This window comes from Chroicocephalus ridibundus, chromosome 4 (assembly GCF_963924245.1).
Source record: "Chroicocephalus ridibundus chromosome 4, bChrRid1.1, whole genome shotgun sequence".
NCBI lineage: Eukaryota > Metazoa > Chordata > Aves > Charadriiformes > Laridae > Chroicocephalus > Chroicocephalus ridibundus.
The window spans coordinates 31,916,978-31,987,830 of NC_086287.1; the positions used below are offsets into that span (position 1 = coordinate 31,916,978).

The 70,853-nt window shown below is 41.3% G+C and overlaps 3 protein-coding genes across 3 annotated transcripts; all 3 read left to right on the forward strand.

Moving 5' to 3' along the window:
• Nucleotides 1-5,130: 5,130 nt before the first annotated feature.
• SNX6 (sorting nexin 6) lies at nucleotides 5,131-33,406 on the forward strand. The gene is made up of 14 exons (XM_063332554.1): nucleotides 5,131-5,196; nucleotides 5,390-5,440; nucleotides 11,155-11,259; nucleotides 12,116-12,226; nucleotides 13,807-13,928; nucleotides 15,819-15,942; nucleotides 17,204-17,299; nucleotides 18,590-18,695; nucleotides 21,149-21,224; nucleotides 22,513-22,552; nucleotides 23,714-23,800; nucleotides 24,737-24,896; nucleotides 25,950-26,035; nucleotides 32,493-33,406. Exons 1-14 carry the CDS (start codon nucleotides 5,191-5,193, stop codon nucleotides 32,544-32,546), a joined length of 1,224 nt encoding a protein of 407 aa, XP_063188624.1. The 5' UTR covers nucleotides 5,131-5,190; the 3' UTR covers nucleotides 32,547-33,406.
• A 1,239-nt stretch (nucleotides 33,407-34,645) lies between these two features.
• Nucleotides 34,646-40,496, forward strand: EAPP (E2F associated phosphoprotein). Its single transcript, XM_063333597.1, has 6 exons — nucleotides 34,646-34,775; nucleotides 35,274-35,455; nucleotides 36,815-36,913; nucleotides 37,274-37,397; nucleotides 38,242-38,364; nucleotides 39,875-40,496. Exons 1-6 carry the CDS (start codon nucleotides 34,702-34,704, stop codon nucleotides 40,137-40,139), a joined length of 867 nt encoding a protein of 288 aa, XP_063189667.1. The 5' UTR covers nucleotides 34,646-34,701; the 3' UTR covers nucleotides 40,140-40,496.
• Nucleotides 40,497-44,325: 3,829 nt separating this feature from the next.
• SPTSSA (serine palmitoyltransferase small subunit A) lies at nucleotides 44,326-48,958 on the forward strand. Its single transcript, XM_063333341.1, has 2 exons — nucleotides 44,326-44,492; nucleotides 47,710-48,958. The coding sequence occupies exons 1-2, from the start codon at nucleotides 44,390-44,392 to the stop codon at nucleotides 47,811-47,813; spliced, it is 207 nt and encodes a 68-aa protein (XP_063189411.1). The 5' UTR covers nucleotides 44,326-44,389; the 3' UTR covers nucleotides 47,814-48,958.
• Nucleotides 48,959-70,853: the final 21,895 nt, after the last annotated feature.

Below are 70,853 nucleotides of genomic sequence, written 5' to 3' on the forward strand. Positions count from 1 at the left end.
GGGCTTAAACCAGGCAGCTCTAAAATTAAAAACCTGAGAAGCAATGTGGGAAAAGTATCTCCCTGGTTTCAGCTGTGATGTCAACAAAAAAGGTTTTTCTGTTTCTGTTATAATAATAAATTCTCTTACAATAATTTAAAGAATTTTGTGCTAGTACTTGGTGCGAGTAAAACCTTTAGATTGGAGCAAAGTTGATGCCAGAAATTCTGGCTTTCTCTTAAAGAAAGACATATTAAGGATTGGGAAGAGTGATAAAAAAGGATTCTCTCGGAATATTCTCTGAAGTGCTCCATATTTCACACGGTTTATAAAGGACAAGGGACTGGAGTTTAGGAAAAGAGATGAGTTCAATGGCTTTAAATACAGAGTAGGCAGATGAAAGGCTGATCAGTCTGTGATTTTATTTATAAACATTTCTATGCATCCCTGTGTTCCAGGGAAGGAGACAGCTTCTTTATAGGCTCTTTCCTAGACAATCCTATAGGAGCTACAGAAGATGCAGTCTCCTTGTGCACCCATGTGCAATAAAGTATTTGTGTTGAGCAATGATTGTCTACAATCTGTTACAGAAATATGATGATTAGGTTAATAACTATGCAATCCAAAGAAGACAAAAACCTTCAAAAGGTTCAGAGCTCAGAATAAGTGATTTTTACCTCTGTTTACTGGGTAATATAGTCTTCACCTTACAGCTTCTTGGCCTTAATTCATGGTATTGCTGAAAAATAAGCCTTTAGATAGTTCAGCTTTCTGCATCGGTGTAGCTGTATACATGCATTAAGTCATTCATGGCAGACAAAGACAGAATGTGTCTATAATGCCACATAAATGAATTTTAAAAAGGCAAAAAGAAAAAAAAAGAATCTGATTCTTTCCTAGGGAAGAAGCGTGCTGAATTGCATTACAATGTATATACATACGTATAGTCAGCATCTGGCACAAGGAGGCCAGGATTTTTAAAACTGCAGAGCGAGCCTTTTCAGGGTCCCTGCAGTCTGAATAGAAACCCACACATCCTTATTATTTGCATATGGCCCCATTATGCTTTGGAATTCACAGAAGTCTATTCCACACTGAGAAACCGATTTATTTTTTTTCTGATGGAAATTATTGTTCTTCAGAGTGGCTAGAAGTCGCTAGGCACATACTGTACTAAGCTAGATTTTGCTTTCTTCTCTAGAACTTTATACTTTTTTCCCCCTCTCTGTTCTTTTAAACCTACAGCTCATATTCTCTTTATGTTTCTAAAGGAATATGATCAGTTTCATAGCCATTTTTTGCTGTAAAGTGATCTATCTCCCTAACAGGTAAAAAGCCTCTATTGCTAAACTGAGCTTTTTAGACTGGTTTTATAATAAGATTTTGAAGTCTTTTTCTCCTTCAGCCTTAATCTTCTGAAAGCACTACACTTAAAAGCTCTAGTTTTCCACAGAAATAAAAGGTAAATATTGATTCATCTTTTTAAAATGTAATTTTCTGCTCTACCACAAAAAAGTCTTGCAATACAGCTTTAATGATATGGTTCCTTAATACAGTTTCAGTTAGCAGCAGCAGAGAAAATTTAAATGAAGTACGTAAGGGAACAAAATACTTTCATTTCAAAGATGAAACGACAGCAGGAATCAATCTGGCACTGAGACCCAGGAAAGCTGGTCCTGATGACCACCGTTTGTCTGCAAGATGTTGCATTTCAACTCCACGTGAAGGACACATGACGTTGTTTCAAGGAAACTGAGAGTAATTAGGTTTGGAGAGGGAAGTCCAGGGACTTCTCAAAAGAGAAAAGCGCATGAAGAATAGTTCCTCATACTTTTTTTAAATACATAACAGCTAATGAAATAGCAGAACTACAGCACCTGCACGCATGAAACCCTTGCATTCATCGAATTGCTCCACGATTAGTACTCTACGACATGATGTCAAGGAGTGGAAAGCCTTTAGATCTCTGCAGTGATTCCCTGCTAAAAGCCAAATATTTCTTAAATTGTGTGGCTTCTAGGTTTCCGGGGGTATCACACTCAAACACAAAGGAAACGTTATTGGTTGGGTAAACCTCGGCCAAAAAGCATTCCTAAAGATGTGTATATAGCACCATCTACTGACGAGTCTTTGCAGGGGAATGTTTTTAAAAAAAAATGTGAAGGGCTGTGTGTTGCAAGAGTGCAGCAGTTTTCCCCTAATTGGTGCAGAATCGGTCTCTCTTTCTACTTCTTGCTCTGTAATCTCACAATAGTGATGAAGCTTGCCTCAAGAGTTTAGCAGCTAAATATGAGACAAAATTGCGCACAGAGAGACAAGAAAAAATGAGGAAAATAGGGAGGAAAAATGAGACAAAAAATGAGACAAAAAATAAGTAGCTGAGTGAGTCAGAGTGTGTCCTGGAGCAAAAGTGAGATATTGTTGGTAAAGGGAATAATTTCTCAAGATGTAATTTGAGAGCCCCAAGACTTTCCTTTCTTCTGGCTTCAAACTCCTGCATCCTCCCCTGGGCCATCTATGCAGCTTATCTGTCAACGCAACTCACCCGTCAAAACAGTTTTCCCTTCCTTTATCCCGTGTAATTTCTCTGCTGGTGAGACAGGTTGACTGGAGTCAGGGCCCACTGGAGACCAGAGCTGGTGTAAAGTAGACAGCCAGCTGTGTGGAGAAGGAGGGGAGGAATGCAATGTTACCAAAGGGCTGTCAGATTGCCTCTGTTACAACCTGCAATTTCATTCTTGCTGGGTTATATTTAGTTCATTGACCTGGTTTATTATCGTTGTGTAGACGCAGAGGAGAGTGTGCAAACAGCCAAGATGGAAACTCCTTAGGTGGGGTGAGCTCAAAGGAGAGTGAATGTGATCCTGCAGCTTCCGAGCAGGCTTATCAAACTGAGTCTTGACAGAAGAGTGCTGAGAAGAGACAGTGCTTTTCTCCCACCTACTAGCTAGGATGTCCCCACAGCAAATATGATCTGTCTCTCAGCCGCTGAAGCAGAAGCATCGTGCAGCCGGCCTTGCTTTGCCAGTGGGGAGGAGCATGGGGACAAAAGTAGGGCAAGACATGGAGCTGGGATGAGTCGATCAGGGCAGGACGAAAGATTAGTATCACGGATAGTATCGCTGCTTAGCAGTTTTTGTATCATTTGGTACAGAGCACCTTTAGAGCCACAGTACTGCTGTTGTTTTGGAGTATGTCCCTCGTGAGCCTCTGTGCCATCCAAAACATGACTGAACTGCCCCCAGAGCCACACCAGAAAGCCATATAACCTTAATTTTGTAGGTGCACCTGAGATGGTCATTCTGCTGGATTCATGCCAGTCAGCTGGACTAATTAGCTGTCCCCTGGAAAAGGGAATTGTCTCTTTATTACTTGTGAAGCCTCATCCCTTTGACTTGGGTTCTTTGGTCCTACAAAAACGTATTAACAATAAACACTAAACATTAAAAAAAAAAAAAAGGTAATTCTGTCACTGACTTTACTTTTTGCAGAAACACAGATGTTTGCTAGGAGGAGAGGCAGGGTACTGAGCCCAGACTGTGCACAGAATAGGATGCAAACACATGCAGGTGAACCCCCCAAAACCAGTTTTCTGTGTAACTTTGTCTTTAGCCTTCCAGCACGGTAAGTCTGGTGTTTAAACGGAGGTCACATACTCTTTCTCGGTATCTTGTACAATATTTTTACTTCTCTTGACCTGAGTAGTTAAGTCAGTACTTTGGACGATGTTGCACATGTCTGTATCAAGACAGAAACAGACTGCATACATGAAAATTGTTTAAAGAACAGCTTTTTAAATTATTTACAAAATGTATATTCAAAGGCCTCTTTCTGCAGAAGAGGCCGTACTAAGAACAATTTTCAAGAGACAATTTCCATTTCTGAATTCCCAAGCACACTTTTAAGCAGTACAGGGCTCGGAAAGCTTTCTCTTCGCTTATCTTGAGGCTGCACAAGTACCATTTCTCAAGGTGTAGTTTCCTGGTCAGCTCAGTTCTGTCTAAATCCACGGTGCTACTGTGGCAAGCAGTGGTCCTGTCCCACTACTGCTTGTAACCATGAGCTGGGCTGGATTATGGAACTGACTCTGATGGAAAATAATCATTTTTTGCAGGATTAATTTGCAGATGGATCAATGCCCTCATCTGTCTGACTGTCGCCCATGGGAGTGCTAGTGTCCACACCTGCCACCATCTCCCAGCAGTGGCACACGCTTACATCAGCTTGTGCTGATCATAAAACCCCACCCTGAGGTTCTTTCTTGGCTGTTCCAGCTCTGATTCACAGAAAAATGCAGTCTCAGGCATGGACTCCCCACCCTTCACGCTTATATTCAGTTTAGTCTGCGGATGCTCATGTCTCCCACCGTCATTACACAAAGAGGCATTTAACGGCTCCATTTCTTAGTCTGAATCAAAGGCAGTCACCAATCTTAGTCACGTAACTGCCCATAAATCAAAGGCGCGTTATGAACCACTTGATTTCTTGCACTGTATAATTGCATGGCCTGTTTCGCACACACGCTTCTAAAAACGCATGTGGCGTAGAGCTGGTGCTGTGAAGCCCACCTCTCACAGACATGATGGGAAGAAGGGCAGGCCAGCACCGAGGCGGCTGGTCATGAATTAAGGTCAGGGATGGCAGTACCGTTTCCGCCCTGTCATGCAGAGGGGTTTGCACAGAGGTTTTGCACACTTGCTCTGAGCACGCCATGAATTTCCCGTTTCATGCGCCAGGAACAAAGCCGCTCTCGCTTCTGCAAACCGCGCACGGCAGACATTGACCACCGACGCGGGGCTGCCACTTTGACCACCGGGGTCCCCCCCGCTCGCCGGACCCATCGCTAGGCCCTGCGGCAGCACGGCCCAGCCCACGCCCACCGACCAAAGGCGAAAAACGAGGCGGCTGCCACGGCCGCAGGCTCCCCGGCCGGCGGGGGGCGGCTCCCCTCCTCTCCCCATCCCGCACCCGCGGCGAGGCCCCGCCGCCGCTCCCACCCGCCCTCACGGGCCTCGCGCCCTCCCCTCAGCGGCAGCCCAATGCGCGGGGGCGGCCGAGGCGCGCGCGGCCGGCGCCCGCCGCTCCCTCGCGAGAGAGGCGCCGCCGCCCCCGCCCCGCGCGCCCCTCCCCGCCCCGCCCCCCGCGCGCGCAGCCCCGCCTGTCCGGCTGGGCTGCGGGCGGGCCGGCGGGCGCGCAGCGCTGGGAGCAGCCATGATGGTGGGTCTCGGGGCGGCCGCGGGGCTGGGGCGGGGCCGGGCCGGGCGGGCGTTGTGCGGCCGGGTCGCTAACCTGTGCGCTTTGTCTCCCCTCACCACCACCCACCGCCGCCACCCGCCCCGGCTGCCGGCCGTGCCCCGCCGCGTCCCCCCACCCCCGGCCCGCTCCGCCTCCTCCTCCTCTTCTCCCCCAGCAGGAAGGCTCGGACGACGGCCCAGATTTCCTCTCGGAGGAGGACCGAGGTGTAAGTGCCGCGGGGAGGGGTTAGGGACCCCGGCGCCTGGGGGGGAGGGCAGGGCTGGCCCCCTCCCCCGGGGGCCTCCCCCACCGGGGGCCTCCCCGGGCTGGGCCCGCTGTGGGTGGCGGGGGGGACGCGGGGGACGGTGAGGGTCCGGTGTGCTGGGGTCTGCTGGTGTGGAAATAGCACTGCCTCCCTCTGAAACCAGTCTCTGTGTGCCCCCGTGGTTTGCCTTGAATTTTTCATTCTTCTGTCCCCCAAGTTTTGGAAGGGCAGTTCTTCAATGCTTTTGCTGGAACAGCTTGAGAGGGGGCTGTGGATGCTGCCAGAGATTCCTCTTTTCTCTCTCTCTCGGTGTCCTTCCCTGCTCTGGTACGTGCCCCCCGTCCCCCCGCAGTCACCCCGGCTGTTCTGTGCTCCTGGCCAGGTTGACCAGCCTTGTGGAGAGCAGCACCAGGTTCCATCTTCAATCCTGAGCCAGGCCCTGGGTGGAACAGTCCTGCCCTCTCTCCTCTTTTCAGGCCCCAGAGGTTCTCCCAGAGATGACAATGGGACGTTGACATTGCAGGCGCATGCTGCATAATAAACTCTGTATTGAACAGAAGTTCTGTTGTTGGGACAGGATGCCATGATTATGTTTCTTACTGAGAAAACCTTTTTCTCTTCCCTGCTGTTTCTGGCCTTCGCTTTTCTTCTGACTGCTGCATCCATCTTTCTTTAACTTGCCTGCCTCACTTGAGCAACAAATCAGCTAATCTAGTATAACTCATTCAGACTGATTATCCCTACCGGTTAGTATCTTGAGAACGACTGACTGAGGAAGGTAGGAAATCAGCTTCTGGGTTGCTTAGGTTGCCTTGGCTGTTGCTGGCTACTAAAGTGGCTACACCCAGTATATTAGTAAAAATACAAAATCTGAAAAACACTGTGTTAGTATACCCTTTTGTCATGCATGCCATTCTCAAATATAATGTTAAGTAATAAGTGATTTTTGACTGTATGCATGTGGTAGGAATTGATTGCATTTTGTGTTCCAGCTTATGCCCAGAAATTAAAAATGGAATTCTAGTATTGTATTGTGCCAATTCTGGCCTAATACATTTTAGAGCTTTTGCCTTTAATGATACAGCTACTTTAGTAATAATACTGGATAAAAAAGAGAGAAGGTGGAAATTGTTGTCCTTTGAGCGTCTTCAGAACAAGGACTGAAGCAGTTGTTGATTATGGAGTTATATTTCACATAGGTTGCCCCGGGTATTTAGGAACAGACATTGAAGTGCGCAGTTAAGTTGCCTTTATCTGAAAGTGCAGGTAGAATATAACAATGCAGATCTGATCCTGCGTGAAACTTATTTGTTTGGTTATTAGTTTTCTCTCTAAGGCTACAGGTAGTCAGAGTTCATAAGGTAATTTGAAAGCCTTAAGAAATCCCTTAGCAGTCTTGTTTGTGCTGTTGGACAACTTACATCATCTCAGTTGGCCAAGTGCAGTCTTTTTTTTTTTTCCTTCTTCCCTTCCTATCCCTCCCCCATCTTCATCCAGAACTGAGGAATTAAACCAGAACAGTGTCCTTCTCCTTTCCCTAATTTTTTTAGGTTTCTTATTTTCAGTCACTCTGGGATTTTAATTTTTTCACTGCTATGTAAATCCCTGAGGTTAAAACACAGGTTGTTATCTGCATGATTTTGATTGTGATACAGAAAATCTAATCAAAAGCAATACTGGCAGTCTATTCATGAATGGATTTGCTGTGCTTTAATCTTCAAAACCATAACTTTTTTGTCTTTGTAGCAGTAGTAAAAATAAACATCTTTTCATAAAATGTTTCCCTGGTTCTGATTTGTCGCCTTCCTCTGTTTGCAATGAAAAAACGAGTAGGTCAAGCCTTTACTGGAAAGCACGAATGACAACTTCTGGTTAGAGTAATTGAGCTTTTAGTTTCGAAAATCTTTCCTCTCTAGAATTCAGATATTGCTATGACATCTGTACTTTTAACTCTTGTTGGCCAGCTATAGTTGTGTTAAGTTTAACGTGGGGGTGATGGCATTAAAAGAAGGCTGGAAATTATGCTGACGCCACATAAAACAGTAATTCTCAAGCAATTGTGTTATACCATATGGAGCCTTTTCCGGAGAATTGTAAAACAGAGCACTGAGAATCATCTTTGAGGAAGTAGCAGTGGGTGGTCTGTAGAAGGAACTTATTATAAGCGGTCTGCGTAAAATGAACTTGCGGGAATTGCTTTTCTAAATCTCACTTAGGAAGATACTATTGAGTTCGCTTGGAGTAACTCAGTTCCTGTTGGGCTTTCTTGTGATCTCTCTAACATAAACAATACGTGCTTTGAAAGGTGGTATACTAGTACTGTCTTGTGTGTTTTATATCTGTATAAACTTTAGCCGACTTGGCTAATGCTCTTGTCTACTCGTTTAGGGGAAATGAGCTATACCTTAGAACAGGTCTGCTTGAAACTTAATACCCTGATGATACTTAGTAGTCTTTTGTTGTAAAAGTATTGTTTGTTTCCCTTGCTTTTCGTATTTATCTGCCTGTAAAGAACCGCTGAAGAAAGGGTCCCTTTTCTTTAACATTTTTGAAAGAGCTTACAGTATAGAAATCATTGTTGATAAGGGATGGCACTACCTAGGAATGTAAGGTTTGGTTGTTTCCCTTGTCTCTACCAGGTTCCTCCCATTATCATTTGAAGTATAATTGATCCTTAAGCAAGGGCTTAGGTGCTAAATCCTCTTCTTGCATTGTGTTCTCATTTAGTACTGTAAGGTTGCTTAGCCCTGGTTTTGGCTTCTGGTATTTTCTAGACCCTTTGAATAAAACAGGGGCTTTCTTGGTAGAACATAGGAAACTGTAAAGCAGCTAAATTAAGTTAGCTTTTGTTTCACAAGTTGTTCAGCATTGGTGTAGAGCATGTATCTAAGCGTAAAATTATTGTGCTATGTTGTATGTATTAGATTGCAGGGAAGGGGGGTAAGATACGAAGGAACTGTATCCCACCTCCATTTTTTCCAGAATTTGAGGTACTTTCATTTCTGTTTTCATACAAATAAGATTTTTTTTTTATCCATATCAGGTTTTGTAGCATTTTATTTTTTAATTTTCTACTCCTTTCATGACTAGAAAACCATCCATTGGTGGTGATTTTGTTTTGGAAGTAGTGATGAAGAGATTGCTTAAGTTGTGTGATGATATTGTTTGTGAATTTAATTCCCAGGAATGCAACGTGAACCACTGTGTCACATGAATACATTTAAAGTCCTTCAACTTTCTGATTGTCTTTGACACCTTTCATAAATGCTTCATTACCATTGCAGATTAAAATGTTCCCTGTTGGCAGTCAGGTTACACAGCATAATTTAACATATGATTAAACTCTTCAAAACTGTTACAAACTTAATTCAGTATAAATCAAACAAATAGTCCTTTACAGTTAGTTGTACGTCATGAGTGAAGTTGTCATGTTTAGGTAGTTCTTAATTTTCTCAGTACAGATAAGCATTTTGTTTCTAAAGCTGTGAATAGCGCGTATGGCCAGGGCATGCTGCACTAGAGACTGCATATACACTAGTGACAAACTTGAACAGCTGTTATACCGAGTCCTAGAATTTTGTGCTGTACCACTTTTTTTTAAAAAAAAAAAAAAAGGGAGGGAGGAAAAAAAAGTATTTTAATAGAAATTTGTGTGACCTGCGGAAGACTACAAAACTACTATTTGGAAAATCCATGTTATTTGCTGCGAGTACTCTGTTAATGTGTTCTGGGGGACCAGAGAAAAACAAACAGTACCTGAGACATCGTAACCACTAAGAACTTTTTTACGAGCTGAAAAATGTGGTGTCATGACTTAAGGCAGACATTGGTATGTCAGATTATATTTTTGTTTCCTAAATTAGATGTTAAGCACATTAGAAACTCAGTAGGAGCTAGGAGATTCTGCCTCTGAGAAGTGCTCTGCAATGGATCCTTGCATGGTAACGTGCCTTTGTGAGGCAGTGACCCCCTAAACCTTGGGAAAACAAAACAAAAAGCTATGCCTGAGTCACGTGTGTGAATATGTTACTGTGCAGTGGTTTTAATGATTTCCAACTTTGCTGTAAGGAAAAGCTATTACCAGTTGTGTAATAGCTATTGAACTGTTATATTTTGCTAGCCTAGCAGAATATGCTAGATGGTGTGATTTTTGGTTTACTTTAATACACTAATTCTAAGTTACATTAGCCTGGTTGCTGCTGTGTAAGCAGCAGAGTTGTCTATGCATTGAGGTTAACAAGAAAACCAGAATGGGAGCTGACCGCTGTGATTCTTAAGATAAGGATTAAGATAACTGGTGGAAAACAAGATGTGGCAGTTGATGCTTCTCTCCTAGTGCTGTTCCAGTGCCTTGCAGTGTTCCCTTCAAAATCAGCTCATGTGTAACCTTTGTACTGTGTGTTGCTGGTACTTAAAGCATTTTTTCTGCTTGAGTAGGGACTTCAAAATGTAGTCATGAAAAATTCTGCAGGAAAAAAAAAAATCTGTATCTTTGTATGGCAAAGCATTTATATACTATAGAATGTGATATTTCTAGAAAAAATGCAGCTTCAAAGAAAACAGCATCTCAGTAATAAGTAAGCCTCATGAGCATGACATTGAAATATTTTTTGACAATGTGATTGCAGAAGTTTTCAGAGTTAGCCTTAGTACTCGTGAAAATATTCTGAATGTCTGTTGATCATGATGATGAGATTGTCGTGGGACAAATTGCTGTAGAACAAAAAGGGTGCAAGCGTGAGGGGACTTGAATTTCCAGTTTGTGGTCTCGGTGATGTTCTAGTTTCACTAAGTATACTGTTGAAGCCTTTGGTCCAGTTACTGCCAAACGTTGCAGTGCTCAGATAATCTTACAATTTTTTTTTTTATATTTGATCATTCTCTCATTTTATTTTTGATGTGACTTCAGAATTATTTTGTGAGAGAGTTCAAGTTTCATGCCTTGTGGAAAAAAAATATGCATATTCTTTTGCCATTTCTCGTGCTGATTTTTAAAAGATGAAATCTGTAGTTTGGGATGTTTTGTTTTCTGTTTGTTTTGGTTTTTTTCTTTTTCTGTCTTTTCAGAAAAATATTTCCAAGGAGACTTAGCTTTTTGAAGTTCAGGGTATTTTTTTAAGTTTTCTCAATATATCATGGGAAGTATTAAACAAAAGAATAGTGTAAGACAATGTGAGTAAACCAGATCTTTAATAGCTCTTGCTCCTTTGAAATAGAGGATTACTTTTCTCCTTAAAAGTAACTTTCCAACTGTTAGTACCTCTATAACTACCTTTACAAGTACGTTTACTTACAGCAGGTTGTCAATTCAGGTGAGCAGGGGGAATGAAGAGAAAAATGAAGAGAAAAACCTACTGAACTTGCTGTCTGTAAATGTACTTTGTCTTCTCGATTACTAGCAAGTTAACAATATACAGAAATGATAATAGTGCACTAACAAGGAGTATGGTAAAGGAAATTATTTGTATGGTCACGTGTGCCATGAGGAATACTACTGAAATTTCTTTTTCCACTGGAAAAAATCTTTTAGTGTTAAGGCTTTTTGTAGTCTATCTTCTGTCTTTTAAGGTTGTTCAGCATTGCAGGATCAGGGTTCTTCTCAAGGAAAGAATAAGGGAAATATAATTAACTTTTTTTATTATTATTTTAAGCTAAATAGATTTTTCTTTGTTTAGCTTAGAGCAATAAATGTAGATCTCCAGACTGATGCTGCTCTGCAAGTGGATATCTCAGATGCTCTCAGTGAGAGGGACAAAGTGAAATTCACTGTCCATACAAAGGTAAAAGCCTGGGTTTGTACACTGAATATGTTCGTAATTGTATAGAAAAGAAAGTTTGCTTAAACTGTTTATTGAAGCGCGTGTAACACAATCCAAAGGAAATGAGAAAGTAGCGTTATCTCAAGTTTAAGAGACTGTGTATCTGCAGTGCTTAAGAAAAAGACGGCTAAAAAGTTAAGAGGTTAAAAAACGGCTTAGAAAAAAATCCATGTTCCGTTTTTTGTACTGATGTGTTGTCATGCCATTCCCATGCTTATCATTTGGCCTATTTACAAGTACCTAAATATTCTTCAGTATAGTTTTTTATTACGTTAGCTATGGTTTCAGATTCTAAAAATGTATTTCATAATGGAATTACATTCAAGAATCATTTTTGGTTATTGCTTGTTTATGGCTTTTCTTCTTTTTTTAGATTTGAATGTTTATTGATTGCAGAATCACAGAATGGTTGAGGTTGAATAAAATTTCTGGAGATCATTTAGTCCCTTCTCCTCCCTCACTCCCACCATTAAATCAGGGTGAACCAGAGCACGTTTCTCAGGGCTTGTCTGTTTGGGTTTTGAATATCTCCAAGGGTAGAGACACTACAACCTCTTTGGGCAACCCATTGCAATTGATTGCTGCACTAATTAAGACAGGGGTAATTATTGCAGTACCAACTTTTTTGGTCAAATCCTTACTTGGATGATTGGATTATTTTTACAGGGATATTTTTATTGTTCCTTCAAGGTGTTTTTCATATAGTAAACGTTGTGGGTTTTAGGGGTTTTTTTTTTTGGTGTGTGGGTTTGTTTGGGGGTTTTTTGTTTAGTTGTTTGGTTTTTTTTAATAATCCTTCCTCTTTTTCCCCTTCTAGAGTTCCTTACCAAATTTCAAACAAAATGAGTTTTCTGTTGTCCGGCAACATGAAGAGTTTATTTGGCTTCATGATTCTTTTGTTGAGAATGAGGACTATGCTGGCTATATCGTAAGTATTGCAGTTGTCTTGGTTTACGTGCACTGTTTTCTGTGGACTGTACCAAAAAGCACTTGTGGCTGCTTTTAAGTGCAATGGAAACAGCAGATGTTCATTCCTTCTAAAATCAGATCAGATGCTCTAATACTTCACTTTATGCAATTACACGAAATTAGTGGTTGAAGTGACCTTGGAGGAAAGTTACTGTAGTTGTCATACTTTCTTACCTTTCACTCCTAAAGACTGAGTAGTTCAGTCTGTACCCAAGTGTATTTTTAGTCTACCGCGTTAAAAGTGTGGGAAATAGGTTAACTATATAACTCGCTGGTATTGTTTTTGCAAGCTAATGTTTAACTTAGTTACAATTTCCATGTTGCTTTTGTTTTAGCTGGAATGGCAGAGTGCAGTAACTGAGCTCTAGTAATTAGACTGTTCCAGTTTTCATCATGAAGATCAGAATAATTTTACCATAAATCAGTTGGAGGGGAAATAACCAGCACAAATACCATCTAGAACTACAGAGAACCTTAATATGCAACTTAACTTACGTTTTGAAGTTTGTTTCAGGCTTCCAGGGAACAGAGGTCCCAAAACAGTCACATTATGATATTGCCTATTAAAAATGGGTGTTGCTGTTCCTACTTTAATTAAAAATAGGAATATTTGTCATCTTGGTGTGAAAGTTAGGTATTCATTTTGTGTTTGGGGAGCTGTCTACTGATTCAGAAGGTAAAGGTCTATTTCTAATAGTGAGCACATAATCGTGAATATAATCTGTGATGTGTCATACCATTCTTAAGCTATTTTTTTTTCAGTCAGAAAAGCTATTTGAAGTGACTAGACCTTCAGTGTGGTAATAGCTAGTTTCAGACAGTTGACTGCGTAGATGCTGGATTTTTCTTTTTTGTAATGCATTAATGTAATGGGCAAATATCGGTGAACTAAAATTTAAGCATAGTTTAGCTTTGTTCTGTGTCCCTTTACTGATAGCAATTCAGAATTAGTTTGACTATGGTGTTTTCTCTTTCAAGTTTAAAATGCTATATTACAGGATTAACCTAGAGACTTGTTTACTGTGTGCTTTGTTATTTCAACAGATGTATCTTTAGTGTCAACAGTGCTGTGAGAAACAACTAATGGCTGCAAACAATATGGAATGGACTTTTTTTGTTTTAAAGTTTTGGGGAGTTATAAATGGATGGTGTGAAAACAACTGTGGAATTCTTTTTTTCTTTAAGCAAGAAACGATCCTGACCAAATAAGCTAAACCAAAACTAATTATAAAATAATGATTTCAAGGTTTAATTCATTGTAGTGTGAAAGCTAGGTATTATTTGGTTTCTGTTGCAATTAAAATACTGAAGCCATTAGTTAATTCTTTAGTAATCTTCCAGGACACTTGGCCAAAATTGGTATAGTAATGCAGCATGTCTAACTCATGAATGAGAGAATTTATCCATAAAAACTGTAATGAATGATGAAAGAGAGAGCCATATATTAAAAAGCTGCTGGCAATTTACAGTTCCTGTACTGAATGGATGTTGTTTGACTGAGAAGATGTGCAATTTAAAAAAAAATTGATTCAATTCCAGATTCCACCAGCACCACCCAGGCCTGACTTTGATGCCTCAAGGGAGAAATTGCAGAAACTTGGAGAAGGGGAAGGATCAATGACTAAAGAAGAATTCACCAAGATGAAACAAGAACTGGAGGCGTATGTAGACTTGATTACTACTTTTTTTTTCTTTTTTTTTTCTCTTTTTTTATCTTTTAATGCTGTTTGCTGTCCCATGTTCCTGTTTACTTTAATGGTTCTTTGTGAGATACAGGCTTGAAAATCCAATTGCTACATAACGAGGGTTATCTTAGTGATCATGATCAGAGCCATTAGGAAAATTGTAGAAATAATTTCATGGAAGATATTCTGAAACAGGGAAAAAAATCAGCTTGTTCTTGAGCATTCTTTTATAAGGAAAAAACACAGAACACCTGCAAAGGGATGAGTTTATACATGTAGTGATTGAACTAGGGATTTTTGCATGTGGTTGGTACGGTAAACATAGATGCCAACCTTCTGTTCCCCAAGAAATGTGGAGATTCCTAGAAAATACTTTCTTTTGACACTCCCTTATTTTGGACAAGGAGAATATACTTCCTGAAAATAGTATTTTCCCTTCCTGTGAATTTAATGTGTATTGAAATATCTGCTTTAAGGCTTTTGGTCCATATTGAGTTACGCAGTGAAGTTTCTCCTTGCTTCATCCACTTTCCTTATCATGCATTCACTTCTTTGATCTTTTTTCTGTCATTGGTTTCAGTTTTCAAGTGTATATTTACGCTGCTTCTAGACTGCTTCTATCAAGAGCTCTGAATTGGCAAGAAAAGTACATAGAACTCTTAGAACTGCTGTTTTCCCTCTGAACTCCAGCTGCTGTGAGCAAATGTCTTAAAAAGCTCTGTATTAGTGTTATGTACAATGTAATTTATAGCAGAGTAGATATACACTTCATATGCAGAAAACTGGAAATTTAGCAAAACACTATAGACTTTAAAGAATCTGTGGTTTTCCAGCGGCCCTGATCATGATTCTCTTGTGGTCTGGTTAGGGGTTGGATAACACAGAAAACTTTGGGTTTCTTCTACTGCCACCTCCATCCTCTGCATCCTCCTTTTTTGTCTTCACTGAATGACTACTACTCTCACTGAGATCAAACATCTCCCAACACTGGCCCTGCTGGTTTGCTGGTATGTAAATCTTAACCTCCTTGCACACAGTGGAAGCAAAAGTGTTGATTATCATTTCACTGTTTGACCTCAGAATGGGGAAAAGAGATCCTTCCTCATTTCTAGACAAGTTACCCCTTATTCATTGAATTTGCAAAGCAAAATGAATTCTAGCAAACTTGTATTGATAAGAATGCCTTCTTCTTAATTAAATCACAAATGAGTAATTGCTTTAAAGTTGAGTTGGATGAACCGGGCAGCTATGTGATTGTCATGGTTAAATGTGATTTTTTTTTTCTTTTTTTTTTGTTGTACCTACCAAACGCAGCACTTAATTTCACTTTTAGAACCTCTATGAAGCAAGACAGCCCAAAAAGGCTAGGTCCTTTAACATGGAATAAAAGACTGCTATCTAAAGAGCTAACAAAACTACATGAACATTTAAATAAGTAAGGAGGGTGCAAATAGGCAAGGGGATGGAGATGGGGAGGAAGGAATTTGCACATCAGCTACATAGTGCCTAGTGACTGTAGTCTGTATCTCAATTTCTTGATTTTGGGGGAGCTGGGGAAACGACAATTAAATGAGGTTACACTTTCAGCAAACCAGTCGGTATTAGCTAGCCTTAAAAATTAGAATGCGTTTGTTGAGTCTTCATTAAAAGTCTCTCCATAATACGGTAGGGCTTCAAATTTCCCCCTGGTATTAACATTGTACTATTTATTTATCAATACATCAAATATTGGAGTGATAACCTCTACTATATTGGCTTATAATTTTGTATCCTTACTGAGGATCTCTTAAAGCTTCTCACTAGGCTTATCTCAAACTTTATTGCTTCACATGAAATTCTTATGTATGTCTTGTTTCTTGTTTTCAGTGAATATTTGGCAATATTCAAGAAGACAGTTGCAATGCATGAAGTGTTTTTGTGTCGCGTGGCAGCGCATCCTATTTTGAGAAAGGATTTAAATTTCCATGTATTCTTGGAATATAATCAGGATGTGAGTATTGGAAACTGAATTGCTGGCGAGAGAAATCAAGATGTACTTTTATGGTAGGATGGAAAACTGATTAAGAGGGCTTTACCTCCTGGAGCAAATTGCATCAATTCCTTCATACCAGACATATTTGTATTGTAAAAGTTAGAAATTCATTTAGTCTGTATGAGTTCATTTTTTTGCCACCTGGGGAACCAAATGCACTATGTGCTCTAGCCTCAGCATTAAAAATATTCATGAGAATCCAATATGTTTTGGATTAAATAGATTAGCTTTTGGTGGTGACTTCACGTGATGTTATACCTGTCCACTCTTTGACTGAATTTTATGATTTATTTTATTTTGTGGGGAAGGATGATGCAACAAAGATGGAATGCTAATATTTAGGATTTGGAACTGTGGTTTAAATTCTGTTGCTAACAAAACTAGAGAGGACTTCTAATAAAATATTCTGATAAGTAAAACCCTTTGGTTAATAATGTAGGTGAAAACTTGGTTAATTTTTTTCCTAGATATTGGACTTGTGTGGCTATACACATATTACATACTGAGTTGCTATCAAATTTTGAGTTAATGGAGAGGACTTCATGGATTCATAATAACTCTTTGGTGTTGGAGTTGGTGGTTGCTTGTATTCTGCAACCAGTTTTTAGTTGCTTTTTAAAATTGCAGAAATCAGCATTGAATGTTGAACAAATCAAAATTACAAAGATTGGCTCAACTGAGTGCATGTTTAACTTCAAAATATCTTGTTGCTTGATGTAGAAATGCTTACTAGTTCAGGAACTCAGTTTACCTAAATTGGTCAAGTTTAGATGGACAGGAAGAGTGTGAGGAGGCTGAAACCAATGTTATCCTCAGTGCAGTGACTGGGAAATGGTTCTGTAGTTTCTGAAAGTCAAAGATCTGCCATTCTACACTGAAAAGAGCAAAACCTGGTTATATTAGGTTAACTCAATAGCTATACTGTGCAGGATAAATACTGTTATTATTGGCAACTGAAATGTACGCCTTGTACATTTGGTGTTATCTGTTTTTTTTCTTCCTGCAGTGGTATTTTAAGTCTAGTAAATGAGGTAGTCTCTCATTCTGGGTGCACGGTGCTCTGTCCCCATTAATGCAGAGTGTAAGACTAAGCAGAGAGCAGGAAAACTGGTTTAGGAGTAGCATGTTGTGGTATATAGCTCTATTTGTTTATTTTTTTCTTAAAACTTTTATTGCTTCCAGAAAATGAACTAACTTGATAAATGAACTTGTTTTTCAGTTGAGCGTTCGTGGGAAAAATAAGAAAGAGAAACTTGAAGACTTCTTTAAAAATATGGTTAAATCAGCAGATGGTGTCATTGTTTCAGGAGTAAAGGTGATTACTGCTTACATTTCAAGATTTAAAATGTGTTAACATTATTGTCCCCCTTTTTTAATGAAGCAGAAATTTGCAAAGCTACAAAAAAGGGATTTTTGTAGCAGTGCAACTTAAGAATGAGGCAGAGCGTGGGACGTAACGTGTGGCCCTGGATGCAAGATAATTGAGAGCTGTCTGATTTTTTTCTGTGAAAGATGGCTTTCGGTACTCTTTCCCCTGTTTTATGAAATTAAACATTTTTTTAATCTGTAGATAGTTGATCTGTCTGTTCTGTCCTGTTATTTTATATAGTGAGAAGGTATTAGCTTTGACAACTGCTGCAGCTCAGAAGGTACTAACGCAGTGTGAATTTTACCAGCCTTGTAAATACATTCTACTGTTTCAAAGCTAAGAGCAGCAGCAGAGGTGATACTGTTTTTCCCAGTAGATGCAAGAATGTAACTGAGACAAAAAAAAAAAGGAATGAAAAAAAAATGTAATGAAAATTTAATTTAATTTTGACTTTTCCTAAAGTTGAGATATTTTTTATAACAAGCATAAATTCTGCGAAAGATTATTTTGATCTCCTTTCTTTCTAGTGGTAACTTTCAATTTGCAAGCAAATTAGAGGGCTAAAGTTCCTAGTTGTAAAACTTTGAGCTTTGAAACTGGTGGAAAGTGGATTAATTGTGACTTGGAGAAAAATATGAAACCAGCAGTTTTCATAAGTACATTGTTCAAACCCATATTGTAGACTATTCCATGGTACTGAGCATCTGTGCTATTTTAGAAGGGTTTTGTGAATAAATATAAACCAAATATCTAAAATTGTAATATGGAAAATATTAAAACTTTACCTGCATTTACCAACTCGAAAGAAATCTGTCATTAAGATCAGTGTTCCTGAGCTAGGTGTTCATATCGTCTCTGCTGTGACCCGCAGCATCTGTGCAACTGGGTGTCTTTCTTCCCCCTTCCCTTTTTCTAGGTAGATGTCCTTTTATTAAGTCCTTGACATTTATTCTATTTTTCTGTCACCAAAGTGGTAGTTAGTAGTGAAATTATTTCCGTCACTTCAGGTTTAGTTACCTAGACCTTTAAGGTGCTTGTTGCAAATTCTTGATTCTTAATAAATTCTTAATAAACTTCAGATCATGATAAAATAAATTAAGAAGAAATCAGTTTATATAAATGATGTTTTAGACAACAAAAATAGATTGCATTTCATGTCACAGCAATATATCTGAAGTTACTCTGCAATTGCCCTGTACAGTGAGTGAAATCCTGTTTGTTTTTTTTTTTTTGTAGGATGTGGATGACTTCTTTGAACATGAAAGAACATTCCTTGTAGAATATCACAACCGAGTCAAAGATGCTTCTGCCAAATCTGATAAAATGACAAGATCACATAAAAGTGAGTTCTTTTTCTAGGGTGAAAATAGTACTAGTTAATGTATACAGAAGTGATTTGTGGGGAGCAGTAATTTCTAGTTTTCTTTTTGCATGTGAAAAATGAGTTAATTTCTCCAAGTGTAGTCTTCGAATAGTCTAAAGAAGCTTAATCTGACTTTCAAAGTTCAGCCTTTGCTGTAATAGACTAGAAGGAGTAAGAACAGCCTGAAGCGACACTGAAGATATCTTGATTCTTCATGCTGTCCCGTTGAAGAGAAACACACTTTATGTAATAATATTTCTTCGAAGTCTGAGTCTTAGACTTTAAAGTGTAAAGGTGGGTAATAACAGCAGTATATGTGATTTAACTCCCAGTGAAGTTGCTCTGGATTGGATCAGTTTGCATTCATGAGAGTGCAATTTCTTGGCACACTAGGCATTGCGTTACCTTGCTGAGCCGCAAACTCCTCTTCGGGCCATTGGTTGTAGTCTAGGAAATTAGGTTTCCATTTTTCAGCCTTTTAGAATGGAGACTGGAATGTGTATATTCACTAGCCTGATTTGCAGGACCCCTTTTCTTACTGAGGTGAGATTTTTTCCACTTAGCTATTGATTTCTCTTCTTGAGCTGAGGGCTAGCTAATGTGATTTCTGGAAGCTTTAGGTAGTCTTCTCAAGTGCAGCGCATTTATTTGAGAAAATGGAAAATCTTTGGTTTAGGACTACTGTGTTTGGTTTAGGATTACTGTATTTTGAGACGCTCAGAAAAAGGTTGACCTTTAGTGCCCTTGATTTTAAGTTTTTGTGCCTTAGATAAATCAAAATTGAACTACTAGATTCTCTCTACTTTCTCGAAGTTTGTGTCTGATTCACAGATTCTGTCTTTCCTTTCTACAGTAATACAGTTGACACAAAACCAGGCCACAAATCTTTTATGAATCTCGATTGGTAAGGACTCTAAAGTGGATGTTGAATGAGACATTAAACCAAGAATTTACTGAGCTCTTCAGATGCTTCTCTTGCTGTTGTATGAAGACTGAGTCCTTTGTAGCTTTAGTGCCTATGCTAGGAGGTGGGGAAAGTCAGTTATGGTTTAATGAAGTACTAAGTGACCTTGTGTCTTCATTGAGTTCCCATCTGAAGTGGTTTCTGGTGTTTTGTTTGCTCTCTTAAAATGAAAATTGAACCTCGTTCATGGTAGTTAGGTACCAAACTTCAGGTAGTGAGACGGCCTTTCACGTTGTTTGTAGAACCAGGAAAAATGGTAGAAATGAGATTGTAGAGGATCTGATGGGAAAGGATTGATCAAACTCGTGACAAAGCTTCACTGGTTTTCAGACTCAAATCACCTAGGATGTTTATTAACAACTTTTATCAAACTGCGAATTGGGACCAATGGCACCTTTTGAAATCCTGGCTAAAGCAGGAGAGCAGTGACCTGGGAAAGCCCGTTTTGGAAACTGGCAATCTGCAGTTTATGGATAACTTATGATTGACAGAGCAAAGATACTGACTTCCTATTTCCAGCAGAAAATCTATTTTTACATTTAAATGGGAGGAATAGAAGGGGAGGTTAATGGCTTCCTAATACTATTCTTCACTGTAACCAATCAACTGATGCTCTTGGGATGTATGGAGTAATGAATTGGGTGGAAGGTGACCCAATCAATCTGTTAAAACAAGGTTGTGTTATTTAAAAAAAAAAAAAAAAAAAGATAATTCCGCTTAAAGGCATATAAACTTAAAAAATAGCAAGCAAGTATATTTTCCTATTCATTGCTTGGATCTGTTAGCATTTTCATCATCCATTGAGTTTATACTAAAAGCTCTTTAAAAAAGCTATCTGTGCAAAGATTTGATTTTTATCATTACTATATAGCAATTCCTCACTAGTCAAGTTACGCAGCCTTCTTTACAAACCCTGCTTCTAATTTCATTGTTTAAAATGCTTTAACACTAATGTTACTTCAACCAGTGACCACTTGTTGATGAGGTGAGGGTTTCTTGAAAACTAGATGTGTGCTAGAAAAGGTGCTGTGCGTATAGCACTGTGTTTTGGTAGTTTGGAGTTTGTATTCAGTTTACTACTCTCAAGCATACTGCCTTATTCTTCATTACTGTTAGGCTGTGATTTTTTTTCCAAATAGCTTTATACTTTAGATTCAGACTTTAGACGTTGAGTTTGTACATCTCCAAAATAAAACCTAACACAGTTGCACAATAAATTTACTCAGCAGGTCCTAATTGTATTAAATATCCCCAGATAAATTGCAGACTTCCCGGTTTGGTGAGAGCACCGTGTTTGTTGTGTGAAGTTATCCTTCATAAAAAGTGACATGATTGAAATTTTATTTCTGCTTTTGTGTTAAAGCATGTTCCTTTTAGAAAAACATCCACTCTCGAAGAAAGAGAAGAACTTCAAAATTTTCAGGAAGTGGAATGAAATAGTAAAACAAGTGCTTGTTTGTTTTTCTAGATGTGGCGGATGACTATAATAGAATTGGTTCTTCATTATATGCATTAGGAACGCAGGACTCCACAGATATATGCAAGTAAGATATTGTTAATAGCTTACGGGGGAATTTGCTAAGTAGCAGTCGTAATGGTGGCCTGCTGAGGTAGCAGGTAGCTCTCCTGTTATGAGAAAACCATAATTTATTATAGTTGTATCACATTAAGAGATTTTCTTCTCTCGTATTTCATTTCAGTAACACACTGCTTTGATATTTTTGCTGTAATATTTGTCTGGAAAAAATGCTGTTTTCTGCATTTTGTAGAAAATTACACAGATGAGGTGGAAGAGTCCTCATAGAATAAGGAGAAAAGCCCACTCTTTCACTAGCATTTTTTTAAGCGATTGGACATACACAGCAAGAACAGGTCTCAGTCTGAGTATACGGATTTTTGTGGGTGTTCCCCGTACCAACATCTTGAAAAATAGTTTTGCTGTTCTGGCATTTTTACTGCCTGTAGGAAAAGAAAAGAATCTACAGAGATCCCTAAAACTTTGAAAATAGAAGAGGGTCTCTATGTACAGATGTTTGTCCTTTAATCTTTCAGTGATTTGCTTGAATATGAAGTTTGGTGTATCTGAAAGTAAAACTTAGTTAACTAGCTGAAAGATGTGGATGCTTGTGAACGTGTACATGTATTAAGAGTTAGTGTGATGACAGGTAGATGACTATGAATGTTAACTTATTTTTATTAATTTACCGGAATTACAGTGATACGCCTCCAAACATAGTGGTAGCTTACATATTGATTACTCTGATTATAGTATTGAGATTTGATGTAGTCTGTTAGGATGTGTCAGGAATCATGCCCGTCTTCTGTCAAAATAGTATGATTTGACTGTAATTCAGTGTGCTGTTATACTGAACCCTTGTATTATCTCTTGGGATGAAGATGTGCCGTATTGTTGCTCAGTCTCCCTGAATTCAAAGTAGGGCATGTGTCATGTTTACTGTGTGAAGAAAAGTACATTCAAATTTGAGTGAAGGACGCTTGATAATAGTGCAGGACCATCACCCAGGGTGGTGGTGTTTGGGGTTTAATTCACAGAAGCATAAAGAATCCCCGAGGAGCTGTGCATTTATTCTTTAGTAAAAAACATCCATCCGTTATGCTTTGTTTGTCCCTTACCTTTTCTTAAGTAGTACAATTCCCAGATGTTTGAAGTGCTACAATTTGGAACTATTATGTTTTCCAAGTTCTGTGAATTACAGTTCTAAGCAGTGTCTTTACAGGCTTTATTGCCTGACACAGATTAGATTTTAAGTTCAAGAAAGTAATTAGACTGTTCAAATTAATGTTGTAATATAAGCTGTTTCCTTTGTGCAGGTTTTTTCTGAAGGTATCAGAGCTATTTGACAAAACAAGGGTATGTACTATGAAACCTTTTTGGATATATTCTTTGTGTTCATCCTGGAAGTGGCAGGACATCTTGTGTCACGTAAACATTAATGCGTGGATGTTTTATGGATGCTTCTACGTGAAGCATTTAAGCAATGTGTGGTGGGGAATGGAAAAGCATAAGATTTCAGTCATCTGTTATGTAAAATGATTGATCCTTAGGGGTCTTCAGTCTACTAAACATTTCTAGGCAGTCTTTCTGTCTTCCGTGTAATGCACTAGTAAAGCTGCTGTTCCTCTAAAATGCTTAGAGGTCTTCTGTACTTGTTATGGAAAAAAGAAACGTAGTCCTTAATCCAAAAAACGGTGGTCATGCTGCTTTTTCCTGGAGCCAAGGTCTGTTTCTGCAATTATTCGACTCAGAAATACTATTGCTGATGCTCCTAACCAGATTTTCAACTGTCTTGTCTCTTTTGCCTTATTTGTTTGGCTTGGTGGAGCAGAAGGCGCACGCTACATATCAGGAAATCTTTTGAATGAAAAATGTGTGTGTTTCTGAAACACAGACAGTTGTATCTGCATAAATGCGTACTTTGAAGAAAATGAGGTTAACGGAATTACTTGCTTTGACCTAAAATATTGTCTCTTAGATATTTTTTTTAAAATTAAGATTTAAAAAATGTACTTGCAGACTCTGTTTCTAAATTCACAGAAATGTCCATTTTAAATGCAAGCAAGTAAGTTTATAGGTATTTTGGACCATTTAATACATGCAGTTACACAACTAGTCTGCAAAGATGCCTTAAAAATTTGTTTTTCTTTGATCTCAAAAACAACACAAAACTTCTTGTGCAACTCTTTATACTAGATAAGTTTTTGTTTCTCTGCTGTTTTCCTAGTGTATGATACATATAATTGAAATTGGGAAGAAAGCATTGTTTAAAATAGAAAGCTAGTTGTCAATTACTGCTCACACAGTAGGTTATTGCTTACATTTTAATATAAAATCCTAATACTGCTTCTCATGATGCATCTTTAAGTATTCTGTCACAAATGCACAATCTTAGTTTTTATAAAAGACGATCTGTCATGTACTGTTGTATATTTTGTGGTGTATTTACATGATAAAAGTGAATACCCAGAGTCTGGATGTTTTTTAAGTTGATGCTCGCTTTTCCTTTTTTTCCAGAAAATAGAGGCCCGGGTATCCGCTGATGAAGATCTTAAACTTTCCGATCTTCTGAAATATTATTTAAGGGAATCTCAAGCTGCTAAGGTGAATTTATGCTTTTTCTGTTCAGTGAAATAGTGTTTCTTTAATAAAAAAAAAAAAAAAAAGAGAGAGAAGGGATCATCTTGAGAAATATACGGTAGTTAGGTTAAAATATTGCCACCTCTAGCCTGCAATTTCTCCCTCAACTATAAGACCTGGATCTCAGTTGTATGTAAGGAGTGAAAACGCAGTTGCTGACTGTGCAACTGACTATTTGGAACTATGTGATCCACTTATCAAGGCTAGGTTGTGCAGTATAATTAAAAACAGCAGAAGAGCTGTTGGTGAATTGTTCATGTGTTTGCAGTGTGTTTGCTGCTTGTAGACTGCAAGGAAGCCTACTTTTTTGTTAATGTTAAAAACGGAAACTCCAGATTCTCTGCAAGTGCTGATACAAAAAACACGTGGGCCAAATTTGATATTCTATACCTACAGAAAATGCCATTCTTAGTGTTGCTTCATGTAAGATGATTAAGCAACATGATGGCAGGAGGAAGCATTTGACAGAAAGTATCTGTAGTTAGAAGATCACAGCAGTAACCGTTGCACAAAACATGCTACTGCTGTTTCTTGGGCCCTGTGTGTGTTTCCGAAACATAATCTAAATATAGTTTGTTTCTAATTGAAGAAGCTGTGAAATTTCCAATAATTTGCCCTTCTTAGGCTTTTTGGAGTATCATCTAAGCCATCTGGTGCTAGCTTCATTCAGACAAGATGCAGACCAAATGAGATTAAATTACGTCTCCAGTAAATTACATCCAGTACGGACATTCCTGTGTCGTACAGGATGAAGCAAAGTGAATGCAAATAACTTAGAACTGAAATACAGCAAGAAAGACTAAAATGAATCTGATTTTTTTTTTTTTAATTACTTGGTGTATACTAAAATTCTTGGGTAGATTCTTGTTAACTCTACACCTCCTTTATACTTTTTTGTAGGATCTCCTATATAGAAGATCTAGGTCACTAGTGGATTATGAAAATGCTAATAAGGCATTGGATAAAGCAAGAGCGAAAAATAAAGATGTGCTGCAAGCTGAAACTACTCAGCAAATATGCTGTCAGAAATTTGAGAAAATATCTGAATCGGCAAAACAAGGTATTTGGGTGGTCTTTTGATCCTATGTTACTACTTGAAAATTAACAGATTTTAGGATACTGTTAATGAGAATAGATTTTTGTTTTGTTTCGTAAGCAGAACTATTATCTTTTAATCAGTATTTACTTATTTTAGAAAGATCAAACGATATTTTCCTCTGGCTCCTCATAGCTCCATTAGGGAAAGCAAAGTCTAGATGCAAATTGTTTGTTAACCACTTTTTTTATATGAATAGGATAGAATACAAAACGATAATTGCCAGCAGTAAACGCAAACCTCATCTTTTAAAGTATTGTTGAATTTCCCCTTTTGGTCTCATGCGTTCTTCTGTGAAGGCAGCAGTCTGTTGCAGAGATGATACTACATTAGAAAAGGGAGGGATCATGAAATGAGATTTCACTGAAGTTGCAGAGTTACAGTAGTTCTAGAGAAAAAGAACCATATTTATGTGTTGCCTTTTTCCTGGAAACTTACTCTCTTTTTTTGGGCTAAGATTGTTGTGAGTTAGTAGTCATCTGACTCATCATTTGGGGCACGTTTGCTTGAGGTTTAAACACTCTGCTCTTCTGGTTTTATCATTTAAGATAGCCAGATTTACAGGGTCAAAAACCTAATGATTCCTGCAAGTGAGACAGTGGAGGATGAGTGATCCCTTTAGCCTCAAAGGTATATGCATAAAGCACACTTGCTTCCTCTGTTCTTCATGCTAGTTTCAGTTTAATATCTTCCCTAGAATTTTATATATCAGCCTTGAAGGAACAGTGGACATGGAATAAGAGAATTAAATGTTCAAAAGTGTCCACGTTGCAGTCTTTTGAAAAGAGCTTTGTGTCCACAAAAGGTTAACTAGAAATGAGGAACTGCAATGATGGTTTCCTTTCATCCAACAGCACAGCAGTATCTTTGAGCCTGGAATGTGCTGAGATGAAACTTGAGGGTTTTTTTCTGTTGCCTTCTCTCACCCTTCACCTCTTCCATCCTGAAGGAAAGTCTGTTAACAGTTGAGGACACGAGCAGCAATACCGTGAATGAATCCATTTTTATTTTCTATAGAACTGATAGACTTTAAGACAAGAAGAGTTGCAGCATTCAGAAAAAATCTGGTGGAACTAGCAGAACTGGAATTAAAGCATGCTAAGGTAATTGTGGTCCTTTTTGTCCTGTGTTTCAACTGATTTTAAATATTATATGCTTGAATAACCAAAACAGCTACATCTGTTTTGTGTGATATGCACATCACATCCAAGAAGGTGAATTTGAAGGTAAGCATCATCGACAAAGTTGAACTTTCTTGAATAATAGAGAAGAAAAAAAAAAGTATAGGTGAAATATCTCAGAGAGAATGGTATGCTTGAGGTGCCTTTGGAAAACTCATCTCCTTGAAGACAATTTTGGCGTCAGTTTTGTTTCTCTAGCTCTTTGATATTTATAGCTGCACAGTTTGAATACCTCCCTATTTATAAAACCTCATCTTGCCATTTAACTGTGAGATAGGAAGTGGTTTCTCCTGTTATCCACATGTTGGGGACTTGATATCTAGGATAGGCTAACTATTAAGCATGAGATCACACAGGCCTGTCTGAAGTCAGATCAGTGAGTATGCTTTTTGAACCTTTAAACTATAATGTGCTAACAACAGAGGAACGTTGCAGATAGCCTCTTCAGTAAAATAATTTTTTTTTCAGGAAAAAAGCTTTTAGGGGGCCTGTACTATACTTAAATTTCACAATGTAATTAATTCTTTTAATCCATACAAAATTAATGTTTGTGGTTAAATCAGGTTAGCTACTTTGATTTCATAGACAAGTACAACGGTCTCTTTAACAGTCCCATAGCAGAAGGCAGCTTTCTTTAAAAAGTCAACTCTTTAGCATTTTGCATTCTCATCACAAATCTGAAAGTGTGTTGACTGCCAAGCTTTGAGTTAACTTGGAATATATGTGTTGAAAGGACTAGTTAAGAGGTGTGTAATATTGCTGAGGTAACTTGTTGCTGCTTTATACTCTTTTCAGTAGTGTTGATGGTGTCATTCTTCATTCTGCCAAACCCATTGGTTATAGAACTAATGCACTGTAAAAACGGTTGTTCTGGTGACTTTTTTTCTTTTTTTTAATCTTTGTACGTGTAAGTTCAGCTTGATGGGATATCTAGTTGGTAAAGTAATCAGTAAGGTCTGGGATACTCGACTCCTTTTCAAATGAACAGTGCTTACTTTAATGCGCTATATCAGAAATTCAACTATATTTTCCCTGAAGTCTTAAAACTTCTCATAACACTTGGCACTGTTCAGCCTTCCTACTTGTCTGTGTGTAACAGCTGTCTATATCCAGCCCTGAGTCTCCCAGAAATCTACACGTTTGGTCATGAATATACTGGTTATGGGTTTTAGTGAAATTAATAGCCCTAACAGTCATACTTGCAACAGTGTTTATTGATTTGCCGTATCATGCTTTAATAAGGCAATGAATCCACAGAGCTACTGTCCTGCTTCAGTCGTTGACTCCTCGTCGCATCTTGGAACTGACTCTTGCTGAAGTCCCCACATGCCTTGGAGTGGAATACTTAAAAAATGTCTCTATCTTCTAAAGTATCCCCGAAGAATCACTTGTATTAACTCTGCGCAAGTCAAAACCTTGTAGTAATATTTTCGTGAATTTTGACAGCTAACAACTGCAGAAGGCAGGGGCAAAATGCTTACTTTCCGTAGCTTTCAACTTACTTGATATGTGCTTCTTCATGTCCTCAGTTTTCCTGGAGGAGCTTGAATTTTTTCAGCAGTTCTTCAATTGTCACCACAGCTTATGTTTAAGACTTAATTTTTCAGATAGTCTGTCTCAGTCTGTGACTTACCTTGTCTTAGTAAATTTACTAACAATTTACTAATAAGGCTGTAATAGAAGCTTTGAACTGTAGTCTTGTTTTTGAAGGTCAGCTTTTTTTTGCTGACCCTTTCACCTACTTTAATCGTGGAGCACTGTAAGATTCACTAGACAGTTTTGAATATTTAAATCTTTACAATTTAAAAGGTCATTTTGACTAAGGGTGACAGTTCTTGAAATGTTAACAAATGCTATGATTTATTGAATGAAAGGATATTTTCTTTCTCACCACATTTGAAAGTTCTGTTTTTTTCAAGGCCTGTGTTTCATATCTATTCAAAACAAGCTACTACAGATGGATCAGTTTGGTTGCTGTGCTTTTACTTCTACAGATTCTGAGTTGGATTATTACAGAGTTTACAAGTGCAATAGATCATGTTTTTCAATTTTATATAATGGGAAATTTTCTCATTAATGCTATAAACCAATGTATTTGAGGATAGTCTTATGGATAGGTTTGTACAGAGTACTGAAGGATGAAATGGTTTGGTGGAGACTGTTGAGGTAGTTCCATAAAAGGAAGAAGGAAGATATGAAAATACTTGGGGTTTTTTTGAGATAGCATTGTGCCCTGATGTCTGAAGAGCAAGGTTAGGGGAATATGAAGGTTTCTTCTTATTCCAGAGAGGATATTTTTATACTTGTTGCAATGCAAATGACGCTCCCATTTCTGGGAGGCTCACTAGCCCTAGTTTTGGCTGGGCTAAGCTGGGATGGTTGTAGACACCTAAAGGAAAGCTCCTTTTTCATGTAGGCAATACATTAATGAAGTCAGATCAAAAGCCCCCTGTTTCAAGTTTCTGGACAAAATACTTTCCCTGAAGCTGCAGCAATCCCTGACTTTATGCTTTTGCAGCTACTGGAAGCAGGTAAAGTTTTAGCAGCCCCAAACTGGGAATCGCTTGGCTTGTCAATGGCATGTGGAGCACAGCACTCCCAGACTTTGCAATGTGACCTGTTACTCAGGCCTAAGTGTTTTTTCCATCAAAAACGTAAACTGGGGTGAGGGGGCTGGGGGCAACAGATAACACTGCTGCAGGCTTTTGCTAAAAGTCTTCTATTGTGTTTTTTTTTGTGGCAAGGAGTACCTCCAGACTAGAGGTTGTGCAGATGCATCTGTCTCTGAATGGTTCTAGCCATGTGGTTTCTGGACTTGGAGTTGCCTGTCACAGAAAGCATGGAGTGAAATCTGATACAGCAATGGGTGCTGGAACTCACCTGAGATGCTGTCTTTGGGAAGAAGTCAGCCACAATGAAGGCTGCTGTGTAACTTGCCGTTAAAAGTTGTTTGTTCTGTGTGGAAAGAAAAACACAAATCCCAAACCACAGACATCACTGCACTGAAGAAGTCACAATGACCAAAGTATCGAGAGAAGGTTCTGAGAGGCAGCTTGCTTTTCCTGAGCTGTATCTGGCTGTGTGGCCCTGGAAGACTGGAGGGTGATAGGGGAATCAAGCTTTTAGTAAATCAAGGGCACTGTATATACAATATTTAGTAAATCAAGGACAGTGTATTTTGTATATACAAATACTAATGCACCTTCTCTGCCCAGCTATGTTTATACTACTTCCTTATAAAATACTTGTTTTAATCTGCTAAATATCCTCTTATCCTTTCCTGGCTGCAGCTCAGGACTTTTGAAAAAGCTAAAAATCAGACTGTGAGTTCAGACTGCTTTAAGTTGATGCAACTGCAAACCACTGCCAGGAAGGATGATGATGACTCTGTTCCTTTGCCTTATGTTGGCACTATTATGTGTGCAGCTGCATAGTAAGATGAAGCTAAAAGTTGCTGTGAGTTTTTCTAAGCTTTAATTTTAGTCTTGTTTTCACAGCATCCCTTATGTCAAAACACATGGTTTTGGCAGGGAGGGTCTGAGGATAAGAGAGAGCTGCTGCTTTATCGGCAGCATGTAGTCTTGATTTACTTAAAACAGCTGCCAGAGTGCAGATGTAGGTTCTGCTTGGTCTCTGACCTATGCTAAACAGATTGATGTTTGTTTTCCTATGGCCATTCTGTCTGACTATCCCTCTAGGTAGCGTTTACCTTCTGTTTTGCTAGCTCTGTGTTTCTTCATGACTTCATGCAGCTGAAATTAATGTAAGACCTGATTAAGTGTTTGGGCATTTAGTGCAAAAGCTGCATTTAAACCTAATCAGTATTTTAAACAGTTGGATTTTGAGGTGTTCCTGTGTTGGATTTCATGTTCAAGAAGGGAGGTTTGATAGCTGGTGAAGCTGCTAAGGTTATAATCACGTACCTAAAGCATTTATAGCCTTGGCTATACTTTTAGAGTCTCTTGACAAATGAATTGTAGCTAAGATAGCCACTTCCTTCAAATAAAAAATAAAAATAAAAAAACCTAAACAGCTCTTTCCACACATACTAATATATCTGCTCTTGCCTCTATGGGCTTTTGTGGAAAAAGAATTTGTTGCATTAGTAGCAACAGATGTCTGTTTGGAACTGACAGAAGAAGGGAGTAAGCAAAATCCAATGCTAAGGAATTTGGTTAAATGCTTTGTCAGTTGTTCCTTCTTTCCTGAAAAGGATGTTTCTGTCACCATGGTTCTGCCAAAAACTGTAATATCTAGAGCTTAGGAGTCTGAGTTGGCAAGAAACACTTTTCTGAATCTGAATTTATACAACTAACTTGAGCTGTGCTTTCTCGAGTAAGTCAAGTACGTCAAATGTTGCAGCCGGAAAGAATAATGGCTCACAGCCTCTATTGTCCTTGATTTATTATCATTTAAATCAGGTTGTTCTTGTGAGCTTTGTAAATTTGATCTAATGAAAATAAAAGATTTTCCTATTCGGAAAATTTCAGTAGACTGGCTGGCTGAGTCTGGAAATGATATATAAAAGACGTCTTGGTACCCTCTTTTCTTTAGAGTGCTACGTAGTGGCCTGTGAATTGCAAATATGCCTCCCAGTGCTGATGGCCAGAAGATTACTGTCACACTTTTGCTATAGGTAGCATGTGCACAGTCCACAATTATACTTCAGACCAAAGGATTCCGTTTGAAGACTAAAGTATTCCTTTTCATTTCTTACTTCATAACAGCCAATAATGAGCTGTTCAGTAATAGAGGCAGATTTATGAATCCTGTACACGTCAAAGATGCGCCACCAACTCCCCCTGCATCTCGTGTATATTGAATTTGTTTGTGTCACGGAATTACAAGCCTTTGAAGTAGCTTGAGACTGTCCTCTGCCAGTATAGGCATAAAAGGACAAGAAGTTGTTGAAGCCATAACTGAAATCACTGTCTTCTGGAGAAGACTGAAAAGGATTCAGTAGACACAACTGTGAATCTTCTACTTTGAGGACTTGAATTCAGTTAATTGCTTAATTGGGATTATAAGAACCTTAATGGGGAATAGAATTACGATTTCTGACTATTTTTGGGGCTGAGGGACAAGTGTCCTTCTGCCTGTCTATCACACATCACTTGGAATGCTTTCAACTGAAAAAGTAAGAATTACAGATTCTTTAGTACTTGTGTGGATTTTTTATCAAGGACATGCAAATCACAGCTACTGATACTGTTTAATTACATGGTTTTGTGTGTTTGAAGTTTTCTTTACAGGTTTCTTTTTGGATCCAAAAAGTTTTTAGAAGGAAGCAGTTTCTCCCTTGTTTATAACTGGGTGTCAAACTGTTTTGCATTTCATGTGAACCTGATAGGAATTACCCTTAACACTGTCAACAGCCTAATGTTGTTTCTTACACAGAGACTTCAGGTTTGGGAACAAATCTAGTACAGCTATTTAATAGTGAATAACCAGTAGTTTGAAGTGATTTAACCGTAAATGAATGCACACAACAATGTGAATACTGTGAATACCGGGGTGTGTTTTTTGGTTTTTTGTTTTTGGTTTTGTTTTTTTTTCTGGAAAGTAAATCCTGGCTTACTTGTTGATCACATTTGCTTAATTCACAAGAGTAGATTTTTAAGTGTCAGTTCTGTAAATTCATTCAGAAATCTGAAAGTCTACCTGTATGTTTTTTATGGTAGAGTGAGAATGCTTTAAATAGGATTAAAAACTGACCTACAGATGTTTGAAAAGAAGGGCAGAATTTAGGTTTAGAGATAAAGCTTGCTTAGTGTTCTGATAGCTCTGGCTCTAATGGCTAAACTCAACTTTAATGGCTCAATCACCTGGATAAGCATGTAAATCATTCTGTCGTCTTTCAAACAAGCATGTCCTTGAACAGTGCTACGAGCTTACATGGCTGCTATGGGGAGGAGGTACTGAGTGCTGTGAACTGGCTCATGCTTCTCGATGAATTCAGTGTACTACTTGAATACTTCTGCTTTGGGAATAATATTCCAGTCACAGAGTAATGGCAATACTATATAAAATATGAAAACTTTGTAACTTTGAACTTCATTGCTGAGAGCGTACTCTGCAGTGAATAGTTTCTGTGGCCAGAATAGATCTCCGTGAGAAACTGGTGAAGAAACATGGAAAAGGGTACTCAGTGCTTATTGTTGAATCTCAGGTTGGCTCCATTTAGTTCCATGACACAATGCTCCTACGTTCAAAAGAACTCTTTAAGATAGAAGTTACTTACCCAAATATTTCTACATAAGCTTAATACCTGTCTGTTCTCCTTTAGTGGTGTCGTTACTATTTAAAAAACAACTTTTTGTCACAAGCGTAAAGGAAAGTAGGGAAATGTGGTCATATTTTTCTTTATTTTTTCTTACAGGGTAACTTACAGCTGCTGCAGAGCTGCCTGGCAGTGTTAAATGGTGATACATAAGCTATGCTCCGTCCTCCCACTAACAAGGGCTGCCCTCCTCTGGATTTTCTTTTCATGACTTTAAATAGGCATTTACAGTTCTCTGGAGAAAACAAAGTGCACATAAGCAAGCTCCTTCTTTCAAAAGAATTAAAACAAACACCTGAAAGTAGCTCCAGACTATATGAAGCAACAGCATACTTGTTATACATACATATTCATGTTTATTTAATCATTATATGCTTTCATTGTTCAGAAACCAAATGCTCTGTTTTTGTGAAAATAGCCAATATAATTATGTTCATGTTACGAATACTATGATACGGCTGCCAATCTTATCTACCTTTGTAAGTAATTTCCGAAGTTCACCATTTGAAGCACATTGTTCAAATGGCCTAAATATTACCATTAGATATTTGAATATTGTTACTATAATGGCATTGTATACACTTAGGGTTTTTTTTTCCATGTACTGATATCAAGAAACTTAATCTTTTTTTTCAATTGTGAACATTTCTTAGAGATTTTGGAGAACTTTGTGTAACCTTTATAACTATGATTTAAAAAGAAAAGCAAATGCATTAGTATGTTTGCCTTAACTTGTAGACTAATCCAATTATTGTAAAATAAACCATGAAATCGATGATTTTTCTAAAATTGCGCAGACATTGTATCATCTGTAAGCCTAATATTTTCTAGTAAATCAGATTAATTTAATTAGCTTTTTCTCTCTTCATCCTGTAAAACCACTGAGGAAGTATTGGATTGGTCTGACACTACTCACCCAGTAATTTTTCACTTGCATTCTCAGGTTTATCTGTTTGCCTGTCCGTTTGTCTGTGACTTTCCTATCCAGTGTACTTAAATTGTTTTGAGCTTGATGGCTGACTCTGCAATTTCTTTGGCAGGAGTCCTTTTCAGAGAACTTCTGGGGTTTCTTTGTAGAAAGGGGATATAAAGTAGCAGAAGGGAGATCATGAAGTGCATAAAATACCAGTGAAAGATAATACTGCCCCACTTTGATACAGATAAGAAGCATCACTTCAGAAAATGGAAAGTAGAGCTATCCCCAATCAAAGAATGCCTGAAAAGGATCTCATTCTGCTAACTGGACTTAAAACTTAGAGCGATTTACCCAGTTGTGCTTGTATTGCTTTGTCTCTTTTACTTGAACTATGAAACTTTTCTAAGAGGTGCTGTTCTGTTGTGTTATTTCAAGATGTCATAAAACTAGGCTTTACTTGATGAATTGCTCTTCACGGGGGGACTGCTGCTTGATCGGGGGGCAGGGGGGTTGTAGACCTTCGGCGGAACAGCAGTATTTTGGGTGAAGGGGATGTTTGGAGACGCCGGTTCACGTAGGTCCATGTCTGTGTGACTGCAGCCTCCCCGTGCTGAGGGGGTTTCTTCTGGCCTTTTTTTTTTTTCTTTTTTTCTCTCTCAAATGGGGTGAATCGCACAGTGTCATATACTTACCCTGCCGCCTTGCGCTTTGGAACATTTCAGAGGCGGAGAAGCGTCTCACCTGGCCCTACCATTCCCATCCTGCGTCCCGTTGCTTTTCGCGCAGCCTCAGACAGGTCACTGGTGGCTGCCGGCAGCTCCGCTGCTCTACCTAAACAATAATAATAAATCATAATACTGTGCTGTTCATCTTCCAGATATAGCAGGTATAATTCCTAAGGAACTCATCTATAAATAAGACTATAAGGGACAAAGATGACAATGTATATACAGTTAACAAAATTGTACATATTTTAAGTAGGCTGTGGGAACAGTTTTTAGCTTTAGTCCTCGTTGTTCGGTGTTCACTGGCTCATTAAATTTTTTCCAAGCCTCTCGGTATCGGCTGTGTCTCTTCGAGCTCGAACCCTGGGTAAAACCGCGAAGAAATAGATTTAAAACGCGACCCGAGGACTTCCACCTCCAGAGGGACAAAGGAAGAGTCCCCCCCGGGCCGGGCGGCCGCTACGGGCACCGCCAGGGGGAGGCGGGGGGGAGGTCGGCGGGCTGACGCCCGGTAGCGGCGGGGCCGATCCCCGGGCCGGGCCCGGCCGCGCCGCCTTTCTCCGGTGGGGGCGGAGCGGGGCGGGCGGGGCTCGGCCGCCGGAAGCCGGCGGGGGCGCCCGGAAGTGCCGGGTGCTGGTCTGGTAGCGGCGGCGGGCGAGCCGCCGCCATGAGCCGCCTGCGTGAGGAGGACGACCCGTACGTGGTGGAGGAGCCCAGCGACGAGGAGCGAGCGCTCAGCAGGTGCTGGAGAGACCCCGCCGCTCCCCGCTCCGGTGTCTCCTGGCCGGGGGGCGGGGAGGCGGTGCGGGGCCTGGCGGGGCGGCGAGGCGAGGCCGGCGGTGCCCCCAGCGTTGCGCGGCGGGTCTCCCTCAGGGCCCCTGCGCGGCCGGGGCGCGGGGCGCCGCCCGGGGGTTGCGGGAGGATCACCTCGCAGCGGCCGCCGCGAGTTTCTGCCATAAAACCGGAGTATTTAACGTTTCTGACCCTACAAATGCCCGTGTGTAAACACATCCCCGCCCCTGCAGGGAGCCTGAGGTCGGCTGAGGCTCCTCTGCATTCCAACCAGAGTTTTAATACCAAGAAGCTAATAAAACGTTTTAATAAATACACTTCCCGCACACACGTGAATAAGGACTGCACAGTGCACCCCCACAATTCAGATGTTCGTTCTCCAAATGACTCGGTCAATGTTTTAGGCCGGCTGTAATAATTAGGTGTGTGACACTTAAATGTTTGTAGCTCAGAAGATGAGGTGGAGGTGCTCTTGCACGGCACTCCTGACCAGAAGCGGAAGCTGATACGGGAGTGCCTGACTGGGGAGAGTGAGTCTTCCAGTGACGATGAGTTCCAAAAGGAGATGGAAGCGGAGCTGAACACCACCATGAGGACTATGGAAGGCAAATGGAAATCACCAGAAATGGGTAAATCACGCTTAACGTCTGCTTGCTTGTGAAATGAGTTCAGTGATGTCCGGTTAAGGTGTGAAGTTGATGTGTTATTCTTGTGGCTAGAGGCGTGTAGTGGCAGTCAAGTGCCATTTGAAGCCTACAGAAGATCTTAAAATGGCCGATCACTTCTGCAGAAATGTTCACTAGGTGCCACTTCAGTGAATGCCTGAGTTTCGTCTTTTCTAAGACTTCAATTTTGATGTTTCTGCACTTGTTGATTTCCTGCTTTAATGAGATATTTCTTTGTTGGATCAGTCCCCCTTTTTTTTTTTCAGTATCTCTATAACTTCTGTCTTAAGTTCTTTCACATGCATTTAGAAGTCTCTTGTACTTTGTCTAGTGGCTCTAGATGGTATCAACATTTGCAGCCCTTTCTTGAAGAAAGGAGTAGCATATGGTAGATAGACATCCCAAATCAGTTGGGGGAAAAGCTCAGGAAAAATATTAATCTCTTTCACCTTTACCTGCTTATAGTTACATTTTACATCAAATAGTAAAACTGCACTAAGGATGTATGTGCTCTGGTGTTTGTGTACTGTGGGTGCAAGAGATGGATTGCTTTGGCATTTGAAGACCATATGTTCTTTTTTATCTATTACAAAACACCTGGTGAAGTGTTCTTAATTTCCTGGAGAATCAATGTAGTATTCACTGTAATGTAGAGACTTGACTTTGTATTCAGCAGGTTTAATAGTTTTATCTGTGTTAGTGGGCAGATCTGATCTGCAGGTTTTACTTGTGCAATTAAGAAGATGTAGTGACAGTTGTACCACCACATCCATCCAGCACCTAACAGGATTTTTGGTGCAGACTGTCTGTGACAGATCTGCTTGGCAATTCATCTAGGTCTTTTTTGAACTTCTGTGGCCCTGAAATTTTGAGGGGGGGATGTTTAGTGAATTTCATTGTAAGCAAAGTTTGTGAAACAATATGTGCCACACCTGTATTTCTTTCACATAACTGAAGGTTTGTGGAGTGTCTGAGATATTGTGTGGGTTATAGAGGGCAAAGGCAGGCATATTGGATGTGGTGTCCCCTTTGCCTAAAGGGAGTGTGCCCTGGGAGAAATATTCATTTGAACTGTACCTGAGGTTCATCTCAGAGGGAGTGAGCAGCTTTGCTCTGAGGGAGCATCTGTAAATGAAATCACACAGGCGATGTGGATGATCAGGATGTGGGAATAAATTGTGAGAGGTGTTACTTAACACACCCAGATAAAGCAGAGCACTTCTGGATAGAGTGACTTGAAAAGGGAGGTTTGTTCTGGGCTGTATACTTGCTGTCCTTTTGGTGGGGCATTCTTACCACTTCTCTTTCTGATTTCACACATAGGTACTTCTTCAGGTACTGGGCAGACTGGACCTGCTGCCACTTCAAAATACTATGATGACATTTACTTTGATTCTGATTCAGAGGATGAAGATAAAACAGGTAAATGGCTGGGGAAAGAAGAGAGGAGGACATCTTTACAGTAGCACTCCCTTGGATGCTGTAGAAACCTCTTGCGGGGTCAAGGGGCTGTTCCCGAAGGCGGCCTTTTGGGGGGAATTACCAACCTATATCATCTGAATGTAGTTCCTGCAACTTTATGGTGTATCCCAATGTATGTAAGGTGTGTTAATGCTCTGGGGTGGTGCATGTGCAAGAGGGGTGAGCTAGACCTTTATGTTTTGGTTTAGATTTATTGCAAGTGTGGAAAAGGAAAACTGAAAAACCGATATTTTGATTTTTAAAGTAGAGTATCGTCTTGTGTCTGATTAATGTAATATGTGCTTGCGCAAATCCTTCCAGTTACACAGGACATCCGGAAAAAGAGAAAACATCAGCAACGTCAGATTCTTTCCAATGATGAACTGCTGTATGACCCAGAAGAAGACAATAGAGACCAAGAGTGGGTGGACTCACAGAGAAGGGGGTAAGAGACCATAAATATTTGAATTGTAGGATCCTTAACATCAACTGAAAAATTGAAATGAAAATGGTGAATATAGAGAAAAAGCCTATGCTGTCAAGTCCATGAAGTGAAAATATTTGTTATTTAGAATTCACAGCACATGAAACTTATAAGCCTGTAAATTTTTTATGTGTATGTAATAGAATTTGAGTCTTCAAAATTACACAGTTCTAAAACTTGCAGTTTTTTAAAATGAAGACTTCCTAGTTCTGTAAGCCCGTTTTGTCTGTAGATCTCATCTATATAACCATGCTGGGGATGAAAAGGTTGTGAGATACTTTGATTGCTAAATTAATATCTGTTCCTGCCAAGTACTGTATTTCTGGATTTGGAAAACTTTGATTTTAGCAAGCCACAAAATGTTCAGACAAAACAGGAACAGCACAAAGCTGCTTTACTGAGGGCTTTTTGAAGGGTGAAGTAGCAAAATGGTCGTTGCAGCAGAAGTAAATTTCTCCATGTAAATAAGTTGAAAAGGATAATATTAATGTATATTGCCTGCAGAGATTGCATTTGAGATACCTACGTGAGAGGGTTATTAGGCACAAATTCTCAAGCCAGATGTATTTGTCTCACCAAATGAAAATTCTCTGTACAAAGTAAATGAAAAGATACTGATATGCATTTATTTATGTTCTATGAGTTATTGAAAAGGGTGTTCAGGAGCCAAATATTAATTGGTGTTTTAATATAATTAACTGGTATTTTAATATAAAAAAGATTTGACAGATAAATTGACATGCTTTACAGCAAGGGCATGTAATTTCACTTTTTATATCTCCTTTCTCCTTTCTTGAATCGGTAGGTACCGTAATCAAAGAAGAGTTCCGAAGCAACAGCAGAGGACAAAGCCTTCAGCTGTTCCAAACAGCGATGCTGTTTTGAATTGCCCTGCTTGCATGACAACGTTATGCCTGGACTGCCAGAGGTAATTAGTGAACAATAAGGGGTCATTTTGTAACATCTTTTTTTCAGTCAATAGTATTTTTAGTGTATTCAGTTTGATCAATTGATTTGATCAAGTCTGCCTTGCAAGGTGGCACTAATAAACAGATGGCAGGTGTGTATATATGTGAATCAGATATAGGGGTGAATGCTAGTTTGTAAGGAGGATGATCAGTTTAACCTGCAACGTGGAGCTGAGGAAAAACAGGGTAGAACTTAAGCATAGTAAGGTAAACTATTTTAAAAAAATAATAATTCATGGAGACTAAACAGGCAGTTCAGGCTGATTTTTTCATATTTTTTTTTAAATGTGTTGGCTTGACATTCAGAGGCATAAAATTATTCCAGGTTATTTTTGTGTAAAAGTGCCTTGTTTAGGGGAGAATTAAGCTACATCAAGATAGCATATTCTTACTTCGTTTGAGTCTTAACGGTTGTGGTTTTGAGTATAGTTCCATTTAAAAGTGCCTGGAAAGCATTTAGGTGAGAATCCATAGTGTGTTTTGCAGCTCTCCAGTATCTGACTGCACTGCAAACCGAGTTAGTACTGCTAACCCATGCTAAGGAGATGACTCTTGAACAGGGAGTAAAGGAGAAGGAGATCTGAAATGAGGAATAAATTACCTCTCGTTTATCGAGTATTTTTGGTGATTGAGGATGAAATTCCACAGTAGCCTAAAACCATCTAAGTACCGGGTGCTGTTTCTCACTCTTTTCCCTTTGCTGGCTCTGGTACTCCTTGACCCTGCTCTGTAGTTAAGTATTTCAGTTTGCAAAGAAAACTGTCCATTTTTATTGTCAGACTGGTCTTTTGTGGGTTTAATAAACTGAAGTAGCTTAGCACAGTGTTACACAAGCAGTAAAGCCAGCAGAAGTCGAGATTGGACTTCTCCAGCCACCTGTTATGTTGGTTTAGGCTGCTGTAAAACTGCAGCCCGAGGGACGTTGTGTCGAATTGAACTGCAGCCCTGAATTTTACCACGCACTCCAGCTATTCAGTTGTTATACTGATGACAGCTGAAAAGAAATTTTATATTTTATTACAGACATGCTTTCTCAAGTGTGATGTGTCAGAGCTTGTTATTTATAAATAAGGAATTTCAGGCTTGCAAGACATTTTATGATGTAAGTGCCAGTAGCTGAGTCAGTTACACTCCCAACTTCATGATCTTTTACCTATCATCAGCTATATGTAGCAACGCATAATGCTGTAGTACCAAAACCATTGTACTCCGGGGTGTTTATTTCAGCAAGAGCCAGTGTGCTTCAAAAATGTCTTAAAAACAAGACAGATGGCTACAATTCCAATTTTTTTTTTGTTATTTTTGTAGTTGTGACTTTTTTTCTGTTTATAAAACATCATATTTATTTGGCTTTCAGCCCTTTGGCATGGTACTTCCTATCTGTAATCCCATTTCCAGTGACGATAACGGATTTCTTGGAAGCAGAGTTTTACCAGTGGTATGACTTGCATTTTCTTCCCTTCTCCATAGACACGAATCTTACAAAACACAATATAGAGCAATGTTTGTGATGAACTGCGTTGTTAACAAAGAGGAAATTCTGAAATACAGAAAGAAGGTAAAGAAAAGAAGTAAGAAAATGAAGCACAGCCAAGAAACTGCCTCTATACAATCAAATGAAGAAGAGGAGGAACTGTATCATCCAGTATTATGTACTGAATGCTCAACTGAAGTGGCAGTAATGGATAAAGATGAGGTTTTTCACTTCTTCAATGTTCTAGCCAGCCATTCCTAATGCGCAAAGCAGGGAAAAAAAAAACCAAACCTGCACTGTTTTAAGACTGTGTGGAGTATCAGAAATGCAGGCGAGTTAGCCTTTTTTAAAATGCGGTCTTTTAACTGTACATTTTCATCAGAGAACTTCATAATGGTTGGATTTTTGCGAAGTTTATGAAGGGAATACAGTTAACTGCGTGCATTTGAGAGCAATATTTGTTCACACTGTCAGGTGGTTGCATCATTGGGGATTTAAAATTTTGTAAATATACTGTAACATCTGTGTATTATGATCATTCCCTGTATATATACTATCCCTTATCTCAATATATATCATAACTGCTGCTTAGAATAAATACTGTGTAGTAGCTGGTTCTCCATAGTTGCATTGGTCATTTCTGTGGCACGTGGTAAAGAACTCACAGTTGGGATGTTTGGCTTCTTTAGGTTGGTATTCCGCTAGATTTGCACACAGGTCGGTTTGCTAAAGAAGGAATTGTCTTTGTATGTGGATTTTTGGCCCATTAAGATCTCAAAAATGGAAACTTATACCGAGGGGAAGATCAGCTTATATCGAGTTTGTTGGCATGGATCATTTAAGTGAACATACTGATGGTTAGCAATACAGTTAGGAGTTTTAAATGTAAATATGTATATGAAGAAAATACTGGACTTTTTTTTTCTATTGTCTTTTCCTTACAAAGACACATTTTAAGAAGAATCTATGACCATAGAGCTAGTTTGTATGCTTTTTGTGTTTCTTTAGTACGTTTACAGCTTCTTCTTGGGGCATAGAGGGCTTCTGCTACTTAATATTTAGGCTTCTTGCTTAGTCTATGAAGCCACTGCAGTGTTAACAATGGATCCTTCCCTCTCGTCCTCCAGGCATGCTCCCAAGAGGTGAAATCTTGTTTTGTTTTAGTAAGTAACGTCTCCCACTTTATAGCCTAGTTATTTTTTTTTTAACACTTCACTTCGAACAAGGGTCTGAAAAAAATCTCATCTTTATGCTTTTTCTTTTAATAGTACTAGGAATAATTTGTTACATGTGCTTTGAGGAATTGTCAGAAATACTTAAACTTAGGAGGTAGGAACCTGAAGAACATACTTCTGTGCCTTAGATATGATAAAATCTTGTCATTCTTTGGTTAACTTTTGTAATCCCTGGTGCTGTATTTTACTAACCGACACGCACTCCTTCTACACTGTGTTACACGAGAGTAAGAAGGAAAAAAAAAGGTTGGTTCTTGTGTTAGGATTACATAAGGAGAGCACTGACTTAATATTTTCAAGTCAGCAGAAGCCTAACCTCTGCTTGATGAAGTAGAGAACTGTCGAGGCAGCTGCCGAACGCTTGGTTGGCTGGTATGGTATGCCTTCCTCTGCCTGTGCAACCTACGATCAAAACTGAGCCATGCTTGTTTTGAGGCTTGGGATCTGCCTGAGATAATATCTCAATCTTGTCTTTGCTACCTAGAGTCGGACTGATCGGTGGAGCGTCTGACTTGCATATTGATAGCTATGGGATCATCTAAGGTGGGATAAATTGTTCCTGTCTGCCATAAGCCAGGAGGTGTACATGGAAAATTCTGAATGTTCGAAGAACTGTTTCTTCCTCGTAGAAGTGTGGAGGAGCAGGTGCAATAGAGGTTATAGTCTGTTGTAGGGCACACTGGCCTCCATGTAGCCATCTTCACATTCCAGGTGAAGCATGAAGGCTCTGTGTAGCGCCAGGTTGAGGGTCTTTGCACTGAGCTACTGGAAACATGAGCATGCGGGAATGTAGTTCAAGGGCTCAAGTGTCCATGCTGGTGGTAGCAGGAGGAACAATAGGTGATGGCAGTCCCTGAGCTGGGGTAGAATGGAGCTGGTGAAGGAGGGGAAACTCTATAAAGAGGGATATTGTCAATTTTCTTAAGGGGCTAACAAGCAAAAAAAACATACTGAAAAGGTGTAAGGGGCCTGGGCACCACCTGGTGGGTTAGGGCAGATGTAGTGGGAGATTTTGAAGCTGGCACGTCTCTAGACATTACCTTTCCTCTCATCCCAGGTACTTGCTTGCTGCTGCTTCTTGCTTGCCTTATCACTTGAACGGCAGAGCTTCTGGTTAGGAAGCCCAGGAGCAAGCAGGACTGGGCCGCGTTTGGCCCATATTGATAACGTTCTTGCAGCTTTGAATGGGAGCAATGCTTTAGTTGCGTTGAATACCCCACCTGTCCTTGAGCTGTGTACATATTTATATAGAAAGGAGGCTTTCATGATTCCCATCGCTTTTTCAAGAAGCAACACCAACACAGGACTCCTCCAGCTGCAATTGCCACAAGCAACAGTGGGCTTGGATAGGGACAACAGCTGCTGTAGCCAGTTGTGTGGGAGTAAATTGTGTGAATGCTCTCATTTCTTCTTCTACTGAAATAAATCTTTATAGATAAAGTGTGTCTAAATGTCCTCTGGTTTAATTAAATCCCTTTTCAGATTCTGCCACACAAACCAGTCTGCAGTTGTCTCTGCCACCTGGTTTTCTTTTTCACAGTCATCTCCTGGTACTGTAGTTGTATTTTGCATCTGTGTAAATAGTTCAGTACGTGCATCCTCCTGCGACTGTGTTTCCTCATTTTTCATTGTACTAATAGCACAGGTGAAGGTAGGCTGCCGGAACAGAATCACACCGCTCAGTGACACAACTGCAAACTGATTTACCAAGCAGGGTGAGTCCAGTGGGTTGATACCAGCTTCTAATCTACGGTGTGCACCCTTGGTGTGCGAAGTCCTGGCTGGTGGCCTGGCCCCCGTGCCCAGTGGTTGCACCTCATGCTCTGCTTCATCATGGTGCCTGATGATTGCGTATGTCCCCTTCCAGCGGGCTTTCAGCTGGGAAGAGCTCTCAACTCGCTTGTCAGTAAAGGCTGCCAACAGCCTTTCTAATCGTGCAGGCCCAGGCCAGCCTCTGGGAATTTCTCCTTATCTGAGGCCCATTAGCAGCCAGGGCAGGAGTGTCCCGCACCCTCTGGTTTCTGTCCCCTAGTGCCTTAGGAAAGTGCAAAATTAGCAACAGTTAAACAGTTGATCTGTCACCTCTTTATTTTTCCATTAACCTACCCAGAGTTGTCCACTGTTAAGATTGTCATTTATCTGGGACATGGTTTTGGGTGGGCTTTACTCTCTGACCACTGCAGGCACCGAAGGCTCCTGCAGCACATTTTCACCCCACTTCCCGTGGGCCAGGCTTCAGGTCTTCTGTAATTCCCAGAACATCGATTTAGATTACACAGGATGAGAGAAAATAGGCTGCAGCACCGTCTCCTAGCTATGACTCAGTATTATTGTTTGAGTAACCCACAACAATTTCTTGCCATTTAGACCATTATTCTCTCACCCGCTGACCCCTCCCCACCCGGGAAGGGGAATTGGGGGAAAAACAAGGAAACGTGGGTTCAAATATAAGCAGATTTACTAGAATAAGACTAGATAATTAACCTTAGTAACACTAAAGAACCAGCATTGATCCTAATACCGATGTAAAATATACAGGATCATACTCAGCCCATTCCGAGCTGTGGACAGCAAATGTCGGACACTGCGAGCGCTGTGGCTTTGGGAAGGGAAAGGCTCAGGGGTCCAGCACCAGGGCAAGGAGTTCCCTGGACCGCAGCCATCAAGGGAGACTACGCAGCAAAACTTTCTAATTTATACTGAATGTGACATTCATGGTACGAAATGATGCTGTTGGCCAGCCGGGGTCAAGCGCCCAGGTCTCGCTCCTCCTCGTCCCTGCAGCTGGCGAGCTCGAAAACACTCAGACCTTGAAACCTGCATACCATAGCTGGCTATAAAGTAAATATTTTCACAAATTCACACACTAGAGCCTTCTGCAAGTGCAGTTTTACCAAGCATAAGAAGAGAAATTAGTCCTCAAACCGAGACACTCAGACGGGCCGTGTGCTGCCGGTTCACTGCCAGCCGTGCAATGTAACGTGCTCGGGCACAGGCCGTGGCCCACCGCTGGACGAGAACGTTCCGGGACGGAGCCGCTCTCCCGCTGTGCGCCCCCGCCGGAGGGCGGCTGGCTGTGGCGATCGCAGCGCCCCGTGTGCGCGCCTGGCCCTCAGGCCTCAGCGCCTCCATCTCGGTGGGCGGCGGCCGCTCGGGCGCGGGGCGGGGCCGGTGCCGGTCCCGGCGGCGGGAGGGCGGGCCGCGGGCTGCCACCGCCCCCGTCTCCGCTCGGCCTGGGCCCGGCGCAGGGCGGGTGGGGAGAGCGCGGGGCGCGACATGGCGCTGGGCTCGGCCTGGAAGCGGATGTCGTGGCTGTACTACCAGTACCTGCTGGTCACCGCGCTCTACATGCTGGAGCCCTGGGAGCGCACTGTCTTCAGTATCCTTCTGCCGGCCGGGCCTGGCGTCTGTCTGCGCGGCGCGGGGGGCTGCCGTCCCCCTGCGGGGGCTCCTCCGGGGCTGCCCCGAGGCCGCGGGCGGGTGTGTCGGCCCCGCCGGCTGTGCCGCCCGTGCGGTGCGGTGCCGGGCAGGCGAGACGGTGCCGGGGAGGCGGTTGGGCCCTGGCCGTGCTGAGGGCGGTGGGGCGCCGGCGGGGCGTTCTGGGGGTGAGGGCGGCGGGAGGAGAGCCGGGCCGGGGAGCGGGGCCGGGCCGGGCCGGGCCGCGGCGGGGGGCGGCTGGTCTGAGGCACCGAGCGCGGCGGGTGCCCGCGGCGGGCGGAGGAGCGGCACCCTCCGCCCGGGAGCGGGTCTGGGGCTGGTCCCCTCCTCGCAGGCAGGGGCTACAGCTCCTCGCCCTCACAAAGGGACGCGCCGCCCAAATTGGGGAATAGCCCTCACACTGGAACGCCGCATCCCGTCACTGGGCGTCTGTCAGTCTAGTCCCTGTGTCTCCTCGGGCATAAATTCCTGTCTTGAAGTTATTTCTCCTGTAATTTTTCTTCTGTTGAGTGGTGGTAGTTCTTTCACCTGTCTTTTGCACGGGCATCTCAAGCTTTCTCTTAAGCACAGGTGTCTTTCGTGAATGCTTTTGTATTTTTGCCTAGTGGAAAGCAAATGTGCATGCTGCAAATCCTTGCAGGCTTACCTTTGCATGGTGCTTTGCCACATGGGTTTTTAGTAGATGAGTATTTAATCCGTGAGCTGGTAAGTTTGCTTTGCTCTTCTGGAGTGGAAGAACTTGATAGATGCTTATGTGAAGGCGTCTGTATAAAGACTGCGTATAGGTTTGCTTCTTTACCCATCCCTTTCATATAGACAGTATATTCTTTCAAGCGTTGTTATGGTATCACAGGTATTTTTCTCTTAAGCGTATCTGTTTTGATCTTGACTTAAAATGATTTCTCATATGAATGACCCTGAGCCATCTCCAATTAATGTTGAGAGGCAGAGAGAGAAATTAGCCAAAACACTAACAAAGAGAAGGGTGTAAATAGTTGTGAGAAGCTGCTTTTACTGAGATACTATTCAGTTTTATAAAGCAACTCACATTTGTTATATAAAAGTGGTTGCCCAAGTTACAGCTCTGCAATCAGAGGTATTTTTTTTCCTGTGTAAAGTCAGTAGAAGTGGAGATAACTTACTATTCCTCTTTGCTAGTATTTATAGACTTAAAGTGCACAGTTGTTTAGGTAGGGGATCTTCAAAATGTTGTGTTCCTTGCTAACATAACCTTCCTCTGTTATCCCATGTCTGTATAACTGAGGAAACTTCTATCTTCGCTTTCTTTGCTTTTCCTGCAGTTACTTTAGTCACAAGTACTTTTTTTTTTCTTTTGTATTAACCATGCAGCTTTTTAACTTGTGCAAAGCAGTTAAGTAAATGAGAGCGTGTGCGCATGTTTGCTTTCATAAAATGCTCATATTGTAGTGAAGTGATTGCTGCTTAACTTACAGATGTCATGGGCGGTACAAATATCGTTTGCGATCTCGGGTCAGCAAAACTGTTTTTTGTCCTCAAACTGGGTGCTTTCGCTGTTGGTGGGCCAGGTCTGCCGGGTGGTGTTCGGATGCCACGCGGACGCAGCAGCCTTGGGAGCTGCTGGTGTGTGTCTCTGCTGCTGGTCTGGCTGCTACTTGTGCTCCAGAATCAGAAGGGAGCGCTGATACGGAAACGTGGATTTATGAGTTGACCTTCATTTTAGTATCTCTTACTGTATGATCTTCTGGGACTAAAAATACACCAAGCAGCTAGTACGCTCTAATAAGCGCAGCTAATACCTCTGCTCTGCCACGGGGAAGTTGGTCGTTGAGCATTTGTTACACGCGTGCTGTGGTGATTTGATTTCTTGAAGATGCAGAGCATGCGCAGCTCCTCTGGATTCACCTGTGGAAACCGAGTACTGCTGTCCAGTGTTATCGTGCTTGTTAATCTCCAGTGCTTTTTATAGTGTTCCTGTCTAAGTTTACTGAATCTCTGCAGGTAGTTGGGTGAAACCATATTATTAATTTTGAGTACTTTTGAATTTCAGAAATTCAAAACTTTGGCATAATCTTTCAGTAATCTGATGCCATAATTTCTGTAGATAAAGAGCCCTAGAGCTTGACAAAGGTCCAGTTGTACGTATGCATTATAAGCTGTCGTCTCACTTCTCTATATAAAAGGTCCCTGTTAGAAGTTCAACTAATAAAGTGGTCATCTTAAGGTTTTTTAGCACATAGCTTCATGTGAAGTTTGTTTTGCAGGGTGGTCTGCTATAGTAAAGTACTAATGAGCGTCTGTGTAAGTACACAACTTGACTCAAAGCTGTGCTGATGCTCTGAGGCTTTGTGAGTGAAATAGTTAGAAAGGTGCATGTCACGATGTTACTAATGCTTTTTCACTCACCCTGTTGTTGTTTGGTGGTAGTTAGGATAAAGAAACACATAAATTGAGCTGCCGGCCCATGAGGAAGGGTCTGAGCATGACATGCAGGTGGAAAAATTAATGAAATAATGTGGTGACTTAGAGCCTAGAGGACACTGGCAGCTAGAAATGGATTTGAGGTTTCCTGACTTCATTACGCTAACAGCACAACTTTCGTACCAGATGTGTTTTGCGCATCATAAATTAAATTCATTAGGTCATTCTATTCCAAGAAGTTGAGGTCAGCGTCTAATGCTTAGACCTCTGCTTAAAAATGAGTAGGTCATCCACCAATAAGAGCTCTTACTCAGTAGAGCTACCGATATTATTGTGGGTTTGGTTTGGTTTTTTGTGATAGTTGACTTTTCTCTGCTTGGCTGAACGGCGCTGGCTTCTGCAAGACTTGCAGAAGACCTAGGAAGATGCATGTAAAAACTTGTACGTGCTCAATTCTCATTTTCTGTTCCCTGCCTTGTGCTTCCCGTACTTTGGCCTGTCCTCTTGTGTGCATGACAAGGCAGTGGATAACTTGCAAGGCATCCTTCTGTAATTCACCTGATCGTTCCTACCAGTGTTCTGGTTTTTGGTGTTCAGTTGGTTCTTCCCATAGCTGTAATTGCTGAATACAGTTGACCCCGTCTGATTTAAAAATGTAATGTTATAAGATACTTACCGGGAAAGTTTTAGTGCTATAGTTACATGATAGCTAATGCACTTTCTACTTCAAATGCTTTTTTTCCTCAACTGTAATTCAGATTCCATGCTAGTTTCCATTGTCGGAATGGCACTCTACACGGGCTACGTGTTCATGCCTCAGCACATCATGGCAATATTGCACTACTTTGAAATTGTGCAGTGATGAAGAACGTATTTTCAAGAAGTAATCGGGCTTTGAAATCTGGTCCGCAAAGAAGAATGAACCTCTTAGTTTTAACAAGACTTCTACCGATGTCGGAAAGACACAATTATGACTCTGAAGACTAGGAAACGAGATATGTAGAGCAGGGACGAGAGATGTCCCCTATGTTGTGTTCATTCCTTTTAATTTTACAAGATATGCCCTTGTATAGTAGTTTTGTCTACTTTAACATTGTGATTGTACTTTGATATCAGTATTTTCTTAACTTTGTGACAGTTTCAATATTGCACTGTGAAAGCTTTTCTTAATTGTAATTTTGAGTAAATCTTAATTGCCTTCTATTTTTAATCGGAAAGTCATCTTATTAAATGGGGCTTAAAGCTTTTGCTATTGTATGGTATGTATTTGCCTGGATATTTCTATTAATGCGTTTTGTAAGAAAATACATCTAGATTCATATTAGAGACATGGATATATTCGTCTAATGCTATTTACAAAAGTTAGTTTGTATGACTGAACTCAGGTGTACTGTTTGTTGTCCAAACTTTGTTCAACAGTATATTTGTGCGTATCGCCTGAGTTTCAAATTAGCAATTATTTCAAGTTTCTGTATTCTACTTGTTGGAGGAGGGCGGGGGAGGTGAGGCATTGAGGCAGAGTGAAGACTGCATTCGTTATGTTTGGAGTACTGCCGTGGTTCTGGGCTATATCTAGTGGAAAAGGAACTTTTCTTTACTGACATAGACCCATGTAAGGCTTTGGGATAGCACTTTAAATCAACCCTGTTTTTCTAGCTACCAATTCAATTGTACTTTTACAGGATGCTTTCTTACGTTCCGATGGTTATCGTTTCTGCTGATTTTCACTCAACAATGTAACTATGTCTAGGTTTTAAAGGGGTTTTCTATTGCTGCTAGTGTTCCAAACATGTTCTCGATACAGACGACCAAAACATAGGGGTTTAAATGGACTTGAGTTACATCTACAGCAATAAGTAGCTCAATACTTGGCTGAAGTCCTGTCTTTTTTTTTTTATAGGGATTTTTTTCAGTTTTGTATTCTGAAATGTAAGATGGTGACAACTTAACTTTCCTAAGTGGAGGATTTTTTGTTGTTGTTGTTTAAAAAATAAAAGTTTAAAAGCAGAGCTTTGATGCAAAGCTTTCTTTGAGAAGTTAATGTGTTTCTGAATGCTGCTTGCTTTTCTCAGAACTTTCCAAAAGGGGAAAAATGATACTTGACGAAAGAATTGTGATTTTTTTTTAATGGCTTACTAATAATAGGTACGGTTATATCACTTATGCAACTTCTACTGAAATCAGGAATTACACCTAAGCTGTATAACTAAATTGTTCTATAAAGATACTGTCTTTTAGGTTTATTTAATTTTCTCAAATGCACACTTAGGAGCATAGAGTGTTTCGTTGTTTTGGTTTTTTTTCCCCTGTATTTAAGAACTTCACGTGTATTTGGTTAAAACTCTGTTGTTGTCTTGGGAGCTATAAACAGCCTTGAACTTCATAGGTGAGCCCTCGCTTCACTGAAGTTGGTAGGAGTCTCCCACTAAATTAGTGCCTTCGCTTATTAATAACTGGTTATCTAAACATAGGTAGGTTTTTGGGGTGGTGGTGTTTTTTTAATGTATCCGGGGTGGTATGTGAGTATTTTAAATATATAAAGAGGTAACGATAAGTTAACATACTCTTTTTGGAGTGATGTAGCATAAATTCCTGGTGTCTGTGGATTAAATTGGTACTGTGATGTTTCTTTGCGAACTACTACTGTGACTGATATCCATCTCCTGCTGAGAAAGGGGTTTAGTGGGATGGGGATGGGGGAAGGAGGAAGCCCTTCCGTCTGGTTACATTAGGAATGTTAAGCATGATTTTTATTTGTGAAAGGCTTTGTAAAAGGGCTTTGCTATCCCGACTTTTATTAGCTGTCTGCTGTTTCTTGAGGGGAAAAAAAGTGACCATCATCTCCAATGACTTGTGTTATGTTGGAGTGAGCTTGATCGATATCATACTCAAATTCAATTTGCTAATTTGAGTACAGTCTTTTTCAGCATTTCTTTTTTTAATTATAAATCAAGAATCTCATAGTTGTGGACTGTTCTGTTAGATTCCAGATAACTCTGTTAAAGATGGAATAATTTTGTTAATAAAATACTATACGTTACTAGAGTTTGAATTTCTAGAAGAAAGTTTCTGCAACGTGTCCTTTTCCTAAAGTTGATCTAGGGAAGAGACGGTTCAAGGGATGATAATTATGAAGGGGAGTAAGTTTTCTTTTTTAAAATAAGGGTATTGGTAGGGATTTAATTAATCATTGAATTTGAATAATAAATGAAATAAATGAATCATAAGACTACTAAGTTGTTTTCCCACTGCAGTCTGCTTTATTATGTTAGTTGGGGGATCCTATCCTCCTTGTGAGAGAACCGTAAGCATTTTTGGTGCGAGCCGGAGGTCGAAGGCAGTTTAAATACCATTTGGAGGCAGCTGGTCCATTATGCTTTTGTTTTAACAGGCTGATAATAATTGAGCCATCAGTAATTTAGATAAAGTTGGAAAAAAGTAATTGTGAGAACTGAGAAAGAAAACCTGAGCACCCTGCAAGTGGCTTTCTGTTAGTCTTTTAATAGTAATAGCTCTTGGGGTTTAGATAGAGTCATAAGTGTTCAAAAATGCGTGACGTGTTACAGCAGAACTGATGGCATCAGCTCCACCAGTCAGCCCAGCCTGAGGCTGGAGCATCCCGCCCAGCTGGGATGGCTTGTTGTGCTGGTCCCTGCTGGCCACCCTGGCAGGAGTCTGCCTAGCCCACAGCCCTGGAGGCTTCCAGAGGCCCCTCGGCTGACGTGAGGGCTGGGTGCTGTAGAAATCATCATTAAAAACCTTTGCTCCCATAACCAAAAGAGGAAACCAAGGCACAGTATAGCAGAAAGTCAGTCTGGAGCCAGAAATGGATCTGGGATGTGTGTGTCTGTGTGTCCTGGATTGGTTATATATATATGTATATAATTTTTATATATATATACACACACATAAACTGTTTATTTCTTGTCAGAAATTATTACATAGCAATTAATTTAGACACAGAGGCTGTGTGTTGTTTGTTTTTTTTCTTTCCTGGTTTCTTAACTACCCTGTGAAGGAAAACACCAGAGTATCCTTAAGTGAGACTTTTTTGGCAAAATTTAGCAAGAAAACCCTTTTTGCATTTGTGTAAATATTCACTATTAAAAATAAATAGGTGTGGAAGGAGCATAGCACTGTAAAGATGAATCTGGCGCGATAGGCGTGCATTGTATTACTGCAAATTGGTGCAACTGGTATGATGCGAGGCCTTGCCCTGTTTCATTCAGGTGCAGTAATGAAGTGTGCACTATAAATACTAGAGATGGGGTGCTTGCTCTTGGCTAACAGCAAATAAAGGCTATGTTGTGGTGAAGAGATCTGATACCGTGGGGCTAGTGGGCCGCGCCCAAAGCTGCGGAGAGAGGAGCCATCCTCTGAAATATCAGAGCGGCTTACTCTGGAGCTGGGACCTCAGTACAGGTTTTCAGTGCCAGAAGGTCCTTTCCCCTGCTAATTTGCCCGTGTTTTCTGCAACTGCTATTTTAGGAAAACTGTTTCTTCCCCTCTTGCTGACATGTTATCCTCACACCACTGGGTTTGTTTTTTTTTTGTTTTTTCTTTTAAAGACAAAAGCACGAAGCTTTCCATGTCGTTCGCATTGTTTCTCTGTTTGGTCTGCTGGGTCAGCCTGAAACAGCAGTCACCACTGAGCACAATGGCTGCTGTCTTTTCTGCCTTTTGTTCGTGTCATGGTGGTTTAAGGAGAAAATCTGGCATCATAGTCCAGAGCTGGATCCAGCTCCCTCTCTGTGTAATGGGGAGAGATGAAATTCTAGATCTTTTTGTAATCTTCAGTATATCGTCACAAGATCCTCAGTCCATCTAAACCGTCATTGCGTGATTGAAGACTAAGAAATTGTGAATATCCACTCTCCCTGAGAGTTCAGCTGGGTAAGAGTTGAACAGGCCTTGACATAAACTTGATTCAAAGGCTGATCCGATTTCTAAAGTATCATTAAAGTCGAGCTTTTCCTTCATAATAGTTCTGCAATGGCAGCAGGCGTCCATCTCGAATGTTACGAGTACTTAGTGTTAAATAAAATGGGGAATTATGTTACGCAATACCTTATCGCTAAGTGTTTAACACAATGCACAAAAGCTGGGAGGTGGCCTTGGCTGTAAGTCAGACTCTGCCGAGGTTGTGTTGCTGCTGCACCTCTTTACAGTGCTCCGCGGATTCACTGAGCCATCCAGTATGTACCCTTAACAGAATTCGGCTTATTCTTGCATGGACTTCTTGTTATAGTGGGGAAAAAAACCCCCACCAATAAAAAGAAACCAAACCCCAAACCAAACAACCCCCAAACCCAAACTAACTTTAAGGCACTGGCTAGCACTTTATTTTGTAGGTAGTGCTGCTTATTTTAATAGTCAATACGATGATGATATACATGTACAATTTACAAGCTACACCTGGTTATGGATCAGGTGTTTAGGCTTTATAATATGAACGTAGAGAAGCATGCTTTATTTCGGCAAGAGCCCTGTCAAGTATCAGAGACTCTTGTTTTACACTTACAACAGTTCCCGATGTTTTGCTGCTGCTACAATTTGTGGCTCCAGAAGCATATAACTCCTTGGCATTTTGGAGTCTGTTAAAGAGATTCCACTTTCCTGTGCGGAGAGGACCCCCTGTTAATGGCATTCTTCATTCTGGAGGAATTTTAAATGAGTTAACAGTGATTCTAATCTAAAAATGGTTCATTATGTAAAACCACAGGGAAGGCGCATACAGTGCGACTGATACCAAAGAAAAGAGACTGGAAATGAAAATCTTGTTTGCCTTGGATGAGCAACAGGATGAACTGAGGGATGAAAATTCTTTTACAAATTCTGGTTTCTGTGAAACTTAAACTTTTATGAAATAGGTTATTCTAATGTTTTGGAAAATGTAGGAATCATTTCCCTAAACAGAAAGTGTAGCCATGTTTTCAAATCTGAAGCTGATCCCTGTGCTAAACTACAAAACTTACTAGACGGAAGAAAGTATTTCCTGTAAATATAACAGTTACCAAGCTAGGAGCCTTACATGACAGAAGACCTGAATTGAGGGGTGATAGTACCATGCTGGTAATATGACTGCATATTATAGACTGCGTAGCCGGAACGTGTGGACCTATGGTTTCACATGGGTGAAACCTCCATGCCATAAAGGCACCTGCTAGCACTGGTAGGATGTCACAGTGATTTATTTATTTATTTAGTGGTTTGGAGTGATGCTGTTTGGGATTAGAGACTGAATAATCATCCTAAAGGCTTTACTGTTATATCTCGTGTTACGTAAACGGATGTTTTGATGAAATAAACTGATGGAAAACCCTGCGGCCTCGACACCTGTCTTAAGCCAGACAGATAATCGTGGAGCAGTAATCGCTAAATTGGATATAGGATGTGCCAGTTGCAGACAGATAATCATGGAGCAGTAATCGCTAAATTGGATAAAGGACATGCCAATTGCAGCTACAAACCAAATGTAAGAATCTCGGAAAAGACAAGAGCCATCCTCCATGTTGGTGATCTTGGTGGTGATTCTCTGTTATAGCCTGTTACTGGCCGAAATGCACTTTTATAAGTTAATGGAAGACACTTTTTTTTTGTCTTTTATTGTTCTTTCTTAACCTTGAAGCGGGTGTGCCGTGTACAATACCAATCTTGTGACAGCAACATGTTTCATTAGGCTGGATTACATTGAGAGTGTTTCAATGGTAAAAAGTTAACTGACTTCGAAGGTGGCTTTTCTAGTCTTTATTGCTTGATTTCTGCAAATGAAGCATATGAGTAATAAACAGCTTATTACTATCTTCCCAGAAAAAAATTAATCATAGTATTTATTTTATATAATCCTCTTAAAGGATCCCATGGAGAAGAGAAGGCCCCGAGGAGACCTTACAGCGGCCTTCCAGTATGTAAAGGGGGCTTACAGAAAAGGTGGAGAGGGACTCCTTATCAGGGAGTGTAGGAATTAGATTAGATATTAGGAAGAAATTCTTTACTGTGAGGGTGGTGAGGCACTGGGACAGGTTGCCCAGGGAAGCTGTGGACGCCCCATCCTTGGAAGTGTTGAAGGCCAGGCTGGATGGGGCTTTGAGCAGCCTGGTCTAGTGGGAGGTGTCCCTGCCCATGGCAGGGGGGTTGGAACTAGATGATCTTGAAGGTCCCTTCCAACCCGAACCATTCTATGATTCCATATTGCCTCAAAATAAAAAGGTTATCCAGATAATGTTTGCGGAAGAAGCCCAAGATTCAATTTATATGTAATTGGTTGCTTTCTCATTAAGACTGACAGTTCTTCTATGTGCATTCTTGGATGTGAATCTTCATAAACCTGAACGTTCCTGGTATACCATGGGATAAACCTGAAGCTCCCTGCTCTAAGATGTGTCTGATAGTTGGAACTAACAGATGATCAGCACTTCACTAATGTTCATACGGTTACAACGTCATGTCTGACGTGTCTGATTTTTATTTGTGCCCATATCTGCAGGTGGAATTGTCTTGGCATGTCTTGCATTTTGTGCTCCCTGCAATTTGAGAGGGACAGCGTATTTCATCCCATATTTCACAATGACAAGAAGATGTACTACCTAGCCCCCAAAAGAATTTTTTGGGGAAAAAATTGTCTTGGCAATGGTTGATGTTATTTTTCTTTTCTCTGAAGTTTGTTTGCTTGTTTTTGGGAGGAAAACTAAGTATTTATGATTACATAAGAATTTAAAGCAAAAATCCTCTGGCCAAGGCTTGTGTTCCTCTCCTGCTTCTGTAATAATTAGCTGTTAGGACAAGGACAGGACAAGAGCTGACAGGCCAAGAGGTAACGGGCGCAAACTTGAGCATAGGAAGTTCCATCTCAACATGAGGAGAAACTTCTTTACTTTGAGGGTGGCAGAGCACTGGCACAGGCTGCCCAGAGAGGTGGTGGAGTCTCCGTCTCTGGAGACATTCAAAACCCGCCTGGGCGCGTTCTGTGCAGCCTGCTCTAGGTGACCCTGCTCTGGCAGGGGGGTTGGACTAGGTGATCTCCAGAGGTCCCTTCCAACCCCTACCATTCTGCGATTCTGTGTTTTCATGTCTTCCATTTGGATTGTTTTTCTTTCAAACTGTTCTTGCTTTGTATCCTTCAAAAAGCAAGAAACGCCTCAGAATACATTTTTCAGTGTTGCTATTTAATACACACAATACACAAAAGATTACGAAATTCTGGAAGACGTCTTCACATAATATTCTTGCTGATATAATAGGATTGCATGATCAGATCATCTGAAGAGTTATCCAAAGGCACGCTTGGTCTGAATTCGAGCATTTAGTTACAGGTGCCAGACTCATGACAGCTTATTCTTTTACTTTTGTTACGTTACCAGCTCAAAACTAACATTTTGAAGAAAATCCCCTGTATTGCATCCCAGGCCCTGGAGAGTTCTATGCTTGGGTAATACTTGCTGAATTTTAATCAGAATTAGCAGATAATTCCCAAACTCGGGACTGAATTAGTGGGTGATTATATCAAATTATTTCTTGGTTGTTAGCCTCGTTTCAAAAAAACCATCTTCATCAATGTGATGCTGAGAGCCAAAAGTACCCTGCAGAAGGGCTTGTGCAACTTCTCTGATTTTCCTTGGAAAGAGAATTGTATTAAGCCATGCTTACGTTGAAAAGATTGAAAGGGTTTGCGGGGAATCCTGAATAAGCTGAATCACGGAGAGATGCTAACTCTGGCCTCTGCGCTGTGTCGCATGGCGTGAGGTGGACAACCTTTACACATCTGCATGACACCTTGGTTTTTGGTGCTGCTTCTGCTAAATGTGATGTGCATGTGCAGGCGCAAACGTTCTGTCTTGTGCCTTTTGAAGATCCTGAGGCTTGTTCAGATGAGTGGCAGGCATAGCTCAAGCCTTTCATTCCTTCGCCCTTGGCTGGTGACTGCAATCTGGGGAGTAGATGCTACGCTGATCGGTGGTTTCTAAGTTGATTGATGATGGCAATATTTATTCCTCTTAAAGCCAATGTATACGCATCCCATGGTATACCAGTGTCATGGATGTCTTTACCTGCTTTAAGAAGCAGTCTTGTGGGGGAAAACATCTTTAGCCTGGTATTTCATTAGCATCTGAACTCTCCATACAGCTACTGATAAACCCTTTGCATTGTGCATTAGAGTGTTTTCAACTGCTGTATGCTTTCTTAAATAGTTTCAGGCCTAGATTAGAAGGATGGTAGATGTAAGAGGGAACATGTATAGGAGAAACAGAAATTTATCTGTGTCCGTTTGGTTTCATTTGCTGAGTTGCCACACGTATTTTGACAGCTGGAGACTGGAATTACCAAGGTTAAAGCACTGAGTTACAACAACAAAGGAAAACAAGATGCAGACAGTAACAGTGATGATGTTGTGGTGAGGGTCTGCTGTGACCTCCTGCCTGTGAGGGTGAATTTTTTTTGCAAAAGGCTTACTTATACGAGCAAGGTGCTTGTTAGTGACTTAGAAGGCCAAAAAAGAGCTCACAAGAAGTGGAAAGAAGTAAGGACAGGCTATGAAGATGACGTGTAAAAGCGTTGCTTACACAACCAGGTGGCCTTATGTTAAATGACTTGTTATGGGGATGAGGGCAGTGGTAGATATTCTGGTACCTTGACTTTAGAATGGCTTTTGACGCAATCTCCCATCTGCAGCGTTTTCATCTGGACCACAGAAGTATGAGTAAAGTGAATGGACTGTTTGTTGGTTTGAACTGGCTGGATCACTAGACTTAGATCTGTTGCTCAATGTTCATTTGTAAGGTGGCTAAAAGTGGAGTACTCTAAGGTGAGACTGGGCCTGATGTTCAGTATCTTCACAGATGACCCTGATTATTAGACAGTGTTCCTCTATGAGGGAGGGAGTTAATATGCCGAAAGATAGAGCCTGGCTTTAGGATATGGCTGACATAAACCTCACGTAGTTTGACAAGGAGAAGTGAAAAATTCTCAGTTTTGCTGAGAGAGATCATATGAGTTAGTGCCACATGCTGAACATGAGCCAGCAGTGAGTTCACAGCATAAATATGTCAGCCTGTGTGCTAGGCTACAGTAGGAGAACATAGCCACCAGATCAAGGGAAATTATTATCCTCTTCATGCTGTTGAGGCGTCAGCTCCAATACTGTGTCTGGTTTTGGGCTCTTTGGTTCCAGAAGGCTGGTGAGAAACTGTGCAGAAGAGGCTACAAAGATGGTTAGGAGTTAGGAACAGGTTCACATACTTCACAGAAAATGGAGATGAGACATTTTGATTTCTTAACAGCAGAGCGGTTGTGAAACCTCTGTCCTTGAAGGTTTTCAAGACGTGGCTGGACAAGGCCATGACTAACCCGAATGGAACTAGTGCTGGCAATGGTCCTGCTTTCAATGGGAAGCTGGACTAGGTGATCTCTGAAGTCCCTTCGAACCAGCTTTTCTATTGCTCTTTAAAGACTGAGGAAAAAGTCAGGTGAAGAAGCGATACCAAAAAAATTTACATGGATCATAATAGCAACTGAGGCAGATCATAATAGCAGTAGGCATTAGGAGAATTATACAGAACCCGAAGTGTTAGAAACTCATAGGATGACAGAGTGAAAGTACAGGGAAGGTGCTGAGATGACAGTGGTGATGTGGACCCAAGATGATCTTCACAGCAACACTGCATTTCCCTCAATGCTCTTCTTACTCAATAAAAAGTTATAGTTAATGAGTCTGAAAACAACAGAATGGTAAGCACTATTTTCTGAGCTTGAAATGAGAAAAAGATTCAGGAGAGGCATGTGCTGCAATATTTTGGAAATCTTTTTCCTATAAAACCGAACACCTTGTGAGCTGAGCAGAATTATTTGCCTTCTCATGAGCTGTTTTCAGAATAGGTGTCTCATGGACTTGTCCTGTACTTTGTTGTTGTTGGTACATTAAAGTGACTTGTTTTTTTTTGCCTTGGAATGCGTGTCCTGAGTTGTCTTCTGGTCTTAAAGGTTGATTGTTGATTCATGCTTATCTATATTCCGGGGACTTTTGTACTTGAGACTTAACGTATTGTAGTCATGAATGACTCTGCTGTTAAGAAATCAAAATGTCTCATCTCCATTTTCTGTGAAGTATTGTTTCTGGAAGAGAACGGAAAGAAGAATCCAATTTTCATTAATCCAGTTTGAGGCTGTTCCCTGTGGAAATTGAAAATAGCATTTTTTATGGGAGCTGGTTGTCCTCATGAAAGGCCTGAAACTGTAAACCAGAGAAAACAAGCCTGTTTTTGCAGTCAGTCAGTATTTATGGAGTAATTTTTTCTTTCCTTTTGGTTATTATAGAATTGCTGTTCATGTTTTGTGAATTCCTAAATGATGTGTGGTTAAGCAGAATTGTTAAAAGGAATGCTTTGTTGTCTCCCAGTCCTGGATCTTCATCAACAAGAAAAAAAACACTTTGTAAAGAACTGGTTTTTTGTTGTTTAAGTTTTTAAGTGAGAACACTTAAAAAGTGACACTTTGGTGCCTTCAGTCAGAGACTAGACCTTTATTTTGTGTCCTTTTGCAGTAGTTCATAAGGGTGGGAGGGAGCTTCTAGTCTTGGTAGAGGTGATTTTTAGCGTCTTTGGACTATAAGGGCTCTGAGACCTTGTCAAAAACGAGGATCCCTGTAACTTGAATTTGTCTTCTCACTGTGTCCAGTTTAACGGGTAAGGGATGTGATTACACTTGCTAGCTGAAGGTGGTGCCAGTTTTACTTATGTAGCTAAAATGTAGGAGTGTGGTCACTTACCTGGGAGAACCCAGGCTCCAGTCCTTGTTTTCACATCCAAATGAATTTAGGAGAGTACCAGGGAGGCCGTAGCATCCTCATTAGCACACGTCCAGACTAGGTATCCCTTGATCCACAGTGTGTTTGGCTCCAAGTGCATTAACTTCCAGCTTTTCTTTACACCTGATTGAAAATGTCACTCTGTGAATGAGACAGATTTCCCACTGACAACTCAACTGATATTTCATGGTAACTACACCTAGTCCCTGTGATTCCCCGACAACAACTCTAAAGACGGTGACTTCTTTTGAGTGGCAGCACTCAAGGAACTAGAGCTCACCTCTGTGGTGTGGGTGAAGCTTGTGAAAATTGTCCCGGCTCTCCATTTAATTATCCTGTTTGTCATACCTGCTTGATGTACTGGTATAACAAGCCAGAATGTCAAGTGGATTATGAACGTCAAACAACAACTGCTATGCTTTTAAGCAAGCTGTAAATTTAAGGTTCCTAGTCAAATCAACCTTCTCACAAAGCCGTTGCCCAATGACAACCCCCCAAGAATTACCTTTTAATGGGGATGCTGTCAGTGAGAGGGGGGGTTTGCACTAGTGAGAAGGAAATGGCATCTGTCTGTCTGGAAGTGGCTGATTCCCCAGCTGTGTGTTTTCACAGAGCTCTGTTCCAATTGGAGACTCATTTTGGGGACTCCGAGCACAGCAAAAAGCAGTGCATGGTTTTGACGAGAAGGGAGTCTATTTTCGTGACCAACAGGGTCACCTACAGCTTTGGGAGTCAAAAGGTCTTCTGATTGTTCTTGTCCTTAACGTGTCTTTTCAAGATGCTTTTTGCATGCATCATATGCATGTACAAATAAAGGAACAAACCGGGTAATCTGTTGTGGGGTGGGGCTGTTACCCGTCCGATTATGAAGATTTTCCTCATTTCTAACCATAATCCTGCTTCCATTTAAGCCTCTTGCTACCTGTTCTGTCAGCCGTGCGCAAAGATGACTGATTGTTCCTTTTCTCTTTGCAACAGGTTTTTATGTACTTGAAGGCTGGAGGGATGAGGCGGGGAATTAACAATCTTCTATAAGGAAAATTGCCTCAAATCCTTTCTGAAACTGGGTGTTTTCTCATCTGAAGCCCGACCAGCGCCAAGTAAAGTAGAAAAAACGTATCCTGAAAGACACATGAAATAATCCTGTTCATACATCCCCGTCTGATGTTTGCCTTTTCACAGTGGCATTATGTTGACTTGCCTTCCACTTGATATCTATTGCGTTACCATCCTCTTAAGAGCTGTTACCTCAGCAGCTGTTTCCTGTCCCAAAGTCATTCAGTTGGGTGTTACTATGAAAATGCAGCGTTTCACGTAGGTTCCTGCTCAGTTTGTCTCCTTTTCCCAACTGCTTCTCCAGTTTGTTTACTTTGAATTCTGTTTGCTGTCCAGTATACTTACAACTCCCCTTACTTTCTCATGTGCAGATTTAGTGAGGTTGTTTATTCCGTTGTCCAAATTATTAGTGAAAGCACTGAACGAAGTTGGAAGTGGGGCAGTTATCTGTGAAATAGCCATCTCAATGCATCTTTCCTTTTTGACAGGGAACTGTGGGTAATTACCCCTCAGGAATAGTGTCTGATGACTTTTGCAGCCATCCTTATGGTGGTTTGATCTAATCTTTGCTTCTGCAGCTTGCTTACGAGATTGTCATGTTAGGTAACTTCAAAAGCCTTTACTGAAATCGAGTTTTGACATTGATTGCTTCTTTCCTGTCCGCAAGGCCCGTTGGTCTGTTATGGAAGGGACCTTTAAGATCATCGAGTCCAACCTTTAGCCTACCCTGACAAGAGCCACTTCTAAACCATGTCCCTCAGTGCCCCATCTACCCTTTTTTTAAACACCTCCAGAGATGGTGAATCCACCACCTCCCTGGGCAGCCTATTCCAATGTTTAATAACCCTTTCAGTGAAAAAATGTCTCCTAATATCTAATCTAAACCTCCCCTGACGTAACTTGAACCCGTTTCCCCTCGTCCTATCACTTGTCACCAGGGAGAAGAGGTCAGCCCCCATCTCTCTACAACCTCCTTTCAGGTAGTTGTAGAGGCTGATAAGGTCTCCCCTCAGCCTCCTCTGAGGGAGTTACCATGGTACTACTACTACTATGGTAGTTCCATACCGTTACTCTGCTTTAGTACCTTTGGTGGGCTTACAGATGGTATGATTTATTCTGGTAGTTTTATGGTAATTGAACATGACAAGTTTTTAATTTCCAGCTCCTCTTTGTCCTCCCCTTGTGATCTCAGGTGATGGGAGGAGTAGAAGATGGGGAAGGGAAGAGTTGCGTATCAGTTATTAAGGAGGGGAGGACATGTGTCATAAGGCCAGTGAATATGTAGCAAACAGATCGTGTGGCCTAATCAATTATAAAGCTGGATCATTTCTGGCTGTCAGCCCTGCAGCCACTGAGGTTTGAAATATTGATTGGCACCCTTCTTCCCACCCCAGGATGCTACTTAGCCATTTTGCCCCCTCCCTGGAAGTGTTGAAGGCCAGGCTGGATGGGGCTTTGAGCAGCCTGGTCTAGTGGGAGGTGTCCCTGCCCATGGCAGGGGGTTGGAACTGGATGATCTTGAAGGTCCCTTCCAACCCGAACCATTCTATGATCTTAGCAAACACCTTATATACGATGTCTGAAGAAAAATAAAGCAACTTAAAATTTTTGCAAATCGCATCCAGAGCTAGTAAAGTGTCTGCATTTTTACAGAAAGGAAGGAGATCTTTAGATGTATGATGCTTCCTATGCCACTTTACTCTCCTTTTAAAGGGGAGACGCAGTATGGTAGTCATGAAAGAAAGGATGACAGCAGCCCTGAATTAAACCAGCACTTTTCAAAAGGGAAGTTTCGATGACTATGAAGTATGTTTGGGAAGAGATAAGAAGACATGCCAATTCCTGCCCCGCCCCGCCCCCCCCCCCCCGCCCCGCCCAGGAAAACACTCCCCACTTCTTCCCCAAAATGTTGTGCTTCCTGGCACCCATAAGAAGTGTGCAACATTTACTTTGAGCTGGTGAAGCTCAAAGAGAGGGCAGAGCCACGGCTGAGATCTCCAGAGGCCGGCCGTGTTCTTTGTGGAGCAGAGAAAATCTGGAGATGGATAGTGGTGGGGGAAGATGGATAGTGGTGGGGGAAGATGGATAGTGGTAGGGGAAGATGAGGAGGGCAGCAGGGTGTGCCAACGAGAAACCGTGAGCTAAACACATTCTCTGTAGGGCTCATCTCGACCAGAATAAATGAGGCAGTTCAGTGTTACCTAAAGTAATGCAAAGGTATCTGTTCAAGGCTAGCTGATACAGGTAATGAAGCTGAAGGGAGATGAAGGGCACAGAATATCGGTAGGGCTGGTCTCTGAAGCAGAGAGCAGAGCTTTGCACGCTGAGGCTGGGAAAATTGTCAGATCGTCATCAAAATTTGCAAAGACAACAAATACCACAGAACCCCTGTGTGGTTTTCTGATGCTTGCTGGTGAAAGCCCCCTTTGGTGACTTAAAGGGAACTGAGTAGGGAGAGAGAAACAGTTATGTAGGATCTACAGATTATAGGAGCAGCTAATAATTTTGTGACGCTTCTTTTTCTTTAGAAGATTTTGTTCAGAGTCTCGCTGGGGGAAACGTAGCTCGTTTCAAAACTTTGCTGAAGTCGGTAGGGGTGCAGCCTTATCACTTCATGTGCTTTTAAGAAAGGGTGAAACCTGTTGCCTCCCCTTGGCTCCTTTCTCTTTCCCCACAGTGCGCGCTTGCAGCAGGTCCAGCGCCTTGGCTGCAGGCTCAGCTGCGCTGCGGTGAGGAGCCTCGTGGTTTTGGACCTCGTGAGGTAATGGTGAAGGCACAGCAACAAGCTGCGAGTAGAGGACAGGTCTCTGCTTGTCTTGAGCCAGTGCTCTTATTTCCTTTTCTTCTCCATTTCCTAGTTTTCTTCAGATAGCGCAGGGATTAGGTGACTCTGGTGTGAGGGGATTGGTGTCACCGATGTGACAGGATTTCACCTCGGCGCCTCTGAACTGTTTGGGGAGATCATGCCACCTGGCTGTATTGTCTGTTGAGTGCAGCAGATTTACCACTTATTTATTCTCCCTCCTATAAGTGGTACTCAAAATTCAAACCCTAAGACAACTAAGCCCACTGAGGTGGAGCTGAATGTTTGTGAAAGTCTCTTCTCAAAGCATAAACACTTGTCTATTCCTTGCACTCGCTGTAAACGCTTCTGTAAAGCGAAGTGAGCGCTGATGAAGTGTGCCCATTTGAAGGCTCTGAAGCTGGAAATCGCTACCCGCCAGGCAAATCAACAGGGAACCGCTAATGCAAAATCCCTGGCTGAACAGTTCAGCTCTGCACAGAGCTGAGAACTGCAGGCAGCCTGAGCCGCCTGCACTACGGCATATAGTTTAGTCTGTGGCAGCACAGAGCGGCTCCGTGTGAGGTTTTTTTTACCTTCCTTCTTACTGAGGGCAGTTAGGTGCATTGAACTCAAGAATAAAATTAAATACGTTTTCTGATGAAAGTCCATTTGCTGTACGTATATATACAGTGTATATCTCTGGCGAACTGCCCAGAAAGCTTCTCGCAGCTCAGACTGCACTTTGGGCTGAGCTTAGGGAGTTGGGTGCAAAAGGCTCGTTGCCTTCCCTCGAGAAGTGTTCAAGTAGGACTTACTTCCATTAGCTTTGTGATATCGTTGCAGACCTCTCAAAGCCGTACGAAATTCTACCTCGTCTTTATTCAGCTTGGGCGTTTATTGAACCACTAGCTCCGCGCTCCACCAGTGGTGATGGTGCTACCCTGTCAGCATCACGCAGCGCAAGCAGAACGTGATGGGTGAGACCAGGGTGTGCCTTAGAAAGTTAGGGAGAAAGGTTTCCACTGCTTACGTCTTCTGTGGATCTATTCCTACTAATTTTAATGGGGAGCTTGGCATCAGCTGAGGAAGCGGAAGGTAACCAGGGATAACTGAGAAGGAAAAAAAAATCAGAGATTTTTAATTCTTACAGACCTATACTGGTGCAAAACAATCTCTTTTTGGCATAATGAAGGGCCAAAAATTGTCTAATCCAATCATATTAGTTCCATGCCTTCCACACCTGTGGAAGAGAGCAACTTTGCTGCAATCTGGATTTATTAGGTGTTTTCTTACACAAAGGAAGCTGAAATAATTCTTCTTCTTATACGACCTTATTTCTTAGGTAGCTGACCTCGTTGCCACCACCACCACCTCGCTGTCTCTGGTCAACCTCAGCTCCTGTTTTTGCTTTCCGGAACTGTCTGATATGATCCTACTGATATGAACTGTGTTCCAGGTCGGGTTAAAGCAGGACATGAGGCTGAGGAGTTTTCAAAACTTTCCTCCAAGGAACAAAGGCATTTCTAAAGGGTGAAATAAATTTTTGATGCTTTGTGCGAACATATCTTTCATATGGACTTCTTGGCTTTTATTGGCCTGTGGAAATCCAAGTATTTCTTTAAAAAAATTGCATTTTCCTAATGCCTTACATTTTGGAGATAGTAAATTTTCAGAATTAACCTTTTGTCATACTTGGTGAGTGATTGGCAGTGGTAAATATCCATACACCTTAATTTTCCCTGCTTTTGGTGGGATGATAAGATGATTCAATCCTGACTCGAAGGGCCATCTTATATGATACAGTATTGAAAAACTGGTAATAACCTGAAAGATGGGATTGCCTGGTACTGAATGTTCACTTCTTACCCAATGGAAGCTCCTAATTAACATCAGTAACACTGGATACCTGCATTTCAAAATTTTGATTATTAATTACTGTTTTCATTATGAGCCACTAGATGGATCGTTGCAACGATCGTCTGTGTCTGAAGACAACAGGCAACTGGATTAAACCAAGTTCCTGTTCACAGAGTGTTTCTGAAGGGAGACGGAGCCTTGCACGAGGCGTTACTAACGCCTTTTTGCCAGAAGCCACTTTTGAAGGCTGTGGCCTGGCTGGAAAACGGGCAGCGGAGGAATACGGTTACCTGGAGGTGCTGGATTAGAGCCTGTTCCAGGCAGTTTGGGTTACAGAGTTTGTAGATGCCTGCAGCACTATGCTTTGCTTTGGGAACAGGGGGAACTGACTTTCTGTTTTACATTTACTTATCCCAGAGAATCTACGCGTATTTTATTTTTTTTTTTTGTTGATATTCGTTACTATGATAATTAATTTTTGCACTTTGTGACCATATTATTTCTATGATATATCCTATCACACACCTGTGGAAGAGAGCAATTTTGCTGCAATCTGGGTTTATTAGGTGTTTTCTTACACACAGGAAGCTGAAATAATTCTTCTTCTTATACGACCTTATTTCTTAGGTAGCTGACCTTGTTGCCACCACCACCACCTCTCTGTCTCTGGTCAGCCTCAGCTCCTGTTTTTGCTTTTCCAGAACTGTCTCCAACTGGTGTTTGAGGACTGGGAATTGTGGGGTCGGTGTCTGTGCCAGCCTCTGCAGCCCCACACCGGTGGCCTGAGCACCGGACCCGTTGTGTCATTTTCCTGACGTTTGTGAAGGGTAGGAGGTCTGCTGCACAATAGTGCGGTGAGTTAGATTACGGATCTTTTTATTGCGGATCTAAGTGCTTGTGGTCAAGCCTGGGCAAGTAGGCACTAATGAGAGCCTAGGTAATGAAACAACAGCATAGAAGTACGTAGCATTGCCTGGTAAGTACTGAGGCGAAGAGTAAATATCTTGGCTATGTACCACGAGTTCAGGTGTATGGGATTTATACGCTGTCTTTAATTGTGCTTTTATCTCAGCCTGTGAAACCTCAGCAGGGGAATGCGGAATATAGCTCTCTGCTCTGAGGACGGTGGAGCTGAGTGGGGATGGCTTGTGCCCACAAATACATTCAGCTTTCCAGCAGGAGTGTGCGCCCCCGTGTTTTCTTCTTGTGACGCACAGAGAGTGGAAAGGTTATGATTGTTTTCCGGCTTGTGGGTTTAATGAAAGCTTTGAGAACCTGGTCTTCTTTATCCCTACTGAAAGCTGACTTTCAGACACTCACTTCTTGGTTTGAAAACCTTATCTACATTGAAAAACCTATCTGTGTTACAGTGGCACAAACCCATACTTCAGGTGGTTTATGTTTCAAGTCAAATCTGGACATAGCTGCAGTGCTTAAAGGGTAGACCTGAAGGTAAGTTAGACACAGTATTCCTTCACATCTTTCTCCTCTTCTCGACCTGCCATAGCTCTTGCAGTGAAAAAGGAAACACAAGGATGACTGTGCCTGGGCACAGCATAGCAGAAAATACTCTGAACTCATCCCCATCTCCATATAACAGCACCGCTGTGACAAACTCTTATTTATCCAGTTCCTAATTCCCCTTAGAAGTGCGTTAACGTGCCAGAGTTTATCTGGAGTCTCCAATGCCTCATTTTCCGTCTAAACAGACATTAGAGGCTTTAAGCTCTCCACTGCTCCTGGGCTTTTCACGCATCACAGCTGGAGTTTGTTTATATTGCAGCTCAGCGCCAAACAAGGCACACCCAAGCGCAGGCTCTGCACACAGTCAAAATCTTTAATAAACAAAATGAGGTTAAGCCCATTCTTAAAAAAAAAAAAAGGGGGGGGGGGAAGTCCTTTCAGTCTTGAAATCCTACTTTTTTTTTATTTTTTGTTTTGTTTTTAATTTAATGATGTTTTGGAGCCAGAATCTTTACGTTTAGGAAGATGAAAGTTGACAAGACTGCTTATTTCTGTTGTCCTCCTGCTTTTGTTCTGCTGTTGTCCCTTGTTCCCCTCTTTGCTCACTCTTTTCCCTTTCAGCTCCTATACTGTTTTAAATTTATGCCCTTTCTGGTTGTCCTGAAAGTCTGTTTCCTGGTTCATCCCATTTCTACGCCTTTGGTTGGTTATCCTTTCCCTTGTTTTAAGGCTTTTGAGCCAAGGACATCCATATCTTAGGTTATGGATGATATGCTTTCCGTATTTATTACCCTACTGTTCTGGTTTTGTTTGGTCTGACTTTATCATACCCTAGAAGAACAACTTTTCCTGTTTGCTTACCCATCTCTCTCTGAGCTTTCGCAACATCTAGATTTATGCTTGTGTTGTACTTATTTGCTGAGGTTGTTTTTATACAGCAGCTGTAGATATTTTGGTTTGGAAAGAAGCGTGAAGTGCTAGTTACAGATTACCTAGGAGCTCCGTTGGTGAGCCAGAGTCCAGAATGTTGTTCTGGCTTGCTCTGCCATAAAATTACACCTGATTATTACTTACTGCCTACTCCAGCCTGCAGCTTTTGGATGCTAATGGAGGTTTCCCCTCATTGTCAGGGAGGGTTTGTGCAACCAGGTTGCTGACTCTTGTTATCGGAAGTGTTTGGTATGGGGAAGGAACAAATACCTGCTTTTGTAGCTTTCAAAAGCCCCTATAAATCTTAGATCTGTGGTGAAGCCTGGTAGAGGTATGTGTTTTTACTGTATCAGATACGATTGTTTGCCACAGATAGCGCTCTTGTCTTAAAAATACAAGGAGCAAATGACTTGTACAGCTGAGACGCATCCCATTCCACCTGGGAAGTCTCATAGGTTCAGCTTTTGCTGTCATAGCCAGTATGCAGAGTAGGATGATGGCAGTGCCCAGGTAACGCTGAGTTTTGCCAGATGCACCTTTGTTATCCTTTGGGATTACCGTGACGTGCTGGCCAGGCTGGTGCTGCAAAACCCTTGGTGTTTTACAGAGCTTCCAGACGGGGGCCGATGGCAGTGCTGCCTTCTCGGGATGGGGTATCCAGGACCAGCAGCCCCCAGCAGCTCTGCTCCTGTCCCGGGAGGTGATGAAGCCTGTGTTGACTGCTCTGTTGGAGGACCCTGCTCGATGGGCTGTTTGAAGCAACCTGGGGCAGCGGGTTTTAGAGTGACCGGTTGCAAGCCCAGAGGAAGGTATGGTTATCATCAATCTTTAGCAGGGAAGCTAAACAACGCTGGGGAAAAGAGCTGCCGGGCGGGGGGATCCCTCGGCTTTGTGTCAGGTTACTTACCCTGATATTGACAAACAGGTGATTTTAGCATCACTGGCGACACACAGGTTGTTTATATGTGTACCTGGCCCACGCTGAGTCTGTGCCGTCACCTCGCTGCCCTTCCTGAGATAGCTCCACCGGTGCGGGTCTGGCTCAGGTATGCTCCTACCACGCCTCTAATTGCACCGTGGTTCTATGTCTAATCTAGGAGGTATTTTACCTGACTGCTTGAGCTTAAGTGTTCCAGCTACTCTTGGGCAATACCTCCACATATTTGGACAGAGGCGACTGGTATGTGATACTGTTCCACCTTGTGCTGAGCACTTTCGGTGGTGAGCTGATCTTGAGCAGACTGGCCAGTGCAATGCCCCCTTTCTGTTTCCCTCTGCTCAGAAGGGTGAGGGTTTACTTACGTTTTCCGAGACAGGGTAATGATCAGCATACTAACGGGCAAAACGAGCTAGGCTGCTGTAAGGGGGAGGCAGCTCTCGCTTCTCTGCACATTTGTGGGTTTTTAAGATGTTCGTTTTGATGAGTAGGGGGAAAAAAAAAAAAGAAAAAAGAGTCAAGGCAATGTTAGGATAGCAAAATCTGAGATCCATAGAATAAAATGAGGCTGGACATTGCCATACTTCTCCCACCCAGGTGCAGGACCAGCTGTGCAGGTCAGCATCACCCGCTATGTTGGGCTAGACCGATGTCTGTCTAACCTGAGACATCACCAGCGATGGTGATTTTGTAACATCCCTGCGCAGTCTATTTCCCTGCTTGGGGGAATGTGCATACTTTAAATTAATGAGTGGATAAATGCACCTTAGTGACTCCACTGTTACTTCCTCTTGGATTTTGTGTGGATTTTGGCCATGGAGAAGGGAAGCAGACGTGGGTGACGCCATGCCTGGGCAGTGCCTACCTCTCGTAGGTCCATCCTCTGATTCCCAGGGATGGGTGCTAATGCTGTGCATGGGTGGCCTGGCTGCGATGCTCTGTACTCCGTACGGAGTTAGCTCTCAGCACTGCAAAGAGTAGGTTGAATCTGCACTGGCCGGATTTTAGATGTTTACTGCTTTCTGAATTTAATATTGAGGGACCGTGAGCTCAGTAATGGTGAACCTCACAGCCTATCATAAAGCTCTCTAGAGGCAGAGAGATGACACGTGCAAACTTGTTCCTTGTCAGCATAATAACAATAATGAGGTTACAATGTCAGCAATGTTAATGGAAATTACAACAAAGCCAGGTATATAAAATACAATGTGATAATCTGCAGCCAATTAGGCTTCATTGTAAAATGAAAATGAATTTAGCTGCAAATGATTACAAAGCTGCAAACTATGTGACAGTGAGATTAGTTTGTTTATATTAGTACATTACTGTGTTTATCAGGCTGGCATGAACAGCCCAGTTTTGTCTGAAAAAACAGGCAGTGCTTTCCTGGATTTGGCTCTGGTTATTGATTTGTACCTCTTAAATGAGACCCACCATTTTTGAAGATCGTGGAAAAATACGTACAATCTTTTTGGCAATTTCTCACACAGTGCTTGCCACCTAATTTTTACTTTGATAAGATTGTTTATATTCAGAGGAATCTCCATCCCCAGGTTGTACTGGATGTACAGGAAAACAAAAAGGGAGACAGTAACCCAACCTTTAAATGAGATGTATCTCACGTAACTCCTGAGATTGAAGATATACTGCTTAGGTGAGATGCCGAGTTTCTGACAGTTCTTGCTCTTTCCTATATGTATAAATTGTCTCCTTTCTGGTCCAGGTGCTAATTCAGTCACCTGAAATAGGGCTACAGGACAGACCCGTCTAAATTATGGTGGAAATGCTTAATTCCGGTGTTTCAAGGTTAGCATCGTCGTGCTTCTGTCTTGATCCCACAAAAAGTTCATGAGGATTCAAACCTTTTGAAATGGAGGATGACAGCTGTGACTCATGGCTAGTGTATCTTGGCATTTACCCTGATGAGGAGATTTTTGTGACTCATTTGAGAACGGGCTGAGTTGCCTGATGTGCAATTGGTGTACCTCTGAGAGCAAGCCTTTTCCTTCTCAAAATAGGTTCCTATACAAATTGCTCCTGTATGAAGTCACTCATTGCTTGGGTGACTCAAACGATGAAAATAGCAATGGGGTACCGAGCCCGCTCAACTAAGTGCTATAAAGACTGAACTTCTCTCTGTTGATGTTCTGCCTCATGTGCTATTGCTAGGAAAGAGCTCCCTTGATAAAGCTCCAGGAGACACCAAAACTATTACTTCTCAAAAATACGGGAGAGGCGGCTGCTCATCAATAGATTTGTCTAGACCACAATACTTGTCATTTCTCCAGAGTATTGACACATCACAGCAAGCAAAATGAGAACGAACTCATTTTCCCCAAGATATGCCAGGAACAGAAGAGCTTGTCCTTAAATGTGCACCTCTTAGATGGTAGGTCAGCCTCATGTGCTTAGTCATACGAGAAGTCATACAGGCTGGACCGATGGGCTGAGACCAATGGTATGAGGTTCAACAAGGCCAAGTGCCGGGTCCTGCACTTGGGTCACAACAACCCCATGCAGCGCTACAGGATTGGGGCAGAATGGCTTGAAAGCAGCTCGACAGAAAAGGACTTGGGAGTGTTGGTTGACAGCCGGCTGAATATGAGCCAGCAGTGTGCCCAGGTGGCCAAGAAGGCCAACAGCATCCTAGCCTGTATCAGGAATAGTGTGGTGAGCCGGACTAGGGAAGTGATCATCCCCCTGTACTCGGCACTGGTGAGGCCCCACCTCGAGTACTGCGTTCAGTTTTGGGCCCCTCGCTACAAGAGGGACATTGAGGTGTTGGAGAGTGTCCAGAGAAGGGCTACAAAGCTGGTGAGGGGCCTGGAGGACAAACCTTATGAAGAGCGACTGAGGGAGCTGGGGTTGTTTAGCCTGGAAAAGAGGAGGCTGAGGGGAGACCTTATCACCCTCTACAACTACCTGAAAGGAGGTTGTAGAGAGATGGGGGCTGACCTCTTCTCCCTGGTGACAAGTGATAGGACGAGGGGAAACGGGTTCAAGTTACGTCAGGGGAGGTTTAGATTAGATATTAGGAAACATTTTTTCACTGAAAGGGTTATTAAACATTGGA

What these genes read in the sequence shown, in the direction of transcription:
- SNX6 (XM_063332554.1), top strand. An exon ending in ATGAAACAAGAACTGGAGGC is followed by an intron (nt 13,929 to 15,818) that starts GTATGTAGACTT and finishes TCTTGTTTTCAG; the next exon opens with TGAATATTTGGCAATATTCA. An exon ending in TCATTGTTTCAGGAGTAAAG is followed by an intron (nt 17,300 to 18,589) that starts GTGATTACTGCT and finishes TTTTTTTTGTAG; the next exon opens with GATGTGGATGACTTCTTTGA.
- EAPP (XM_063333597.1), top strand. Translation starts at nt 34,702, where the DNA reads ATGAGCCGCCTGCGTGAGGAGGACGACCCGTACGTGGTGGAGGAGCCC. An exon ending in GAGGAGCGAGCGCTCAGCAG is followed by an intron (nt 34,776 to 35,273) that starts GTGCTGGAGAGA and finishes AAATGTTTGTAG; the next exon opens with CTCAGAAGATGAGGTGGAGG. An exon ending in AGAGGATGAAGATAAAACAG is followed by an intron (nt 36,914 to 37,273) that starts GTAAATGGCTGG and finishes AAATCCTTCCAG; the next exon opens with TTACACAGGACATCCGGAAA.
- SPTSSA (XM_063333341.1), top strand. Translation starts at nt 44,390, where the DNA reads ATGGCGCTGGGCTCGGCCTGGAAGCGGATGTCGTGGCTGTACTACCAG. An exon ending in CTGGGAGCGCACTGTCTTCA is followed by an intron (nt 44,493 to 47,709) that starts GTATCCTTCTGC and finishes ACTGTAATTCAG; the next exon opens with ATTCCATGCTAGTTTCCATT.